We start from the raw sequence: 60,948 nt of genomic DNA, 5'->3' as shown, positions 1-60,948 counted from the left end.
TTCTCTATCTTTAGTTCACAACCTATAAATCATTGTGCATCTCTTTCTCTGCCTGTATCTTATTCCTATCAATAACTCCATCTTAATCTACATCTCTCTACCTGTATCCATAATTCAATATATATTTTTATCCGTTACTCTATTATTCTATACATATATATCTCTCTCTATTCATATATATATATATATATGAGTGTGTGTGTGTGTGTGTGTATGTGTCTATCTTTCTGTTGGTCTATCTATCCCTCTTTATCTTTATTTATTTGTAACTCTCTCTATTAGCTTTATCTTTACCTCTATGACATCTCCATCTTACTATGTGTATCTATATCTTTTTCTCTTGCTCTGTATATATATTATCTCTTTCAATATTTAAAACTCTATGCATACCTCTATGTCTAGTCTCTTTCTATATATGGAGCACTCTACCTCTTGCTTTTTTATTTATGTGCATGAATCTCTGTCTATATATATATATTTATCTCACTCTCTCCATCCATATATTTCCAACTTAGTATAATAGGATACATAAGTTTATCTATTTCCCTCTAAATATTAATATCTCTCTATTTGTATCTCTCTATCCATATATAAAGATAAATCTTCCTATTTCTTTCTATATATCACCCTCTTTGTCTCAAATCCTCTGCACCATACAAAGTCAGACTCTCCATGGCTTCTGAATATCATTTTTGCACTCTCTCCCCTTCATTTCCTATTCGTAACATGATAAATGTGATTACAATTAAAATCATTGAATATTTATTTAAGGTATACACATCACGAACCTATCATGTTCTTTAACCTGATTATTTGAATATTTATTACCTTTAAATGAATATCATTTTCCACATAATACGGACATTTTTTACTAACCTTGCCACTTGGAACGGAAAAATTATTTATCTTTGTAATCACTTGAAAGGGTGCTTCTTTGAATCATACTGAAAGCTTAAATTACAGTTTCTTCCTCTTTCTCGCGTTCATTCTCTAGGATTCATTCTATAGTTACACTCTCAACAATGGTCTCTGTCTGATATTTCCTGGTCTGGTCCTTGCTCCGCTGGGTCCAGTCCAGCCCAAGGTTTCAGTCCTATGGTAAAATTAATAGGTGAAATTAAAAATACAAGCCAAAGTAAAACTTGAAAAAAAATACAGGGAAATGTAAGTATCATTTAGTGTTATGTGCACTATCTCACATGTCATACTTTCCGTTCTCGTGTTGCATACATGACAGGATTGTATATCACAATCCAGTCCTTAGGAAATGGGAGAAATAATTTGAGGCCAAGTGTGACGCTCATATTTCATAAATTCAGCTAGCTTAGATACATTTCTGGATATCTTAAATAACTTATAATGAGCCAACCAATACACATGTGATTGAAAATATGAAAGTTGAATTAGATAATGTTTTGTGTGCAGATAGCCCCTAGAATGTGTTCCCTTCATTTTTGTGACTTTCAGACCTGCTACATTAGACCATGGAACTATATTTTTTGAATTTTGATCCTGGTCTAATACCTTAAGCCTAATATATTTCGGAATTTGATCCTTATTGTGTACAACAGGGCATTTGTGATGGCGTGATGCTGAGAATGGCAGGGCAGGGCGTACGGCGGGGTGCCACGATGGAAAAAATGGCAAGAGGGGTAGAGTAGGATGAGCATGGGACCATGGGCTGGAACACAACTGGTAGTGCAAATGGTGATGACAGGAGATAGAGAGCGAGAGAGAGAGAGGTAGAGGGAGAGAAAAAGAGAGAGGGAGAGAGAGGGAGAGAGAGGGAGAGAGAGAGAGAGGGTGATGTAACATGAAGGACACAGGGATCAAACAGCTCGTGTTACACCAATGAAATCAAGGATGCAATGGTAATGGATGATGCGAGCGTAGGAAAATCAATGAGATTGTATGTTAGAAAGCCACTGACCTAGAGCAAAGGATGTGATATACCAAACAAGTGGGTCTAGGGATGCTACAGGTTCCCAATGACCCGATAGATCAGCTCAAACACCGGCGGAGTGGGAGACAACTATTTTTCATGAGCGTCCGCACCCGTCGACGAGAGTGAACCTAATCTGACACCCAAAATGAAAAATTCTATCTCTCAATCACATATATAATCCTAAAATTCTATATCCCTGGGGATGGAACATGCGACAAATGCACGGGAGGAAATAATAATACTCGAAGGGTAAGGAGTTTTGACCTGCGGGCCGAGGCCAAGAGGTAATGGTGCGACGCGGGTTTCTTGTTCGTGGATGGAGTCAACGAGGCCCACACGGGTCGCGGGGGGGCGAACAATGTGGATGGCCAGATGGAGCACGGTGGTCGAGCGGGACACGGCGGCTGGCAGCGCAGGCAAGCAAGCGCCCGGGCGGGCAGTCGGTAGGCGATGGGGCGAGGTGGATGGTGTGGCGGCAGATGCATGCGTGGCAGTGTTGCGGTGGATGTAGCAACAGATGTCGAGGCGGCGGGTGCGGCGGCGGCGGCTGCGGCAGCAATGCCAAGTTGGGGTTTCTCTCTCTCTCTTTTTCAAACTCAAAGTCAGAGTGGCATTTTCATAAATAACTCGAAAACAAAAAAAATACTATAAAATTAAGATAAGACAAGTTTTTTTTCCTCAATAACTCAAAATTTCATAGTGGGATTCCAAGAGACACAAGGAGAATCACTTCCCTTATAATGGGTAGGGAAGGTTGCCCTAATGGGCCAAATTAGGGGGAAATGACCAAAGTGGCAAGGACATCTTCCTAATGGCCCAAATCCATCCTAAAACACATAAAACATGGGGAGCCCAAAAACATGGGGGCCCTCCCGAAATACATAAAACACGGTGACATAAAAGAAAAAAAAACACTGGAGACCCACTGTCAAGCTTGATACTTGAAGTTAGGGTTCTTTGCGTCGGCTTGGCCTCCACAACGTGGCTGCTCACAGACTTGGGCTTGAGGATGGTCCCCCATCAGAGGGAGAGAAAGAGAGAGAGAGAGAGAGAGAGAGAGAGAGAGAGAGAGAGAGATAGATAGATAGATAGATAGAGAGAGAGAGAGAGAAAGAGAGAGAGAGAGTGAGTGATATTTAAAGAGCCTAATGGGGCCCTCTAACACTTGGATTCTTTCCCTCCTTAAATTCTTAACCTGTGAGGCATGTGAAATATTAGATCAAACCGACATCAAAAGAAACATCCAAATGAAAAAATCAATCAAGACTTATGGATATACAGAGACAGTTTCATTACATGAAACTCATAACTGCTGAGTATGTTAAAATTTTCAAATCCATTGTCGAAGCTCTAGAATCAGTTGGTCAATTGTTTAATGAAGCTGCAAAGATATTTACTAACCTGAGGATTGAAAACTGAATATCCCGACGCAGATGGTGAAAATATAAATCATCTGAAGTTTGATAAAAAATTTACCCGCCTCAAATCACATCATGCTTAATTAGGTTATCATAGAGCCCTTCAATGAATTCCAATTTATTTCCTCCCAATTCTAACATTGTTCAAACACCAATGAATTATCCTCATAATCAAAGAAAATGACAAAACCATGACTCATGGCGAAAAAAGAGATATAGGGTAATTTTGGCGAGGTAGAGGAAGGAGATACATCAGTTTTCAACCTCATTTTAAACTGCTATTGTAGTACAGATATAGTGTAGGGACGCGAACGGGACGATTTCTTCATCCCAGGATGAAAAAATCGTCCTGTCCAAGGGTTTGGACGAAATTCAGGACGAAAATTCATTCCCTGGACCATCGGACGGAATGGTTTTCGTCCCGTGGGACGAAAAAGCCATCCGTCTGGAGGTCTCGAACGATGGACGGACGAATCTGGACGAAAAACTGCCGGATTCACATCTGACGGTTGAGATGTAGCCACGTGGCCTCGCTTTGACAATTTGCATCAAAGTCCTTGTATTTTTATGCGCGTGCAAACTGACACCGCTCAGAAATAATTGTACATGTCCTTTTGCATTCTCTCTCCTCCGTATTTCCCTAAAAAACTTAGAAAATTTATATTAATATATTAAAAATATAAAACATTATATATTTTTCCCCAGATGGGACGGTTTTTCCCCGGACACGACAAAAGTTCATCCCGGGAGGACTGGACGCGATGGTTTTTTTACCGTCGGACGAAAAATTCGTTCCGTCCATCGTCCCCGCACTGAATCCTGACATCAGATGGGATGAAATTCGTCACGTCCTATCAATCGTCCCCGTCCGGGACAATCCAGAACTATAAGTACAGACATAAAACCAGCGAATGCGGAGATGCATATTTTCATCATGGATTGTGACAGCCAAATCAAACATATTCTGAATGAGACTAGAACTTCTACAAACCCCAACTCATCATCAGTTATTAAACACACTCCATCATTTCTATCTCTCTCTATCTCTCCCCATCAGTCTCTCTCTTATGGCCTGATCTTTCCCCAATAAGTAGTAAGCATAGCTTAACAACATGCAAGGAATATAGAGAGAGTGCATCTTCCTAATTTGTTACCTGATTATCCATCATAATCTTAGCTTAGTGGCTTTTCATTTAATAGGTTTACTCTCATCTTTAAGAGTGCCATGTAAATTTTTGTTTAATAGTCATCCCATGATCTTAGATGATTGTTTTCTCTAACACATTTTTGCATATCAATTGTTAGATGGAAAACCAGGCAACCCATTTTTTATAGAAACCATAAATGAATATGTGTATGTGTCACATTTTACCAATGGAGGATTATCTCTTTCTACTGGGAGTCCCATGGTGGCAAGTTCATTATCAAGTTGATGAACATGATATCTATAGCATAACTATTAATTCAATGGAATATTTGGTTTCAGTTTATATTTTGCGTACTTTATACATTATGCCAAATAGAAATGAGAGAGAGATAAAAGAGTGTTGGGCGCACACACTCGCTGAAGCGTACTTGGACTTGAACCAATGCAGAAGATGTAGACGATGATCCCAAGACGATACGAGGAGAAACACCGAGGCATAGTCGTTAGCCTCGTCACATCCCCGCGTCGTCATCGTCAAGAGAGCACTAATTCCAAGAGTGAGAGAGAGGGAAGGAGGAAGAGACTTCTAGTTTAAATGAACTTTCAAGAAATTCTACTCAACTCAAAGGGAAAAAATAAGAATACATCAAGGGATGTTGGGGTGAAGAAAACAAGGGAAATGGGGGCCTTTTATAGGCACAATACAAGGCCTAAATTCCCCCTAAAAACTAGGCACGGTCCTAGAAAGTAGGCACAATCCTGTTTTCAAGGATGTGCTAGGTCATCCTACTTTCAAGGATGTACCAAGTCATCCTACTTTCTAGGATGTACCAAGTCAACCCCCACAATCCTGAAACTTAGGGCTGGGGTGTTTGACATTTCCAACAAAGAGAAATGAGAGAGAGATGAGAGATATAAACAAAAAATGAGAGAGAGATGAGAAATATATAAAAGAGAAATGAGGGAGAGATGAAACAGAGAGAGATAAAAGAGAGATGAGAGAGATATGAAAGAGAGATGAAAGAGATATGAGATAAAGATGAGAGAGATGAGAGAAAATGAGAGAGATATAGACGAGAGAGAGATAAAAGAGAAATGAGAGAGATATAGATGAGAGCGAGATAAAAGAGAAATGAGAGAGAGATGAGAGAGAATGCAAGAGATATAGAGGAGAGAGAGATAACAGAGAAATAAGAGAGATGAGAGAGATAGAAGAGAAATGAGAGAATGAGAGAGATATAGATGAGATATATATAAAAGAGAAATGAGAGAGAATGAGAGATATAGAGGAGAGAGAGATAACAGAGAAATAAGAGAGATGAGAGATATAGATGAGAGAGATAGAAGAGAAATGAGAGAATGAGAGAGATATAGATGAGACATATATAAAAGAGAAATGAGAGAGAGATGAGAGAGAATGCGAGAGATATATAAAAGAGAAACGGGAGAGATATAAGGGAGATGAGAGAGATGAGAGAGACGAGAGAGGCGAGAGAGAATGAGAGAGGGATAGATGAGAGAGTAACGAGAGAGTAACGAGAGAGATGAGAGATAGATAAAAGAGAAATGAGAGAGGGATAGATGAGAGAGATGAGAGAGAGATAAAAGAGAAATGAGAGAGTAATGAGAGAGATGAGAGAGAGATAAAATAGACATGAGAGAGGGATAGATGAGAGAGTAATGAGAGAGATGAGAAAGAGATAAAAGAGACATGAGAGAGGGATAGATGAGAGAGTAATGAGAGAGGGATAAAAGAGAAACGAGAGAGTAATGAGAGAGATGAGAGAGAGATAAAAGAGACATGAGAGAGGGATAGATGAGAGAGTAATGAGAGAGATGAGAGAGAGATAAAAGAGACATGAGAGAGGGATAGATGAGAGAGTAATGAGAGAGAGATAAAAGAGAAATGAGAGAGTAATGAGAGAGATGAGAGAGAGATAAAAGAGACATGAGAGAGGGATAGATGAGAGAGTAATGAGAGAGAGATAAAAGAGAAATGAGAGAGTAATGAGAGAGATGAGAGAGATGAGAGAGAGATAAAAGAGACATGAGAGAGGGATAGATGAGAGAGTAATGAGAGAGATGAGAGAGAGATAAAAGAGACATGAGAGAGGGATAGATGAGAGAGTAATGAGAGAGAGAGATGAGAGAGAGATAAAAGAGACATGAGAGAGGGATAGATGAGAGAGTAATGAGAGAGAGAGATGAGAGAGAAATGAGAGACATCGAGAGAGGAATGACAGAGAGATAAGAGAGAAATGAGAGAGAGACAGAGAAACGAGAGAGAGATAGAAATGAGAGCGAGTAAATGAGACGGACAGAGAGAAAAATGAGAGAGTATGAATTTGAATATCTCTAGAAGTCTAAATCGCAGAAATAAGTTAAAACATGATTTTCTTTTATTTTTCAACAAGAAGACGATATTTCGACCAGATTTAAAATCCAGGTAGCGATGGCCGTCGGATTCAAGCCGATCGAACGGACCAGATCCCACACCGAACCATCATCATGCGGATCGCCAAATCAGCAACCACAACAATCCGAAATACGGGCCCAATTGGGTCCAAAAGACCCAATCCGAACACCAAATCTCGGATATTTCAATAAACCAGTCGAAGTAATTACCTTATTTTCAAGACCTGATAAAACCTGAATATCGGATCCCGGGTTACTGATTTGGCAATCCGCGTGATAACCTCCATCTGAGATCCTGTCCGCCCATTTAAAATTCAATCCGACGGCTACCATTCCCTAATTTTCAAATTTCTCAGATTCCCGCCTTCCCCTGCGCCTATAAATACCTAGTCGCCTTTCCCTAACCTACGTAGTCTCTACTCTTCTACAGATTTGATTCACAAAGAGTTCGAGAGAGCTGCAATGGCGCGTACGAAGCAGACCGCGAGGAAGTCGACCGGCGGGAAGGCGCCGAGGAAGCAGCTGGCGACGAAGGCGGCGAGGAAGTCCGCCCCGGCGACCGGCGGAGTGAAGAAGCCCCACAGATTTCGCCCCGGAACTGTCGCTCTGAGGGAGATCCGCAAGTACCAGAAGAGCACCGAGCTGTTGATCCGGAAGCTTCCGTTCCAGCGTCTTGTTCGTGAGATCGCGCAGGATTTCAAGACCGATCTGCGATTCCAGAGTTCTGCTGTTTCTGCCTTGCAGGAGGCCGCGGAGGCGTACCTTGTTGGTCTCTTCGAGGATACCAACCTTTGCGCTATCCACGCCAAGCGTGTTACGATCATGCCGAAGGATATTCAGCTGGCTCGCCGGATCCGCGGTGAGAGGGCTTAGTGTGGGATGTGTAAACGGATTCTATGTGATGATTTTCTTTATGGAATTACTTTTTCTTTTACTCTTATCTCTTTCGTTCGATTTGTGGGCTATGTGTAGCCAGAACAGTGAGAGCAGCCGACTAGTCTTCTACTACGTCCCATAATTAAATGATATAGTAATGCATTACACTGGCTGAGCTGTATCGGGTAAACGAATCCATCTAATCATTTGTCGCTAATAGTGTTGATATGTTAGTTATAATGAAATTTAGTAGTTATACCGGCTAATCGTTCAATATATTTATAATTTAACCAATAAACGTTTCTTTTAAATTCCGTTGTTCCGACGGTAACCCACTCTTAATAAACAGTTAGTGAGCTGAAAACGATTATCTAAGTTGATATGAAAGATTTCTGTAAAAAAACATGGTACACACTTACTCCACATCTGTATGTTGGCAAAGTACAGTGAACGCTGTTGCCTAAATAATCTAAATTTTTACAGGTCATACTTTTATAATAAAGCCAATGAAATATTAGACTCACATACATACAATATAATACATGAGTTGAATTTAATTTACTAACTTAGTTCTCGTCATGCATATCTTTAAATATTCTTATATTTTAGTCAAGCTCAGTTTCATAAAAATGTTTCATCACCAGAAAAGTATTATGCCAACATAAATCCAACTTTGATCAGAATCATGAGAACATGATGTCAAAATCATTCATGACACTTGAGGAAAAAAAGTATAATAACAATTCTAAAAATTATATACAAAATCTGCTGGTTCATAGCCGAGTCAAATGTGAGAACAAAATAATGATGTCTTGAATCACAAATTCATGACCTTTAAATGATTGAAGGAGCTGTGGAAAGAAAAAGACTAATTATCAAGAATTGTCTACAGACACCATTTCATTGTAGTCTTATTTAAATCAGTTTTTTTCAGTTAAAATGTAAATTCTATTCTAGTCACCTTTAATAGGAATCAATTTTTTTTTCTTTCGATTAATAGCCTGAGGAACTTTTACCAATTTCACATACAATTTGATATCCTTAAGTCGAGTGAAAAAAATTGACATTTTCCATCAAACTATAATAATCAAATACTTTTTTGCTGGTGATGTTTGTTGCTAATCTTATAAGGATATTTATGCACTTGTTATCTTAAAAAAATTAAATTTGATTTTTTATTTTAAAGTACAAAACTATGACTTATTAGACATCATACCATCAAAAATAATGTTTGGATTGGTCTTACTTAAAATCAACGTTGACTACATCTCCATTATCACCCGTCAAGAGATATAATTTTATAAGTTATTTAGTGGATAATGGGTAACTATATTTATCATTATAAAAATATTAAATAGATTAAAAATTACATCAGTAAACAGATTAAAATTATTACCAAGTATATAATTTCAATCATGCTATCTTTTCTTAGTCATGTATTTATTTTATTGAATTTCTTCTTGCATAATAAAAGTTTGAAATAAACAAATGTATATCAAGTAACACCCCTAATGTCATTTTATACCTATTTCTATTTCTAATTTATATAATTAGTATAATTAGGTAAATAGTTTATTTTAATTCATACTTTAATATTTTTTATGTGAAACTAGTACAACTTTATAACTTAGGGAAATGAAGACCTTATTGGCACCTGATATGAGTCAAAGTAATATCCACCATGACCAAGGAATTGTAAGGTTAATTTTTAGTCATTTTAAAATAATATCTTATAATAGAGTGACTAATTATTCATAAAGACAATTATTTGTTATTTAAATAAATATATTTGTGGGAAAATTATTTATTTTTCAGCCCCTTCTAATGGTAGCTCTAGAGATTTTATCTGATGAAAAAATTTATGCCTATTATACCTGAAAGAAATTTCTCACAGAGGTGATATATTTCATACTTCAATACAATATGTACTCCAATACCATTTGATTTATATTTTTTTGATATATATATATATATTCTATTAGCGGTGGCATATCAATCGAAAATACCTTTTATGAGAGCTGATGTTGCCATACTTGTCATATTTCAACTCTTTCGTGACAATACCTCTTTAGTCTCATACTTCTCATTCGGAGGTTAATATTCTTCATATCAAATGAAGAAAGAAATGTATCCTTAAGGACAACGTGAATATATTTATTCATTTTGGATATACATACAACTACCTTATATATTTATTTTGTTTGTACAATTGTTAGTGTATTTACGGGCTGTGGTATCTGTTTATATGGACTCAAAATACAGCTTCTTCAAAAGTCTTTCAACTATCTGGTTACATCAAATTTACCTTAAAAATGACTCTTGATAAGAGAAGGGTTAATACATATATTTTTTATTTTAAAGTAAATATATAAAACTAATTTTAGTGTCTCTGGTGGGTCAGAATTTTAAAATTGTAAAATCTTAATTAGTATTCATTGAAGAAACAAAAAATTTTCATGGTGGTGATATGAATTTAAAATACTTATTCATGCAGACAAATTCTTTTGAATAACATGCTACTGTCTCATGTGTTTATAAGTTAATAACTGCATCAATAAATTATAATTATATTTTTTCAGAATTTGGATCTGAGATATTTTTAGTTAAAGGCTGTTGTTATTTTTAATCAAAATTTGAAATATTACATCTACTTCTCTTCACATGTTGCTAGATTTTGTAAATTATTCATTTTTAATATTAAAATATGTTGATGTCGTAAAATTAAATATGTTGATTGTATGTTCAAGGTTTTATTTTCTGTCCTAAAGTTTGAAAATTCTTATTTCTGGACTTTATTATGATTAATATCATTCTAATTGATTTTTTTATCCATATATTGAAATTTATAACTCGGATGTACTTAGAAAATCTGGTTTTAAATAAGGGGGAGAAGAGGTTGGCAGGATATTTGATTAATTATAAGCCACTTTTGATGCCTTTTTTGGGGGAAAATATGGAAAAGTTTTTTTTAAGCGCCTGAACTTATGATAAAGAAACTTTAGTGTTAAAGATATTCTAATCAGCCGGAAGTTGGAACCATTGGAATGACAAATATTTTATTTTTGTAGAAATCAACTGACATATCTTTGTTTATTAGTCAAAATTTTGATATGAACATTTTATAACACCCTAAATTTGGTATTTAATTCAGATAATTAGCACAATTTTATGCATTTAACGACTTTAAAATATGGATGTTATCATATATTTCCATGTTATGTATTTTTTCCAAGTGAATTCTGATTTTCCCCTAATGTTATGTTAATTTATGAATTTTATTGAGTTTATTTAAGCTTAGAATAATTCTATTTAAATGGAAATGGCAGGTTTAAAAATTAATTTTAATGTTAATTAATGTGGGAATGAATTACTGAATTTTCTATATTTTTATAGAGTTTTATTGCATTTTTTGGGAATTTATTCGAGGAAGAAAAATGAATTTTTAAATACAAAATGATATATTTATAAGAAAAAATAGTTTTAAAGAAATTTCTAATGTCGCAGGGGTTTTCTTAACATTTTGTTGTAATTATGCCCATAAAACAGCTCTCGGTCGTCCATTGCAGGCGTAAACATACATTTAAAATAGTTGCAGGGTTTTATTGAAATTAATCAGGATTTTAAATATTTTTTAGAAAAAATGAAGGAGAGAGAAACTGGAGGGGCATATATGTAAATAATTTTGGGCAGCGTCAGATTGCGGATGCAAGTTATAAGAGGAACCTAAGCGCAAAACTCCAAGACAAAAGTTTTGGTGCCCATGTGGCGAAATCTCAGCTGTTGGATGCGAATCCGACGGCTAAAATACAACGCGATTTTATTTATCTAGAGGGTGGTAAGTTGAGCGCCCATGACGCACATATAAAACGCATGAAGTGGGGTGACATGGCACACTCTGATTGGCTAGCGCTAGGAACAACTCAAGGTAAGTGTGTTTTAAATGTATTGCGATTATTTTTTGATCCTTTTTTCTTTATTTTGGTTTCAGGACAGGGGATACGTGGCACGCTGAGAATGAAACCACCATTTGAAGTTCAAAATGCACCAGCCAATCAGCGAGCGACACGACATTGCGTGTAGGAAAAAATTAAATTAAATAAATGAAAATTGATCCAATGGCTTAGATTGGTCAATTTTCATTCATTAATAACTTTTGATCTTAAAGTTCGATTGAGGTGATTTTTTACGGATTTGCTCGTCTCAACTTCCTTTACTAGTATAATCATCCAGATCAAGCCTACATTGATGGATAAAAATTAATTACTGGTTGGGATAAAATGGTAATTTTTACCATTTAACCTAAGTATAAAAGCTGAATTTCAAGAGGAGGAGGTCATTCTGGAGGTGGTTCTTTCACATCTCCAAGACAGAGAGGAGCTTCATCCTGGATCACCTGTATTTTGTACTTTTTTACTGCATTGTTTTTGATTTTTAGTGTGATCTGGATTAGGTTTTAGTGATATTTTTGATTGTTCTTCTTGATCTTGGTCTGAATTTGTAAATCACTAGACTTGAGCAGAATGTACAACTCTTACTAGAATCAAACGGAGTGAGCATTGAGTTGATCTGATTATTCTAATCACAAATTAAGAACTCAAAAAAATATAAAAAAGGTCTAAAGACTAGGAAGATTAGGGTGTTTATGATATTGTACTCAGTGAATTTGGTTTCCAAATATCCCCAAAACAAATTAAGGCCAATTATCCTTATTATCCCTCCAATTGGACCCTTTGATCCTATTTATTGGATCAATGAAGTCAATATAGAGCTCCTCACTTCTAATCTTCCCATCTCTTCTACCCCCCTTTTAAAATTCTTCATCTAATTAGGGTGATTGAATCTTCATTGAAGATTAAATTAACTCTAATTAGGATCAAATTATCCAAGCAAATCACTAATTGAATGCCTTACTAGCTTCCCTTGGAAGATACCCATACTTATCACTATACATCTTAAGTTTTGGTTTTATAAATGTTATTGTATAGGCTAAAATCAACAACAACAAAGGAGTAAAAAAATTGCAAATTCACCCCTATTTTTGGCTTATCAATTGTCATCGTTGCCTGGGAAGCAACACTAAGGAAATTCAATTTGTTTTCAATTCTATCCATTGTGTGCTTTAAAATTGTGTTTAAAATCTTTTTGATTTACTTTTCTTTAAGTACTTACTGTTAATTTAATATATATTCTTGCACTACATTTTTATTCCAATTCTTGATTTAATTGCTTAGTAAGTGCTAAGTATTGATCTCACATCTTCTTGCACTAAATTTTATTTCTGACAAGGGACAGTTACTATTAATAAAAAATTTCAAAGATTATCTTGTGGCTAATCACTGACTGGTGCTTGTCTTTTAACTTAGTGATTCTGTATGAAGCTTAGTTCGGGGTTTGAATCAGAAAACAGTGACTGAACTGAACTAGTAGCAAACTTCGGCCCAACCAAATTACGTCCCATTTTGCCCACAGTCGTAGGAGCAACGTCCAGTAGAATTTCACCAATGGACCCTGTAGGAAACCAAGTTGGAAATCTTGAAATAATCAATGAAGGAAGGAGGATTAGAGAATACTCAACCCCAGTTGAAAATCCTATCTTGACCAGGATATCTGCCCCCATTGGAGATGATTTGATGTTTGAGATAGATCCTCACAATTTCTAATTAATACCATCCTTTTTAGGGAAAGCAAATGAGGAGCCATATGATTCCCTAGAAATATTTTATGAAGCATGTGATGGTTGTAGTTACCCCAGGATTTCAAAAGAGGTGGTGAGAATGAAATCATTCCCTCATGCCCTAAAGGATAGAGCCACAGATTGGTTTAGAACATTGGGAAATTTTTTTGAATCGAGTGAGATGGAAAAAAATTTCTTGAAGAGGTACTATACAATACCAAGGACGAACACATTTAGAAGAGAAATTATGAACTTTCAGCGGGGAAATGATACCTTTAGTGAAGCTTGGGAAAGATTTATGGGGCTCATAAGAAAATGTCCACACCATAGCATTCACACCATGGGAGTTGGTGCAAATATTTTATGAATGATTAGATGATGTTGAAAATAAAGAGTTTATATTTCTAGTGGAGGTGCAATAGGATACATGTATGAAGATGAAGCTATGGCCCTCCTATAGAAAATATCAGATAACTTAGCCTACCACCAAGATGCTTCCGATCATGTAAGGGTCACTCCTTGAAAAGGTGGATTGCTGGATGTTAGAGGAGTTGAACCTCAGATTACCATGGACAAAATTGAAAAAAAGATTGGGTCCATGATGGGAAAAGCTATGGAAAGATGAATGAAAAGATGATTTCCCTATGGCAAGGACACAATAATGGAGGATCACACAACCCGTCTTTGGGTAACCAAATAAGTCGATGTGAAATATGCTCAAGTGATGAACACACTCGAGAAGTCTGCCCAATGATCTCAGAAGTTTATGCAATAGGCAGACGGTAGATGAACAATGCTCAATGGGCTCCTAGAGGCAATTTAGGAGGACAATGATGGAACCATAACAATCACCCACCGCAACAACAATTTCAACCAAGAGCGACACCTCAACAACAGCCTTATCAACCTTAAAAGAAATTTTCAGATCCAACCAATGCAACTCTCACCACGGTGATTGGAGAACTCCAATGTGACAAGAAGAGGATGCTCAAGATTATTGAAGAAATGGAGGAAAGGCATCGATGAGAGATGGACAAGCTCAAGGCGGAGATGGGGCATCACACAAGCCAACCAATTATGCATGGGGGACCGCCACAAGGTACTCATGACGATTCTACAAAAATGGGTGTGAGACCAAGTAAAATCCCTACCCAAGCTTGTGTTTATCCTAGTAATTTACTTTATGTTAATAATGTGTAGCATAGATAGTGAACATACCTATGTTGTGAATACTACTTTAGAGGATGAGGAAGAAAGAAATATAAATGTTGTGTCCAAACTTAGGAGTGGGAGAGAACTACCCGATCCGTATGTGGCTATAGAAAAACAAAAAAATGGTTGAGGGAAATCCAGATGAACAAGAAAACCACGATGAGCTTGTAGGAGAGGCAAATCATGGAAAGGATCAATTAGTTGACGTAGTTATGAAAGTCAAGAAATGTTCATTTACAGTGGATTTTATAGTGGTAGATGTGAAAATTTCAGGCAAAATTAGTGGACGTAGTTATGAAAGAATATTGTCCACCTGCTCCTTAATATTTGAAGGATGTGAAAATACTTCACTAAATGAACACCTATTCGAAGACCTGACCCACAAGATGTGAAAACACTGCCCACTTACATAACTACGTCCACAAAATGAACACCTGACCCACAAGCTTATTGTCCACCTATTCCTTTACCTCATGCTATTAACTCTAAGGAAGAACAATTGAAAGAGAGCCCACTTCTTTAATATTTGAAGGATGCCACAACCCTGTGAAAGATGCCATAGCCGATTAAATTTGTGAAAAACCTCTGTACACCTCCTAGGAAGCAAAAGAGGATTCAACTTTCAGAGAACATTAGTTCAATTTTTTTGAATTAACTGCCTCAAAAGGGCAAAGATCCAGGGGCACCGGTATTCAAGTGTGAAATTGGAGGTGAAATATTTTGCAAAGCTTTACATGATTAAGAAGAAAGTGTCAATATTATGCGTAAGGCCTTATTTTAAACTTTTGAGTCTGGAGAATTGCAACCAGTGAATTTAGAACTGCAATTAGCGGATGGATCAATTCGAAGACCATGTGGGCAGTTAGTGGTCGTAGTTATGAAAGTCGAGAAATGTTCATTTACAGTGGATTTTATAGTGGTAGATGTGAAAATTTCAGGGAAAATTAGTCATTTATCTATTACTTTGGGATGCCCATTTTTGGCTACAGTAAGAATGAACACCGATTGGAATGAAGGAAAACTTTCATAGGATATTCAAATGAAAGTGAGGCTATAAAAGCTACGAAGAAATTTAACCAGCACATTTTATTTCCAGCTTGGGAATTGCTAGCTAAAGTCCGATCAGCATCTAAAGGTGGAAGAGTTATAAGGCCTTGGGGTGGTAAACTATTCTTAGATAAGGAGGGGCACCTCATGCGGCAAAAGCCAGAAAGCATCTTAGAGATGTAATTATGCTCTATATGAGAGGGCCTGGATAATAGATTATCCTGGAGGGGGAGGAAGTGTGGGTGGGGTCCTCCCTCTATTTTTTATTCTATATGATTTCCAGAATCCTCTCCATTTCAAAATGTATGATCTTAGTATTTTTCATGTCAAAACTACTGATATTGAGAGGTAATGTATCTATCCAAATATTATCAGCATTGAATACCTTTTCCCTTTTATTATTACTAGGAAGACATAAATTAATTAGAATATCCTTCTTTATAATATTTAAATGTTTCCAATCAATTCTGAAATTAGAAGATATAATTACCAGTTCCTTTCTATCTAGATTATCCAATTGTTTTTTAAACCATGTTGTAGTTACTAAATTTTTAGCAGGTCCCTTATGCTTCAAAATGTTGTAATTGTTATCGGCACTTATCATATAACCTTTAGGTGCTAAGAATATACCTTTTTTTACTTTATAATCTAGTTTAAAGATACCAATTTATGTGGATGAAATAAAATTATCTGGTAAAGGTGAGCCCAAAACCACCAAATCGTTATCGGTATAATGACAATCATCTCTTGATATATAAGGATACATATACATTCTGGAATAAGCTGTTATAGCTACAGATATTTGAACCGTTTATAATCTAGGTGCTTTCCAATAATCTATATTGTCAACACTTTGATTAGTTTTGTATGTTACTATATAGCTATCCTCAGTTAACATATTACCTGAAACAAAATTATCCTTTTTCATTATTTCATTATATCTATTAGAATCATATATTTCACTTACAGTACTATCAGGATTGATCCCAAATCTTCCATGTAACGAATTCATTAATATTTTATAAATAAAAGACATCACATTATCCCCACTCTTCCTAGCATTAGATCTACTTTGGTATAAGTCTGTTATTATTTTATTGAAAGGACTACCCTCACTCCTTTCAAATAAATAACCTCGTAGAGGTTTCATAAAATAACCCAAATTTCTAGCATATTTTAATTCCTCGCTATAATAAACACCCGTAAACTTACCAACAGGAAATATTAATGTGTTATTAGTATCCCTATATGGCAAAAAGGCCTTTTCATATCTTCAGGTGTGACTATATAAGCTTCGATGAAGCCGTAAAAATTATCTAAGTTAATATCTTCCAAATTATTTACCCACTTAGGTTCCCCACAAGGCATAGTATAATTTTGCATAATATAAGGATATAGAGAATTAACATCACAATAGTACAAATTCTCTCCTGTAGGTATATAAGTATCCGTATGTCCTCCATAATATCCACTCCTTATGAATCAATCTTCATTCATATTAGGAATATATATAGGATACTTTATATCACCATAATAATGCATTCTGAAGATCTTAATAGATAAAGAGGATAAATTTACAATATTATCCTTTATCAATAAGACAACATCAACATTATATTTATTTCAATATATTTTCTGAGCTTTTAGCATGATTCCACCTAACAAACGAGTATCTTGTATAAGATATTCTATTAACTTATCCTTTATATCAATAAGATTAAATACATTAACTTCATCATGTGGGATAGAACCTTTTATACCCAGTTGAGGACATAAAGCCTTAGATAATGAAGCTAAGCTTCCAGGTAGTAATGTATATGAATCTCTCAAACGACAAAGAAACTTATGATTTTTATGTACATTAATCTCACAAATCAGATGATTCCTTATTAAAGGTCTTATCTTATACCTATCCAACCTTTTGGCATAATACTGTAAAAAGAATATACCATCAAATTGTCCAAAATTATGAAAATATACAGTTCTTAATCCTTTAGTATTACATACTACATCTTCTATGGAATTTAAAAACTCAAATATGATCCTATCACTTCTTTCTTTAAAATCTGGTATAAACTTTATATGAGATTCAGTAAAATGAATATCAAAATCATAATTTGATTTTAATTCCAGATCTTCCCCTGGATGAACCACTAAGTATCCTAAAGCATATGGTACATGAGTATGCTCTAACATTAAAGTTTCCACATCAGCCACTATAAAAGGTTTAATGTTAACTACTTTAAGCTCTAAAGGTCTTACAAAATTATCATAGGTTCTCTTTTTATTGACTATATTTTTATAAGAAGGCTCTTCCCCACTAGAAAACTCTAATTCCATATTCTTCATAAGAGTATTGAAAATAGTCCTAGTACAGTCTAAATTAAACTTTATATCCTTAGTAGATTCATTATGTATATAATGCACACTAAGAAATATACCTAAAATAACTTCTTCATTATACTTCTTCATAACCCTAGTGATCACTTTTACAACCTCATTAAATATATCTCGTTTAGGCATTATATTACCTTTTACATCATGTAAAGGAATAGCATCTGTGATGGTAAACGATATGAATCCATGTTCACATTTCATATCAAACCCTGTAGTAAACTTAATATACTCTGATTGAATACAATACCCATACTTCATTAATAACATCATTACAGCCAATGCTAGAAGATTTATAGAAACAATTCCAGGACCTTTTACATCTTCTTCATCTGAGTCCTGGAACTTAATTCTAGCAATAACTAACCCTCCTTGTGCTACATAAAAATCTTCACTAACAGTATAAGACAATAATAGGTTAAATAGAGATTCCATACTACAATAAGTAAAATTATTTGAAAAAAATCTAACCTTCATCTTCCTCTTATACCTCACTCTCTGGATTCTATCTATAATACAATCAATAGTGTGCTTCACGTAATCATAATCCCTGATTATCTTCTATGCTAGTTCTTAAATGTATCTATAGTAATTTCTAACCTTCCATTCTTGAATATTTGTTGATTCCTTTATTTCCACATTAGCAAGTTAATTCATAACCTCCTCAGGACTCGAAATCTGAGTCCTGAAGGCTTAGCACTCTCACTAATTTTAGCCTCCTTCAGGCTAGTCTTCAAAGACTCTTTTAATACCAAAACCACCTTCCTTACTTTTCCTCCTCCACCTACTTAATTTCTGATCCTTATATATCTAATCCTCTTCTATCTACACCATTAATTTCCAATTTGATACACGATCTATCTCTATTAGTATATCCACTACCTGTTGAGTTTTTCTGTTCTATCTCTATTAGGATATCCACTACCCATTGAGTATTTTATAGTGGTAAAAGAAGAGATTGAATTACCAATTTTCCAATTGATAAAATATTTGGATAGCAGTATAAAAGTTGAGAAATGTTCATTTCCAATGGATTTGATGGAGGACCATACCGACGAACACACCCCGACTCGTCGTCAACCTCGTCGCGAAGCCCAAGCTGATGTGAAGAACCCGAGTTTTCACTACTAGGTTTGAAAATCATGTCCGTGTCGTGGTTTTTTTTCGTGTTCGTGTTGTTTTACTGTCTTACGGAGGCCCCTCACGGTTTTACGGGGTCGGTCTCATGTCGTTGATTTTAGTCTATCGTCCTAGACTATGGGGAAGGCCACACCTGTGTATGTACAGCCTTTCCCCCATGGAGCTTGTGTCTTTACTTTTATCTCGTTTTGTTAGGCCTTGAGGGAGGGAGAAGCCTAGCAGGACTTCTTCCTCCTTGAAGATCCCTCTAGGGGGGGAGAGCCCACTAAGCCTTCTCTCCTAAAGGAGCCCATTAGGGCACTTTTGACACCCCCTTCTCTCTTTCACTATAAAGGGAGGGGGAGGGCATTGTTTTTGGATGGACTGTCTTTTGAAAGATGAAATGAAAGTTTACATTCTTTTTTCTTAGGGTTTCCTGGTGCCGATCTGCCCCTCTCCTCTTCTCTTTTTCCACCCCTCCTTCAGCCCTCCCCTCCTCGACTACCCGTTGATGTGCTGCATTCTGGGGAACCTTCAGAGCGTCAGTGATCATGCAACAATTCTCCCGCTCCACAACCGACGGACTCCTTTGAAGTCATGGTGGACTTCATGCGGTGGATCAGGAGCATGACATTCTTAAGAGGGTGCACCGCTCGTGGTACCCGAGAAGTCCATTTTCTCCTCCCTCCTCTCATACTCGACTACGACTACAGGAACCCCTCTGACGACAGGAGGGCCAGGAGAATGTGGGGAAAGTGTCCTCTGACTCCAGTTGTGTTTTCTGACCGACAAGATGCTGTCGGCCATCGACACCCAGCACACGACGGCACTAACAGTGACTCGCCCACGCTATTGTCAGTCACCTTGCAAGGAAAGCACTCCTGATGCCCTTCGGTCTGTTCGCCCTCTGCCATCGTCGCCGTGACCAAATCCTCTTAACAATCTGAGAGGCCGGGACGTGAACACTCGACGTGGCCTTGTGAACGCGCTGTTGTAGGGATTTTAATCCCATCTACAATTGGGGTCCACGCAGTTGACTCTACCGATGATTTCTTTGCACTCATGAATGCTGCTTTTCTCTTCGACCATTGACGCCTTGGTCGGGGCCTCCTGAAGCTCGCATAGGAAGGATCGTGGGGGGGGGGGAAGACGCCGTCGATCTTGCCGCCCTGGGTTTTCTCCCTCTCCCTCTCGATCACGAATCTGCTTGAGCTGGTCCCCTGTCAGGCGGGAGAATCAGTGGATACACACCCATCCGTGGACCGCGGCTGCCTTGGGTGTTCTCTTTTTCTTTTCTTTAAAACACTTTAGTTCTACAATGGGCGTGGCCTGCCTCGAGACTTGATGCCACCACCACAGGTCACTCCTCGTCTCCCCTTTAATCTTTGCAGTATCATTACTCCCTTCAGTGTGGATTTATTACGACTGCTCCTCTGCCTTGAGAGATCCTTTGATTACTACATAGGAATTTCCACCATCTTATGTTAGAACACTTCTTTACGGTGTTGGATTAGTTAGCTAGTGACGACGACATGGACGTTGCTGGACGGTAACCAGTCCCTCACTTCGTTGGCTTTTGAGCTGAGCTTGCGGATCATTGGGAGCCTAGGCTAGGCTCGACATCTCCCGGTGTCATCACCTGAACCCCGCCCCGGATCAGTTGGTTACTGCATTTTCTTGTTAATCTCTCATTAAAATTCGCACGCATTTCACTATGTTGTTGTTTCTTATATTGTGAACATTCCCGAAAGAATTAAAGTTGAAACCCCTTCCTTAAAATATGAAATATGCCTTTTTAGGTCCAAGGCAAGCATACCCAGTTATCATCTCATCTACACTTACTACAGAGCAAGAGACCAATATTTTAGAGGTATTATTGAAGCATAAAAGCTCCATCGGATGGGCAATTGAAGATATAAAGGGAATCAGTCCTGATATTTGTTAACATAGAATTTTTATTGAAGACGGTTCAAAGTCATCGATACAACATCAGCAATGCCTAAATCCCTATTTGCATGATGTTATTTCCAATTCATGTAGTGCCAAAAAATATAGGAATCATTGTCCAAAAAACAAGATGGGGAAGAGATCCAAACTAAGGTAGCTTCAAGTTGGAGGGTGTTCATTGATTATAGAAAGTTAAATTTAGAAACTAAAAAAGATACTACCCTTTGCCTTTTATTGATCACATCCTGGAAAAGTTAGATGGACAGAGTTTTTATTGTTTTTTGGACGGTTATTCAGGTTGTAACCAAATTGGAATCCATGGAAATTACCAGAATAATACTACATTGACCTATCCACTAGGGACATTTGCTTTTAGAAAAATGCTATTTGGACTATGTAATGCACCTACAACTTTTCAAAGGTGCATTAGGGCTATGTTTTCAATCTTATTGGTACATGCTTAGAGGTTTTCATGGATGACTTTTCTGTGTTTGAAGAATCATTTGAATGTTGTTTGTTTAACTTGGAGAAGGCATTCTTCTCTCAATTGTGCTGTTTTATATATTGTATGGTTCACTATTATTCAAATAAAAACAAAGATGAATAAAAAACAATTTTGCTGTTGTGCCCAGTGACTGAGCCAGCTAGGAGCAACTATGCTCAAGCCAGCAGTAGGCAGCGAGTTCATGTCTATAGTGCAAGGATGCAGACGGGAAGGTTTTTTCATCCCAAGATGAAGATATCGTCCCGTCCAAGGGTATAGGCAAAAGACGGGACAAAACTCGTCCCGTGGACGATCAGCCAGGATGGTTTTTGTCCCATGGGATGAAAAAACTGTCAGTCCGGAGGTCTTGGACGATGGATGAATGAACAGTGGACGAAAAAATACTATGCTTAAAATAATTATGTGAAATGAGTTTCCATGCCTAAATTAATTGTGTGAAATTAATTTCATTGATTAAATTAATTGTGTGAAATGAATGAATAATTTAACAGATAATTTGGGTAAGATCATATTTTTATATCCCATTTATCCTTTGATTAAATTCCAAAAAAATGCAATAAAATTTCAGAGAAATGTAGATTTGTAGAGAAAAATGCCATAAATCCCATTTACCCTTTGATTAAATTTGGGAAAATGCAATAAGATTCCACAGAAATGTATATTTCCAGAAAAGAATGCTATATATCCCATTTATCCTATGATTAAGTTTCCTGAAAATGAAATAAAATTCCAGAGAAATGCAATCAGATTTGAATTCCAAAAGAATTCAATAGATTTGTAAGAAAAGGTTTAAAACTGATTAATCAATCCCCACATTAATTAACACTTAAAATTTTTTTGTAGACATGCAATTATTACTCTAGAATAGTAACTCGAAACTCAATGCATAAAATGAATAATGTAACAGGTAATTAGGGGAAAAGCAGAGAATTAAGTTTATTTAATCTGTAGATAAAATTGCTGAAAATTCAATGGATTTCCTAGAGAACGAGGATAAATAAATATTTAATCCCTCATTGAGTAAGAATATAATTTATTTTTATACAGGCCATTACCATGCTATTATAGTATTTCCATGCTTAAATTAATCGCACAAAATGAATAATTTAACCGATAATTAGGGTAAAATCAGATTTTTATATCCCATTTATCCTTTGTTACTTTGATTATAGATACAATTCAGTTAATATGTAGGTACTGCAACATGTATAGCCATCTACATACTACTAGTTACTCTCTTTATCTTATCCAATATAGAAGGTGATTAATTTAGGGCTAAACTATTTTTCTCAACCACTTAAGCACAAATATTTAAAACGATATAAGAAGGAATTTCATTTTCAAGGTTGCTAAGGTGTTGGATACAATCAATTTCAAGGAATCATGTGACTTCTGATATGCTGGAGTGGTGAGCCAAATTGGATCTTGGGGAATGTCAACGTCTAAATGAAAAACAAAAAAATCCAAAGAATATCAACCGCATGCGTTCATTATTCAACAACCATCAAAATCAATCTCAGAGTAATCAAAGTTTAATGTTGATATCTCACCTCCCAAAATTTATCAATAACTAGATAACCTCATCCATTTGACTGAAACACACATGGAGTTAAGATAAATCTGAAGACATATGGACTCTACCTTGTGGTAATATGGATATGGAGTTGGGCTTCAGTACAATCATGCAAATTCAAACTGAGCTCTCTTTCACACCAACCATAAGGAGAAAATATAGAAAAACAGAGACAGACGAACAAGAACCGTTCTAACATTGGTCAAATGTACATGTAAAAGGGGGGGAACATCACCCACTAAAAAAAGATTGGAACAATAAAAAATCTAAGGGAGATAAAGAAAGGAGAGAGAATGACCAGTTTAAGAAAAAAAAAATACCTGTTTTACACAAAATCATATGGAAAAGTATGTATGTTTCACATAGAATTGTAGAAATCTTCGCCAAACAAAGCATAAGTTTCTCCAGCTCCTGAGAAACAGCATGTGTATAGACTTCTGATAGGAAATTTGCTGATGTGGAAATCATTTGCTTTTTCGTGGCATAAGATTTTGAAACATTACTGACATTCTCCAGATGATCATGCTTCTGTTGCAGGGTGTTTTAAAGGGACGAAAGCCATTGAGAGAGATTTCCGTGAATAGGAAGTGCATAAAAATTCAGTTTTATGGGTAGGAATTAAACAGATAAATTTGGCATAAATGAGTGGAAGTCTGCAATCATCTAAAAACCAACAGAAAAGTTTCATACCTTGGACACATATAACATTAATTTCCATTGGTAATTTTTAGAGCATTGAAATTCACAGATGAGGAAACGTGAAAAAATCAGCAAGGTTGATGGCGCACGCCATCAAAAGTCGTCATCGACGTCATCCGCTCCGCGCGCCCTCGACGTTGAAGACCGGGTGAAGCTGCTCAAGTTACCCTTTCCATTTTCTCGTCTCTCTCTCTCTCTCTCGTGTTTTTGTTTCTTTTCCATTCTCGTCCATCCCGCTTTCATCGTGTCTCGTCGCATTTGTGACGTCTTTCGTCCTTCCATCGTTTGCCGTCGAGGGGGATGGGCTTCTCTCTAACCCCTCCCCCCTTGCCTCTCCCCTTTTTCTCTTCTTATTTCCTCTTTAATTTCCCCCTTTTTATCTTCTTTGTTTTCTTCTATGTTTTAAGGGGGAGCCCATTTATAAGGGCTCCCCATATGGACCCTTTAAGGCCCACTTAGGGACCCTTTAAGCCACGCCATTCGACCGGTCAACCAACCGGACCGATCCGAACGATCGGTCTGATCCGATCGACCGGCCGATCCGAACGATCGGTTCGATCTGACCCGATCGACCGGGCTGGTCAAGCTCGGGGGGTTGAACTACTTGTTCAAACCGGCCGGCCAGGTCGACCCAGTCAACTAAATCGGACGACCTGACCAATCCACTATGTCAAGCCGGACGAGCCGATCGATCACCACGCCCAATTCAGCCGACTAGAACGACCGAGCCGCATCCCTGGCTCCCCCTTCGACCACTGTTGGAACAGACCGCGGGCATCCTCAGCTCTGCCTCCCCTCTGCCGACCCTTAGCATTGCTACGGCATCATCCAATGCACGTCGAGCTGTCGTGTCTACTCCGGCGTCCCTCCGCTCCACCCGCTCCGAATCGCCGCCGATGAAGACGAAGTCCTGCACTATGAGCCACCATCGACGAGGTACGCCGTCCTCTCCCGTTGCTCATTTAATTATTCTCTTGCAATATACTTTCGTCTCGATTCCACCGTGCGCTGGCTAGGTAGGTGAGAGAGGACTAATTGAGAGAAAACTACAATTCTAAGTGTCTTACCAGTATGGACGAGTACGTCAGTTACGTGCGAGCCCAACGAATTAATTCCGTTTGGCCGTAGACATCCACGTCGCTCTGACGAGGTTTGAGAGGCCATCATTGCCGTCACCCGGCGACTCCTGCCCTAGCTTGGAGCTCGGCGCCTCCCTCGAGTTGGCGCCTGCACGTACGACATGTAGGGCATTCAGAATCACGTAGTTATGCACCCGATAGGGTAATTGTCAGACGAAGACACCGCCGTAATCCGATACATATCCCTTATTGGCACCGAACAATCATATTCGGTGTCGACCGGACGACGTCCTAGACGACGTTTGACATCAAAGATTGAAGAATCATTTCCGACCATTGTGCTGTTTTAAACAAATGATATGATGTGAAAAGATGGTGAACTAGCATGGTTTACAATGAACGGTAGAACGTAGCAGCAACGTAAACCCGTTGACTGCCTTCCTGTTTTTCCCCCCTTACTCTGTTACATGGAATAGAGAGAGTTAAGAAAAAGAAGCATGCTTATACACATGTAGAAAGCGATAGAACATAACACACTATCCCACGAGCTGTCATCATCGTCAGAGTCATCATCGGAGTCTGAGGAGTAGTGGTCTACACCACAACCATGCTCGAAGCATCATCAGCATCTCAATGCTCTTTGCGTCTAGGCGTGATTGATTGAGTTCGCTCACCCGAGATCATTGTCGTGTCTTCGAAGCCTTTGTCATCGTCTTCATCAAGTCCAGCCAGCTCGCATCCCTCTGACTGGCACACCAAGGTGCCAACGAAGACACCCGGGTTCTAGAAACCCTAGGTGAAAAGCTCATCCATATCTTTCCCCTGTTTTGATTTCATCGTTCTTTCAATGTTTTTGTCTTCATCATCGTCTTATCATTTCATCTCCACCATCACGTTCATCATTTTCATCTTCGTCATCTCTTTCTATGTGTTGTTTGACTCGTTCTTTTTTTAATGTTGTTCTAAAGAGATCCCTTGTGTTAAAGGACTCTACAAGTTGGACCCTTGTTAGTGGGCCAATGGTCCATCTTTTAAGGGCCCATCATGGCCCTATATATGACCATGATGGGCACCACACGTTCTCAGATCTGGATGTTGTATTTTGCAGTTATTCCTCATTTCAGATCTCACCCAAGAAGAAGATAGGAAGAAGAAGAAGAGGAGAGAAGAGAAGCAAGGAGAACAAAGGAAGGAATAGAAGGGCCACTGACCTGCGTCACGTGTCCGTTCTGGTTGTTGTGTGCCAGATAATTTGTTCCCGTCATCTGTCTTCTATCAGACAGTGATCATGGTCTGCCTGGTTCAACAGAATCATTGGATATTTTGTTGCCTTCACAAAGCATCCTCCCGTGATCAACACCCTTGGACCACTCGGCTATCAGTGCATCAATCGCAAGAATTCTACTGTGTGACCATATTCTGTCGGCTGTTGAAATCCATGGCTTCACAGTCTTACTCCTGGCATTGATCAACCCGTAAATCAGCAGTTCAACGGCCCATTACTATTGCACAAGATCGACTGTGTGACTCTTGGGCTTGCGACTCTTGCGTAGGGTGAATCGCTCTTGTCTCTCTTGTCGCCCATCGACTAGAGTATCATGATCCAAGTGTTCCACCTGTCTGAATGGTCATCAAAGTTACGTTACATGAAAGTGCAGCAGCCGCTTGGACTCTTCAAGCGCTCAATCGTTTCACCTCTCGGCGGTCCCTACGTAGGGAAGAACGACCCAATTGGGACTTGCGGTGAGTATGTGCCCAACAGGTTAGGGTTGACTGTTCTGCACATGGAATAAGACTAGGATGCGCGTTGCTGGGCCACCGACTCTCTGGTAGTCTCCAAGTAGCTCAACGACGCCTCATTCGGCTTCGTCCACAGCTAGTACATTTGGCATGTCGGAAGGGGGATTGTGCTCTTGCACCGCGCCTTCGCAATGCCCAACTCAGCCGCCCGTGTTGATCTTGTGTTCCCAGCAGCACCAGATCTTTGACACTTGTTCCAGGCCTGTCTCTTTGCTCTCGACCGCCAGCTTCAGCCAAGTGCTTGACCTACTCCATTGCGGATCCTTCTTTGCCTCCATACTCCTCCAATTGCTCTTAAGCCGCACTGCGAGTCAAGCACACCGACCCTCTTTGGCTCCCCTTCCACTGCACCCGCACTGGCTGCTGCCTTTGACAAAGAATCTATGCCACGAGCTGATTGCCGACGAGGTACGTCATCCTCCCCCCCGCTCGTTATATTACCTTTGGTAGTATATCGTTGATGGTATATCATCGGTTGTCTCCACCGCGCTCGGGTTAGATAGGTGAGAGAGGAAATGAGAGATAATTACGACATTTGAGCATCTTACGGGTATGGGTCAAGCCTGTTCGTTGCGTGCGAGCCCCTACAAATTGATTTCCTTTGGTGTCGTAGATGCCATCGTCCCTTCGACGAGGTTCGAGAGGCCACTGTCGCCGTCACCCAGCGATCCCTTCAGACAATGGAATTCGGCATTCTCCATCGAGTCGGGGCCTTTTAGTATGGCCATGTAGGTGCATCATCTCATCGTAGCTATATATCAGTTAGGGTTCTCTGTCATTGATGATGTCTAACCCCACTATCTAGGTATCTGAGAATTGTTTTGGTACCTACTAGACGACGTCCTAGATAACGTCCGGCATTAGTGATGTTTGATACGTGGTGATGCCTTGGCCAACTGAAAAAAGGCACACCAGGGGTGCACTGGTTGGGCTTGCAACAAGAAATTGGCAAGCAAGTTTGGTCAAGCTCAAAAAGTATCGCGTCCTGACATCCTTTCACCATCTTAGTAGATTATCCTCCTCACTAAATGGGATGTTTAGATACTTATCCAGCTCTTGTGTGGGCGTGGATCATGGTCGCTGACGATTGCACGGACACCTATACTGCCACTTGGAGGAAACACACTGTGGCAGACAATAACTTTTTGACGGTTCTCCCTACTTTGAGTCACATTGAGTGGATTTTGAAAGAAATGCATATTCTACATGACCACCAAGATAGGAAAACACATCTTGGCGACATGAAGGATGCACAACCCCTATTTTGGAGAATGGATCCAATGTTGCTGCTGTAGTGAACGCATGAATGCCTGTTAGGCCCCTAACTAGGCGGCATTCCCTGCCTAGAGGCCTGAGTGCTTATTGGGAGGGCGTGTCCGCATTTTTGGCTCACAACATTAAAGGACTAAATCATTATGGGTAGTGATGCCCAAAACCTGATCTTTCAGGCCATCGCCCCTGTATGTGGTGATACACTACAAACAGTGCGCGTGCCCATCCACGCCCAAGGTGGGACGGATCTGGTGAGGTCCACGTGTGCTGGGCCCGCGGGCCGACAGGCGTGAGTGCACGCGCGCCAAGCGCCACGCACCAACGCCAAGCACCACGCGCAGGCGCCAACGCTACGCGCGAGCGCCAAGCGCTGGGGGAGGGGCGGGAAGTGCTGCACGCAGGTGCGGGATGCGCAAGCTGGGCGGCATGCCGTGGGTGCTGTGCGTCGCACGGAGTTGTGCAGGGTGCCGTCCGTCGAGCGGGTAGCGCGCAAATTACGTGTGTGGGCCGCGGGGCCGTGAGACATCCTGCTAGGAGACTAAGGCACGTGGTGCGCTGAGAGCACCGAGGCGGCATAGAGGGCATGAAGTGCTGCTGCGGGTAGTGCTGGGCGTTCAACGCCCAATTTGGGGCATCAAATGCGGCGGCGTCGCGCATACTACGTGCGAAGGTTTTGACATGGGTGCTGGTGGTGTGTGTGATCGTCAAGGCAGGGGTGGCGTGTGTGATTGCCATGCCCATAGGCGCGCGGCGCTCGGCCCGGGGCACTTGTGTAGCAGTAGAGCGGGCGCGCGCATGCGGAGCGACGACCTCGAGGTGGTGTGGCAACGCCAGCCTGGTGCAAGGCACCTCTTCTCATTCATTGTATCACCCCTTGTCTTCCCCTAGGTAATGGTCCCAACGATGATGTACTCTTTTATGATATTAATGCAATGACCCTATTCCCACACGGGATTGCGTCCCCACCGTCTCCTCTAATCCTTGCTAGGCGATCTTAAGCATTTGCAAATACTTCCGCTGCAAAAAATCGAGTATGCTCAGTGTTTTTCTTTGAGCACTGAGGCCGGTGCACCCTAGATTCCAGCAAGAAACCTAGCTCGGGATTTGACCGTGTGACAATGCCCTAAAGTACCATTGCATATTGCATCAACTTGGTATGCATAACACCCTGTTGACCGCAATCCATCCCTCTGCTCAACATCTAATTCTGCCCATGCATTGTACGTAGCAGGCTCAAGGTGATTCTTAAGCTCTACGATACCAATGATGTTACCTCAGTGATTGGAAATTTTTTCTCCGAACACACAAAGTCAGAACCCTTGAACAGTGGGCTAAGGATGCCCAGATATTCATCAACCAACTCCCAGTCCTCCTGACATATGCCGTAATCCTTAGTCGACGTCAAAATGAACCTTATAACCATATGGTACAGTACCCCTCTCTTGGCAAGAGCGCTCTCTGACATAATGAAAGTGGAGTTCCAGCGCGTTGGGCAGTCTACCTTTATCTCGTTCAAATTTTGGAGCCCAAACATTTTGTACATATCAACATATTTCTCTATTCATTGCGTGGATCCTTAAATGGCATTAATGATGGCTCTTACACGTGAAGCAACTAGTCTGAGAGGTACAACTCTCACCACAATATTTTCGTCGACGGTAAGAGAGACACTGTGGATGTCAGCAAACATCTCCACCAATTTCTCTTGGACTTCTCTGGACATCTTTTCAAATGTTGCTTTGACCGCATCCGAACCACTTGTGTCCTGTAGAACCATAGTTTTCGGAATGACTTCTTCTTCACTAGTCGGCAAGGAATATCGTTGTGGCAGATGAATCTAACGAACTCCTCCTTCGTCTGCTCCATGTTGATGCCACATAAGTACAACTTGTGGGACAGTAATTTATAGTGGCGAATAGTTATCTGCTTCGTCGGGCCTCCCCTGATTTTATCGTGAATTTACGGTGTGCTTTCTCTAGATGTCTCCAAAACACATTTGTGCTCTTATCTTTATTTCTCTTGATGATGACCTTATGGGTGGGGTTCTGCACTTGACAAAGCGTACACTGGTACTCGTTGGGGAAAAATTCAAAAATATTTAAAACTTTAGACCGATTTTATCTTCTGCTTCTAGATGAGACATTGTCATCAACCTCTACTTGGAGGTACTCCGCAGACACTAACGACGTAGCCCTAGCTGTCACTTTTGGAGTGGTAGCGGATGTGGACTCCATTACTCTCCCAAATTAATTCACAAGATGTAATCATTTGTACAATGCATGTGACACACAATTTTCATGAAATACTAGAGTTGTATTAAAATATAAAAAATGATGGAGATTTAAATAACTGTTTTCCGAACTCTAAGTTCACAAAATTAAAAATCACTAAAAATAATGATGTTGTATTACAGTTAACCACGTGAAAGAAAAAATTATATGGTTTAGATCAAACCATACATCAATCTGATTTACTCCATGGACCGATTTAATCCTAGGCCACTGAGTAGAATGGACTGATAGATCCATTATAGTAGTGCATATGACAAGGAAGATGGATGGAAAGAACCCATTTCTTCTTCTCTGTATTCTCAAGCAAAAGTTTTTGACCGATTGAACTTACTATAGATCGACGAATCCTAAAATATTCTGATCACATAATACATACGACATAATACATACGACAAATTGAGATATATGTAATTTACACAGTGTACCTCTTTTGGGTCGACGACAAATACCCACAAGATTAGGCGTCTACACTGGAGTTATATTTCGACCTACTCAGTAGTGGTGGTAGTGACATGTTAAGTGATACCGCACAGACTTCTCTAAAATCCAAGAAACTTGAAGTAAAATTAGATATATGTACAATTCCAACCATATTGAGAAAGATAGAAAGCAAGAGAAAGAGAGATTGAGTGAGATGGAGAGTGAGGACATGAAATATTGAGAAATTCAGAGGGGTAGCAAGCAAGATAATGAGATATTGAGATGCTAGGAGCAATGGAGAGGGAGCGAAGGAGAGAGGGAAAGATTGAGAGATTGAGAAAGATAGAAAGTAAGAGAAAGAGAGATTGAGCGAGATGGAGATTGAGAGCAGGAAAGATTGAGAAAAATTGGAGAGATAACAATCAAGAGAATGAGAGATTGGAATCAATTGAGAGTGAGATAAGGAAAGATTGAGAGATTGAGTAATATAGAAGGCAAGAGATAGAGAGATTGAGAGATTGAGAGATTGAGAAATATAGAAGGCAAGAGATAGCGAGATGGAGAGATTGAGTGAGATAAAGAAAATTGAGGGAGGTAGCAAGAAATATAATGAGAGATTGAGGTATTGAGAGAGATGGAGAGTGGAGAAAGACAAATTTAGAAAATTCAGGAACTTAGAAAGAAAGATAATGAGAGATTAAGATATTGAGATAGGTGGAGAGTGGGATGAAGAAAGATTAATAAAATTAAGTGACGTAGAAAGCAAGATAATGAAAGATTGAGAGATTGAGAGATATGGGGATTGAGTACAGGAGATATTGAGAAAATTCGGGGAGGTAGAAAGCACAGAAGAGATATTGATATATTGGGAGAGATGGAGATTGAGAAAAGGAAATATTGAGAAAATATGAAGAAGTAAGAAATAAAAAGAGGTATTGATATATTGGGACAGATGGAGAGTGAGAGAAGGAAATATTGAGAAACTTCGAAGAAGTAAAATGCAAAAGAAAGAGATACTAATATATTAGGAGCCCTAAATTTGGGACAGATGGACAGTGAGAGACTAAAATAGTGAGAAAATATGAACAGGTAAAAAGCAAGAGAAAGAGAGCTTAAGAGAGATGAAGAGTGAGATAAGGAAAGATTGAGAAGATTCAGAGAGGTAGAAAGCAGGATAACAAGAGATTACAATATTGGGAGGGATGGAGAGTAAGAGAAGAAAGGATTGAGTGATTTAAGAAAGAGAGGAAGCAAGAGAAAGAGAGATTTAGAGAGATGGCGAGTGAATGAAGCAATGATTGAGAAAATTCACAGTGGTAGAAAGCAAAAGAAAGACATTATTGAGAGATGGGAAGGAATGGAGAATAAGTGAAGAAAAGAGTGAGAGATCAAGAAAGATAGAAAGCAAGCGAAAGAGAGATTCATAAAGATGAAGAGTGGAGAAGGAAATATAAAAAACTATAAGAGAGATAGAGTGCAAGAGAATCATCTATTAAGAGAGTGGGAGTGATGGAGAGTGAGAGAGAGGAAAGATTAAGAAAAATAAGAAACATAACAAGAGAATTGGGGGTTGAGAGATTAAGGCAGACGTCCATATGACATAGAAATGAGCATTTCATCATATCAGAATGAATGCGAGACTCACAGTGGAATGAGAGAATGCACATACCTCGATTGTCATCAAGGCGTCTGTCAGGGAAGAAATCTATGATGATGAAGAATGAGAGGGTGTCGGGGAAATGAATGCCGCCGCCGAGGGCCTCACGTTGTAGGATGGTAGCACCAGAGGGGGTGGAGGAGGATGGCTGCAAATTGTTGTCGGCCTTATTTTTCTGTCAAAAAGGAAGAAACAACTAGGGTGGGCGTACCTCAGCCTTGTTGTTTCAAAAGCCATTTTATTAAAATAATAAAATATAACCAGTTTTTTTATTTGGGACGAGGGACGGGACAGTTTTCTTCTTGGACGGGACAAAAAATCATCCCGGGAAGACTGGACAGGATGGTTTTTGAACAGTTGTATAAAAAAACATCCCGTCCTTCGTCCTTGAATTGACTCCAGACTTCAGACGGGATGAAATTTGTCCTGTCCCATCCATCGTCCACATTCGGGATGATACAAAACTATATTCATATCACTCTGCTCAATTAGCAGCAAGTGAGTGCTAAGGCACAACCAAGAAAAATCACACAAAGGTAACAACAATGCACAGAGGCTGATGAACCCTAAATGAGACATGGAATTATACATATCTTAAGGCCATTTTTGGGATCATACTATGTGTATTATCATTATTTTTATATGGATTCTCATTTAACCATCAAACAAAAACCTTGGTAATACAACCTTTTTTAATGTAATTTTTACATATTTTACAAGTCCAATTATTTTGTGGAAAAAATGTGTTAACAAAATTATTAAAGTTGATGATTTTAATGGTCCTTAAATTTCGTCAGTTTATATTTTGCGGGGGATGAAGTCACAGTTGAAGAAATAAAAAAAGGAGAGATATAATATTAGTTTTTAAGTGAGGCCGGTGGGATTGGGCCAGGTTGGAACATCACCCACGCCAGCCATAGTCAAGCGAGTGAAGGGCACTCAAGTTGCCGCAGCAGGCAACTAATGCTTCCCGACACAAGCCCCAAAAATCCCTCAAGGACCCACAAGTCATGCCTAGAAGGCCCGTAGTAGTCCCAAACATTCAGCCCACCACCAAAAATCCAAAGGCAAGAGTGCAGCGAGCACAGATTGAATAATGTTTTTAATTTAAATTTAACCCTTTCTTTTTCCAGGGCTTTGATTGGTTGTGACGAATGATGAGGACATAGGGACCCTTTGACGGAAAAATCAAGCATGCGGATGTTGATGGGGCACATTGACTAGGATAATTGACATGGCTCAAGGGAGAACCATGACTAAACGGGTCTATGGCTGCAACCTAATCATAGTTGTCGAACTCCCTATCAAGGAGATCAGACGGCCAGGGGCAGATCCCGCCATCTTTGCTTTTGGCCATTACCTTTGTCAGCCACACGATGGCTCTTGGCCTGGGGTGATTCAACGTTCCTCAGAGGACCTTCGTGGTCAGAAAAGTTCATTTATGGCCATCATATGCCCACCTAAGGGCTTAAAAGGGCTTCGAACAGCCCCAGTTTTCACATCTTTTGATTGAGACTCAAAAGGTGGCAAGAGACCCTTCTAGTGGCCTGCCAACTGCGTTAGAGTTGATGACATCTCTCGTGCAGCAGGTCTTGCTCAGGAATGTGCCCATGAAGGTCCAGGACACACCAAAGGTATGCTAGCATGGAGGAGGGCAGCTGAGACACCATCCGAAGTTAGGTAGTGGGAAACGATGCTCCAATCCTTAACTACCCGAATCAGGGTGCTTGCGGCGATCTTCTGAAGGAGTCCATGCTAAGATTTGGTACAAATCGATGCTTTAATCTGGTTTTGAATATCATTTTTTCTTGCTTGGCCTCTTTGAGGTATTCTGTCAAACACGTTCTGGGAACCACATATTTTAACATATTTTCCTCGATCAACCTTTTTAAAAATGGTAAAAATTACTTATTAAATATATTAACTTAGATAAAATTCAATTTTTTGTTATACTACAGTACCCATATTACAATATAAATATTAATCTCTCTATCTTTTTTATCCTATCTAAATTCTCTTAGATATCCCCTCTATATCTAATTATATAAGCTTTCATAAAGTAGATAATCCATATTCTCCCACCTATCTCTCTCACTCTAAACTCTGAGCATATATGTTTATTTCCTCTATTAATCTATATCTCGATTAATAAAAAATTACTTGTTCCCCCCTATCTATCACAAATCATATTTATTTATTCTTCATTCTTATTCTTTTTACATCTCGCTAAAATTCAATAATCTTATTCAATACATACTAAATCTTTTTAATCATCTTTACTGTATCTGTTTCTTATCTTATACATAACCTTCCAGTAATGAAAGGAATAACCTCCCTATCTTCTACTAAGTGTAGTATATTGTTTGCCCTCGAACTTATTAATCTTATATAACTCTTCCACTACCTATCTTAATACATTCATTCATTATAGTAGTATTAATAAATTTCATCATCTTACTTACTTACTATGTTAAATATCTATTAAAATATTAGTCCTAATAATGATATAGTTAACATCCTATCTTATCGCTATCTAACCTCTTTTTTTCACATTACTTGTTATTAATTATTATCATATATAGTTGTAATTTCTCCACTTCCCTATCTACCTCTTTTTACTTATCTTCACCTTTGAATATCTTTATCATAATTATTATTACTTTTCTTACTCAACCTATAAATAACCTCTTTAGTTACCCTTATTCTCACTTAAATTCTTCATTAACCTAACTTAAGTATTAAATTCACCTTTAAAGGACAGTCCCTAAGGAGACGAACTTGCTCCCTTTATAGAATCTGAGTGAGTTTTCTAGAACTGTAAATTTTATTTGATTTGAGAAAAATAAATCACAATGACACTAAAATTAACACCGCAATTTGCTTCATCTCAGGGCCCAAATGACATGAGCCCATTGAGGGCCAAAATTAGGCCCATATGTAGTAAATGTGCAGCTCACACAAGCGCACATGGGAGATGAGTTATTTTTTGATTAACATTCTTGCTCCATATTTATATAGAAGCTGATTTTCTTAATTTTTAGAATATGCGTAAGTAGCTTAATATGACCATATTTACATGTTTATTTGCATTGAATTAATTATATATGCATGTTATCAAGCTTAAAATGATAAATTTATTTTCAGAATGATATTCTGAATTTTCTCTATTTTTATGTATTTTTGGAGATTTTTTCTGATAGAAGATTCTTAAAGCAACAATTTTTAGACCATATTTACGTGGAGGTTTGCATCGTCACGTTTCCATAGTTTGTATGATGGAGCCACTAGATCAACCTCAGTTATCGAATTATCACTTAATTCTCTAGCAAGGAGAGTAAGCTCTACCAACTGACCCCATTGATCAAAGTTTTTACCATTGTATCAAAGAGGCTCTACAATAGGTGGAATCACAGATGGTATCGCATAGGATATGGCACTTAGATCATCGTCAGCCTCTTGTGTTGAGCCAACTATGCTGGATCCACCCATTTCGGAAAATGTCTATAAGTCTCCCACCACTCAGAGACAATTAGACAAACACTAACAGCGGGACTGACAAACAGCTCCAACTGGCCAAGAGAAAGACCAGTCAAATACAACTCAAATCGAGCAGCTCCAACTGGCTATAAGTCGCCCACCGCTCAGAGACAATTAGACGAACACTAACAGAGCATCAGAAATAGCTAAAACAAGCCAAGAGCAAGACCAGTTGAATACAGATCAAATTGAGCAGTTCCAACTACCAAGAACCACGAGCAAGACAACTTCAACCAAGATAGTTTCAACAACCAAGAACCAAGAGCAAGACCAGTCAAAAACAGCTCAAATTGAGCAGCTCCAACCAGCCACAAACATGGTGAGCTCCTACCAGTTCAGATTGAGCAGCTCCAACAACCAAGAAGAAGAACCAAGATAGAACAGATTGGGAAGATCAAACAGCTCCAGGATAGAAGTCACGAGCCAGCCACAAACACGGAGAAGAACCGAGATCGTTGATGTCCTAGCTCCAACTAGCTCTAGATCAATGCTCTGATACCATGAAGAACTTACAATCAACATAGGGCATTCAAGCCCTAGACTGCACAAGAGAGAGAGTCCACTGAAAAACCCCCACTAATCCAAAAGATCCACGTACCCTTATATAGGGTACTAATACGGGCTATGAATTACAGCATATTGGGCCTATCATAATGGGCCATACAATACATAAGAGAAAATATAGAAACAGAAAATTATAGAAATAAATAACTATAGTTAACAAAGGCATTCCTATATTCATACTAAGTGGGATTTTTTTGTAAAAACTCCTAAACTTTGACTACATCTTCAAATGCTCAAAAGACCATTTGTATGTTACCCTCTAGGCACACACATGTATTAGTCTAGTAAAACGGTCTAATAGCCCCCGTAATCTTTATTGCCTTTTTTCTAAATTATTTAACATTATCATCATATAGATTAATTAATAATATGTTTATTAAACCCAATTAGTGACTTAAGTACCCAACCTGTGGGATAAAAATATACATCATGTGCGATATAATTTACAAATGAGTGTATTGGCTCAGCCAAGGAACTTTTCTGTCATTATTTATCATGTACATAAAGTCCATCATCTAGTTGACTCTCTAATGATGACTTAAGGTGCACTCGAATATCAAAGCCTAATTGGCCAACTGTTAGTACTCATGCATCAGAAATCATTGAAGAACTCTTCTCCAATTTTTTGTCACCTTGGAAAGAGATTTCATGCAGTTGTCGATCTCGGGATTTCTTCTCTAATACCAGTGGAGGATAATCCCAGCTTGACAACTTGATCATCTTCGTGAACTGTTTGCACCTCAACAAAGGTTGTTTAGCATTCCATGATGATAAAATTTTAAGTCATAATACTAGATAAATATAAATTTTACAACTTGTGATACTAAATAAATAATTATATAATATTTTATTTTTTATAATTAATGTCTGGGGTAAATATATAGTTTAATTTTATTGAGTTTCATTATTTTTACAGATTCAATTAGAAATATGAAAAAACAATTAAGTCTAAGCTTGGGGCATCCATTTAACTTGGGATGCCTATTCCCACAACATAACATGTGCTGACCTACGTTAGTTATAACTTAAAATTTTGAAAAAACTTTGGAACGGAAAATCAATCAAATATCAAGATGATGTGGAGAAGTTGCATATGAAAAATTAGGAAGCTTATAGGGTAAACTATTTCCAAGTTGGCGAACCCAAGTACGTATATTTTAGTTGGTCAAAAGGAATGGAGCAAAATGATGAACTTAGGGTTGGATTACGATTTGATACTTTGAACCTGTGTAATATATTTTACATCTCTACCCAAAAAAAAGGTATTGAAAATTTAATCTTCTAAGGACTAAAAAAGTGTGACAGAAATATCAATAACAAAAACTTGGTCTGCACTCTTGTTTGGTTTATGACACCGATGAGCACAACTACAATATCTCTAGATGGCACTGCACTGGTGAACTTAATCATCTTTAAAAAGACAAGTCGTGAGGGAAGCTCTTTCTCTGTCTCCATTTATCCCCTTCTGTGAATTATGAGTTGTAGAGTTAAAGTATTACAGCATATATTAATAAGTGGTATTATATCTCCCATCACACTGCTACAATTGATAATTTTTATGAAGAAAATTATTAGATAATCTTTATCTTTTTCTTTTAAGCCATATCGCTACGTCTAACGACCCTCATAAGGGATGTATAGTGTCAGAGAAAATAGGTTCTACTACTGTTGCTATATGGGAATGTTAGTCATCTTTTGTTCTCCCATTGTCGTTATCTAATTAACAAATTATAGGTGTCTCTTCAGCAGGGACAATATTAATGGTGAGTGATCCATTTGATGAGGGATAAATATATAGAATCAGTGAGAATAGCGAATCATGATAGGTGGATAGGCTAGTCAGAGAGGTATTTATGGAGATTTGGTCTCATTTTTGCCCAAAGAACTGTTCACCCAACGGACCCTACTTCTATGATGACCAGCCCGATGCATTTAAGGATTGGCCGGTCCTTATGAAGGAGTTCAACTCGAAGAGTCATCAACTCACCAAGAGAAGTTCAAAGAGCTGAAGTGGACCAATAGGGACTCTAATAAAGACTAGCTAGTAATAACCAAACACGTACCCCTATACTCGTTAGAGAAATAGATGTAAGATTCAATATACGTTCAAACATAGTTGTCGGATTAAATCTAGTATAGAATTACACATAGATAGAATCACATAGATAGGTTCGCATTTTTGCCAAGATCCAACGGCTATGACTTGTTATGAAATAGTCATTACAACTCGTTATAATGACTACGATCATAACGACTCAAATATATACGTTATAACAATAACTTTATAAGTATAAATACAAACCAATGATAATGTAACATCTTTCAGAATAACAACAATCTTTCTCTCTCGTCTTCTTGAGCAATCTTCTCTATCCCTTTTGTTCTTCCTTTCTCCAATTCCTCTTCTCTCCATTTGTGCTCGTGTGTCAGGCTCAATGAATTTCAACAGTCCTCACCTCTGGAGGTTGAAAACCCAAATATACTTACAGATGCATACATGGATTTTGGTTTATGTTTCTACTGAAGAAGACATTTCTCCTCCATGCCAGGCAACAACAACCAGAAATGATTTCGGCACATGACTGGGTAGTGTCATTGATGCTGCCATATGCGCGCCACGGGGCACCCTGAATGCCCCGAAATCCGTCGTAAAAGTGGTGCCGTAGTGGGTGACTCGGGAGGATAACCGTTCAATGCAGTTTTTATTTCATGAGTCAACTATTGTGCATTTTTAGTGCTGGTTTCCTTGTGTGCTCTAGTGCCTATAAAGCTAGAGCTTTCTATGTGTTTTTGTAACCCAATTTTCCTTACGTAAGTTAAGAGTATTGTGTTGTTTCTCATCTCCTCCGTCCAGAGTGTCTTGAGTGTGATCAGAGGAGTTCTTGGCTAATCCTTTGACCATACTCTCGTCCACTTAGTGGGGATTTTTATTCCCAACAAGTTGTATCAAAGCGTGGAGATCCTGCTGTTCGTGCTCAGAGTGCTATTCCAAAAAAGTAGAGACTCTTTAAAAGTGCAAGAGGAAGCTCCATCAATGGTTATGCAAGATGAAGGGGTGAAGATCGGACTTCCAATGGCCACCTTGATGCTGAACAACCAGAACTACCATCATTGGGCAATGAGGATGGAGGTATATCTTGATTCACAAGGTCTTTTGGGCGTGGTTGAAGGGGCTGAGTAAAACAGAAGAAAGGACACACAAGCACTCTAATTGATTCTAAATTCTGTCCTGGAGTCTAAAGGGAGATATCTTGACAACAAGAAAAGTGTAAAGTAGAATTGGGACACTCTTCGAGTGTTCCATGTGGGCATGGATCGTGTAGTGGAGTAAATAATTGAAGCTTTGAGGAGAGAGTTTGAGATTCTTTCCATGAAGAAGGGCGAGAAAGTGATAAGCCAAAAATATGGGTCAATTTTACCAAATTTAATCCCTTGTTGTTGTAAATTTCAGCTTATACAATAAAATTTATAAAACCCTACTTAAGATGTGTAGTGATAAGTAAAGGGTATTGTCCAAGGGAAGCTAGTAAGTTAATTCAATTGATGATCTACTTGAATAATTCGACACTAATTAAAGTTACTTTGATCTTCAATGAAGATCGAATCACCTTAATTAAATGAGGAACTTAGAAAGGGAGATAGGAGAGATGGGAGGAGTATGACAAAAGATATGCTCCTGAAGATGTCTTTTTTGAAAAGAGCCAATCAAATTTGGGATTACGTCTAGAAGACAGCTCTCAAAAGGAGTATTTTCTGGAGGATCTATGACGTGGTTGTGAAGGCATGGAGTATACAAGGAGACAGAACTGTGACGAAATATGTAATTGAGTTACAGTCTATCTGTCTTGAATTAGATTACTATTGACAAATATTGAATTCAAATGAATGGGAGTACACCCTAATAGACCGTATGTTTAAGTTTCTTATGGGTCTGAATGCTGAATATGAGGCCTTGAGGAGTCAAATTCTAAATCGAGAGAGAGTCCCTCATCTTGAAGAAGCACTCAATATTGTACTGGATGAGGTAACCATTGTCTACAACTGAATTCAGGGACAACAAAGGAAGAAATTTCTGCAGGGCTAATGGTTGAGTCAAAAGGACAGAAAGCTTAAATGAACAAGAGCTGACCCTAGCTGGCAGCATTCAAAGATGTGTTGTTCCAACTCGCAAAGGTCAAGGAGGGAAATTTTATCAAAATAATTCAGTGTGTAAGTATACAGAGGCGAATTGTTGGGACTTGCATGGCCGACCTTTGAAGATCCAAGCTCATTCTGTATCTAGTCAAGAAAGGCACCAAGAAGAAGGAGAAACGTCAATCTGAAATAATACTTGAAATGAGTCCAAGCGATGGGATGATGAAGTCAGCTACCTGAGGGAGGAACTAGAGAAGTTGAAGTCACTCTTTAGTTCTACGTCCATGATGAAGTCTTGTCCTGGCTCTGGTAAGCATCTTTCTCCTGGCCATCTTAATATATATTGGATCTTGGACTCCGAGGCCAAGGATCATATGACCCCATATCGATCAAATTTTCAATCTTCTTTTCCTTATGAAGGGGTTAGGAGAGTCTTCACTGCAAGAGGTGAAATATTATCTGTGATGGGTATGGGTGACGTGAAGATAGAAGCATTGGGAGTAGTCAAAAATGTTTTACATGTTCCTAACCTCAAGGCCCACTTGTTGTCTCCTCAACGTTTGGTTAAGAATATTAATTGTGCACTAACTATAGATTCTACTAGTTGTTTCGTGTATGACAAGGCAAGGAACCTGAAAATTTCACCCTGTAAGGAGAGGAATGTCTTGATCTACGTGACGCATGAAATGAAGGCAGGGATGATGGTAAATGCTCTAATGCTGGGAGACGGCAACAACAAACAACTTGAAGATCTGAAAACTGTACATTCTCATTTGGGAATCCATCTTTTGAATTGATGAAACAAATGTTTCCTATTTTTGCAAACATATTGATATTTCAAAGTTGATTTATGATTCATGTCATCGTGCAAAACATAAGAGGGCCTCGTATAATAGACAGGCAGAGATAAGGAGAACTCTATTTTATCTTGTTCATTGTGATACGTGGGGACCAGTACCCGTATCCTCCCTTACAGGTGAGCGGTGATAATCCCAAATTTTGGTGTTTTAAATAATGATTTTTAGACTTTGTTTATCTTATCAATGTGTGAGGATTTGAGATTATTCAACAAATAAAGTTACCTCACTAACCTAGGGTAAGTAAGGGTCGAACCACAAGGAGCAGGTATTTCAGCTTAATTTCTATTTCAATTCAATCAATAGTTGTTTTAAAATTTAATAGATTTAAGATTTCAAACTTTTTTAAAAAATTTAGAGTAATAACAAAGATTTAATTATCTTAAAAATAAATTTAACAATTCAAAAGTTGAATTATTATCTCAGATAGATCTGGACTTAGTCTAAGTCCAGTTCTATCTGAGGTGCGCTCCGTGCACTACGCGTAGCGGCGCGCAGCTGTGCGCTGCGCGCGTAGCGGCACCCGACGCTGCGCGTGTCACAGTGCGCGGCCGTGCGCTGTGCGCTGTCCGCAGCGGCGCCTGGCGCTACGCTTGAGCGGCGTTCGGCGCTGTGCGAACACCCCACAACGGAGCGGAGTAGTAGAAAGGAAAATTGGGCATGTGGTTAATACTGCCAGGTCACTTCTCCTTCATCATAATGTGCCTAAGTATTTCTAGGGTGAGACTGGGCTAACTGTAGTGCATCTAATCAATCGTCTCCCATCAAAGACCTTGGACTACGAGAGCGTTGTGGACATCATTTCACAATTGTTTCCACTGGTCAACCTGAGAACTCATTTGAAGCCCAGGATTTTTGGTTGTACTGCATTTGTTCATGAACAGAGGTTGGTGGACAAACTCAGCCCCAGAGTAGTGAAATGTGTGTTTGTCGGATATTCCCAAAGAAAGAAATGACACAAGTGTTACTATTTACGGATGTATTGACGGATTCTTTGTATTGATGAGTTTTGTATTAAATGACATAAGATTCTTTGTATTGACGGATGTAACATTTGATGAAACATGGAGATTCTTCAAAGACGAGTCGGATGACCAATCATCCTCTCCAAATGGTGTATTTAGAATGGAGATTGCGCACATTCCACTTGTAACTGTTCATCACGGACCTGCCCAAGAGATTGGACATTGTTTAGTACCCGGAGAACAAGATGAAGGTGAAGCTAATAATGAAATACCAATCGGTGTAGAATCGTATGCAAACAAATAGCCAACATAAATTGAAGTGACTCGAATTGTTGAGGAAACTATTTATGAAAGTGAGAACGAGCACGTGGAAGTGATACATCCAAATGATGATGCTGACTGGCCTATTGCATTGAGGAAGGGAACACATGCTGATAAGATCAAATTATGGTTTGCTTTACTGGTTATTGACTGGTAAATCGTGTGAGGATTTGAGCTATGCAACAATATTTTTAACCTCACATCCTTAGGGCGAGTAAGGTATCGATCCACAGGGAGCAGATAGGAAGTAATAATAATTTTCTTTCAGTTCAAATTAAGCTATCAGAACACTGTATTAAGCCTCAACAAACTGTTACATTATCTTTAGTGTAGATCTACAGGATGTTCTTGAATAGAGTCAGCTCCACAGAATCTTCAGTAAAGAATCCCTTTACTTGCAGATTCCTCCTTTGGGCAATTTCACAAGCACTTAGCAGGCGCTCTTGCAGCGCCCTCTGCTCGCGGCCTTAGCCGCCTGCAGAAGAGCTTGCAGGTGCGTCTGTAGGCTGTGCGCGTACGCGTGCAGCGTACTGCACGTGGGCACACCTGCGCACTGCACTTGCGGTGCGCGGGCGTGGCTTGCGCGCAGCACCTGCTGTGCGCGGGCTTGCTTGCGCATGACAATTGCAGTGCGCGGGTGTGCGTGCGTGCGGGTGCTGCAATGCGTGGGCTTTGCCTGCGCACTGCAGATGCTGTGCGCGGGCGTGCCTGCGCGCGGTGGCTGGCTGCGCGCGGCTTGCCCGTGCGCCGTTGCCGCTATGCGCAGGCGTGGTCTGCTCGCAGCGCTAGCTGCGTGCGGGCGAGACCTGTTCACAGCGCGGGCTGTGTGCAGCGTTGGCTGCAGGCAACCTTGGATGTGCGCAGCCCTGCTGTGCACGTCCTTGGTTGCTGGCGGCCTAGAATGCACTCAACCCTTGGTTATGCACACTTTGCTGCTATAGAAAAGCTGTAGATTTTTGGGGAAAATGAGAGGGAGAACGATGCGAACAAACAATGAACGTTCAATCAACTAAAACAAGAACAACATCAGTTGGAATCGTTGGAAGAGCACTGGTGTGTCTCTTCTAACCCAACCTGGATTGTCTGAAGGGGAGAGAAGTACACAGTTGCTGAAACTCGCAAAATCGCTCCACCCTTGTGTCATGATCCTTGCGGCAAGGTGGAGGTCGTCTAGCTCAAGTTACTCCTCAACTTGCTCCTTCTCTCCAGCTCCAATGCTCATCAGCTCCTGGAGGGTGCAGAACTCTTCTTCTCCAAGCCCTAGCCTGTTCAAAGGGGGAATTCTGGACAACCTAGAATGAGCCCTTGTGAGGCTATTTATAGGTTTCTCTTAATATGGCTTCTTTGAGATTTTAGGGCTTTTTCTTCTTCCTGATTTTCGCCAGCTCCTCTTGATCAATTTCATCTTTCTTTGGATGCTTAATCCATATCTGAACTCATTAATCAAATACATGAGATCTAATCCACTTGATTCAAACAATCAAGTGGGGTTAGTAAGTTGGAAAAATAATGCATATGAATGATAACAAATATAGATTAAATGAATGCAATGGATACTTAATGCTCAAGAAACTCATTAATAATTGATGACATATTGAGAGTCATCACATGCATGCACTCAGGGCATAAACTATGCCCTCTCCAATTTTGTGACATACAATCACCTATCTCTAGAGTTTCAAGCATTCTTGATAAAGCTACAGTCCACTATTATTCCTAAAGATGTACGAGAAGCCTTAGCTAAAGACAAGTGGAAGAAGGCAATGGACATTTAGATGGAAGCACTTATGAAAAGTGAAACTTGGGAGATAGTTGACTTTCGGAAAGGAAAGCGTCCAGTTGGGTGTCAATGGGAGTATACAATAAAGTATAGAGCTGATGATTCAGTGCAAAGGTATAAATCTAGGCTTGTAACTAAAGGCTACACTCAATGTTATGGAATTGATTATGATGAGAGATTTGTCCCAGTGGAAAAATCGAATAAAGTTTGTGTATTAACTGCAATATTAGCATGTTTTGGCTGGAAGCTGTACCAATATGATGTGAAAAATGCATTTCTACATGCTGATGTGGATGAAGAGATTTATATGCAGCCTCCTCTAGGTTACTATTCTCAACTACCGAGTCATAAAGTTTCCAGGCTGAGAAAGAGTTTATATGGGCTCAAGCTATCGCCTAGAGCATGGTTCGGCAAGTTTTCTCAGGCTCTAAATAATATGGGGTACACGCAAGGTAATGGTGATCATACTTTGTTTCTTAAATGGTCTCTATCTGGTCTTATTGCCCTTCTTCTTGTGTACGTAGATGATATAATCATTACCAGTAATAATGTGGAAGAAATGGAATCCCTGGGTAATCGACTGGCTGAAGTATTTGATGTGAAATCACTCGAACAACTAAGGTATTTTTTGGGTATTGAACTAGCATACTCAAAAGATGATATCCTTAATTTCCCAGCGAAAGTACATCCTCAATTTGTTGGAGGAGACAGGAATGAGTGGTTGTAAGCCATATGTGCATCCGCTTGCACCTAAGACAAGGTTGTGATTAAGGGAAGAATCAGCTCTTGTAAACAAGGAGAGATACCAGAGATTGATTGGAAGGCTTATCTACTTGAATCATACAAGGCCAGATATTTCATTTGCTGTTGGACTTTTGAGTCAGTTCATGCAGAGTCCTAGAGAACCACATTGGCAAGCAGCATATAGAGTGTTATCCTACTTGAAAGGTACCCCACGATATGGGCTGATTTTCAAGAAGGGGTGTGAGATGAACTTGGAGATCTATACGGACTCAGATTATGGCGGCTCTCTCATTGATCGGCGTTCTACCACAGGATATAGTACATTTCTTGCAGGAAATCTGATCACATGGAAGAGCAAAAAGCAACCCATTGTTTCTTTATCAAGTGCATAGGCTGAATACAGGGCGTTAAAAGAAGGTATGTGTGAGGGGATATGGCTGCAGGTTATTCTAAATGACCTTCACATACAACAGACGGGACCAATTATGTTATACTGTGACAGCAAAGCATCATTGATATAGCTCATAATCATGTACAACATGATCGAACAAGGCATGTAGAAAGACATTTCATCCGGGAGAAGATAGATCAGAAATTGGTCCAGCTAACGCATGTACCCACCACCCAACAAGTGGCAGATCTGCTTAGTAAGGGTTTACCTGGAAGTAGTTTTCAACAACACTTGTCCAAGCTGAGAGTTCGAAGCATCTACTTCCAGCTTGAGGGGGGGTGTTAATTGTAGTTATTTGCGTCTATAATTTTCTCCTTCTATGTTTTCTCTTATGTATTGTTTGGCCCATTATGATAGACCCAATATGTTGTAACTCATAACCCATATTAGCACCCTATATAAGGGTACGTGGGTCTTTTGGACTAGTGGAGTTTTTTAGTGGACTTGCTCTCTCATGTGGTAGAGGCCTTGAGCGCCCTATGTTGGCTGCAAGTTCTTCAGCCTTGAATAAAATTCACCATGGTCAGATATATTTGGGGCCCTACCCTTATTCAACCTTCTCTTTTATCCTGTTTATTCACAATATTGTTCGAAAGGCATAATGACAATAATGGAGCTGTGATTTGGGTGCCAAGACGGAGAAAATTTCACATGCCAGCATTTGCATGGATATGTTTTGAGGCTACACACATGAACAACTCAACCCGTATTGTTGGAAGAATAAAAAAACTATGGATCTAATCCTTTTTCAGTGATTGGATCATAATTTTTAAGTGTCATTATGATTCTCTTACTAACATTTCACAGCGAAAATTGATTGAGTCATCTCAATAAAGGTCATGGAACCCAAAAATCATTACATTGTAAATTTGGTAGGTCATCGTTAATATAAAAAAGATCCAAAACCTAATTTCGGTAACCTCATGATAGATTAAATTCCATGCATTTTTAAATATTTATTAGAATCAAAATATTTTTTAGCGTATATTATTAACTTAAAATTATATATGATAATGTTATTTTATAATTTCATTCATTAATTTATCCCATTCCCCTATGTTAAACTATTTAGATATTATTTTACGCAAATCTCAAGATATTTTAAAAAATAAATCAGCATGGATTTATATAGGATTTGTGTTTCTATCACATACATGTTTTCTTAATGGACATATTTTCTTAAAGGAGTAAACCTACTTGAGCTCAATAAAGAAAATATTATTTATAATCAATGTTATTTCCTATTACTAAATATATTTTAATTAGGAAATAAATATGGAGAAATAGTGAGGTCGATAGATACTATTGAGTGATAAATAATGTATGACATGATAAAGTGATGGGTCATTAGTAAGTTAGTGACCTGAAAACATCACAGTAGCACAAACTAATGTCTTTTTGCGGGAGAATAATCATGGTTTATAATGGCTAAAATTTCCTCAAATTATTATTTATTCAGGATATGCTAATATATTTTGAAAGGACTACCTTACCATTTAAAAAAAAACAAAAAAAAAGAATGGAATGGAAAAACACATTTAAAAGGATAAGGGATTTTAAAAAAATGGTAATTAATGCCAGTTCTAGAGGCCTTGACATGGATGACGATGATGATTCCACTCAGCAGAAGATACGTAACGGAATCAAAACAACATTAATAAAATCATTAAAATGAAGTACCTTTGCATGAATCACATCCGTGATTTCTTGGATTCCAGAGCAAGACAAGTGTGCAGCCTCTAGACGCATCCACGCAATCCTCGGCACGTCGAATCTCTCCCTATTCGTTGACAAGCCCCATTCAATCCCCGTCGTCATCGTTACATTGTCCCAATCGCATCGGGGATGGAGAGGGGTTGTGGGGAGAAGGGAGAAGAAGGGGAAAGGCCCCTGACTAATTTTGGCCTGGGCGAATTTCATTCAGAGCCTTCCCTTATATTAAGTGGGTATTTTTCATAAAACCCACAAAACTTAAGTATATCTTCCAACGTCCAAACGGCCATTTGCGTGTGACCTTGTAGGCCATTATCAGTCTAATTAATGACTCCCAGCGGCCCAATAACCTTTATTGGCCTTCCAAATTAATTAACTATATTAACATATATATTAATTAATGTTGGATCCATTTAACTTAATTGATCGTTCAAGTCTTGACGGAGGCAAATTGCGGTGTTAATTTTAATTGTCATTGTAATTTTAATTTGCCTGCAATCAAATAAATTTATAATATGTTGAGACTTACTCAAAGATGTATAAGTGAGAGTAAAGTTGTCTCCATAGGGACTGGCCTTTAGGTATGTATTCAATAAAAGAGTTATTAGTTAAGAAAATATAGTAATAATACTAAAGACAAAGGGAATAAGAAGAGATAGCTAATTAATAAGTAGAGGGGATATTAGTTTAATGATAGTAATGAGTAAGAATAAGTAGCTATATATATGTTCAGATAGAATAGAAGGGGTAGAGTAGTTTTTTTATATGATTTTATATGATCTATATATATTTATATGTTCTTATAGTTAAAGGTTGAGTGTAGAATGGGTTATTTGATCCAAATAGGAGTATAGATAGTAATTATATAGTTTATATAGTTTATATAGTGTTTATATGAATTTTATGTAATCTATATATTTGTTTATAATAGATTTCAAGTAGTATGTCGATCTAGTCAAACACCCGAAAGGTGTTCGACTAAATGCTCGATAGGAGGTCAAAATCAAATAGTTGTATAGAATATACTTAGTTATATTATGATTTTATAAGTTTTTTAATATAGTTTTCATAGAGGAAATTGAAGATAAGGGGGTCTTTCGTCGAACGCCCCTCGAGTGTTCGACGCAATGCCCAATAGAGAAGGTCGATAAGAGTATTTTGTATTCCTTTTTCTTATGCTAAATGGGTATTTCTGTAGAACGACTGCGAGGTGTTCGACAGAATTCCCGAAAGAGGTCGATAATAGGGATATTTTTTAAATGTTCATAAAGTAGAACTTACATAAATCGCAATATATTCATGGAACACACTAGGTATTCGTTGAAATGCTCCACCGAAATCCATGAATCAAATCGATGAATAATGCACTATATGGTGAAATGTTCAGTTAAATTCTTCTGCTAATATCAAAACTGATGTATGAGGGATAATCTACGAGGATCAGATCTCACAGAATGCCCTGATTTGGGGGACAGGAGTGGTGGCACCGGTCGCCACAGCCGAGACTCGATTGAATGCTTCCCCTGCTCTCCTCCTCCGTCCGGGTGCAACTCAAGGATGCTCTGACCTCCCAGATCTTCTCGAGAGTCGATTACGCAATTGAGGTTGTCACAGCACCTCAACCAGCTCTTGGGTCACCTGCAAGAGTCCTCCATCGTCCCTTCTTATCCTGCGATGAGAGATACTGAAATTAGGGGCTCTCAGTCCTTTTTAATGGCCTGGGAGGGGTCCCTTAGGTCATCCGATGGAGGGGGATGACCTTGGGGATCCTCCTAGGCTGTTAGATGGCTTGGAGGTCCCCCTCGCCAGCCTACAGCCATCTCCAGCCAGCGGGCAGAAGTACAAATGGACAAAACTACCCCTGGTTGTCCGATCCTCTTTATAGACGTCCAATCTTAATCGCAGTCGTGGGCCCTTCTTATGGTGTATCCCTGCTCCTGCCCTGTCAGTGCACCGTCACTGTCTATGTAGACCATCCACATCACTCTCTCCTTCTCTGGTTCGTCCATTGACGAGTCCCGCGGCCACGTCAGCCGTAGCGGGACCCATTAGAGGCCTTAAAAAAAGAATAAAATAGTTAAAATGAACGGATAAGATCTCTACAGTCCGATCTTCCTTACAAAGATCAGACAGCTGAGATCATATCCGGCCTTTAAAATGGCCTGAAATGAAACGGGCTTCGGGCCGGGTCGGCTAGAAACCCAAACATCTTATGTGTTGTAAATTGGTCAGATCGTGGCCCAATTCCATTTGTTCCTCACTGGCCTGGCCTGATGCAATTCTAAAAAGATTATGGATCTAAGTCCCATATTCAAAATTTAAAAAAGACAAAACGCTATATTAATTCCCACGCGTTTCACTTATTGGAATCAAATACCTACCTCTATTGCGCGAAAGTTAGCTGCGGGCCTTGTGGGCCTATTCTGCTGGGGCGGCCAGCATGGGCTGCCAAGCGGGGCGCTCTAGCCCTGCTGGCTGTGGGCTGGCTTGAGCCATGCACTCGCTGGCCAACTGCTGGCTTCAGCTTTTGAGTGTCTGGCCAGCTCCTTAGTCGGTCCAATAAAACCCCTTTTTTATTTCTTTATCGTTCTTCTTTCTTCTTCTTCAATAGTTTTCTCTATTTCTTTCTTCAAATTCAATACCGGCTTCACCCCTACACTTTCATAAACAACATGCTAAATAGAACATTAGAAAATTAAACAAGTTTTAAATATATAAATTAACTAAGAAATATTTTTAAATTGTATAACATGCAATAAAAAATGACATTAAAATGCATTTTTTAGCATTTTCTCTACTTAGTGCATGGAATGCAATATTTTAAAAAATTTGGGTAAAATACACATTAAATGATTCATAAATGCCCTTAAAAATGAATAATTACATGACTCATTTTGGATTTATCAAGTCTCCAACATGTGGGGTGCCAAGCTAACCTCGTGTTCTAGAAGATACAAAGGAGTGTGTATTGACTCACTCATGATACCTGTTCATCATCAGTTACGTTGTATGTATAATCTCTCATCCACTTGACGCTCCTTGGATGACCTAGGGTATGGTCAACTATCAAACCCTAATTGGTCATCCGAGTTAGTACAGATGCATTTAGAAATCATCGGAGTACTCTTCTTCTGATATTTTATTGCGTTGGCCAAGGACTTCATCGTATTGTCTTCCTTGAGCTGTCACCTCCTATACAGAGGGTGGACAATCCCATTTTCACAACTCAATCGCCTTTGTGAACTTCTTAATGCACCCAAACTAAGAACATTTAGAATCCCATGGTTAAAGAATTGTTGGTTATAGTCAAAGTACAACCATCCATCCATAAGATGTCTTTGGTGTCTCAAGTCTAAGGAACACTTAAACAACCATGACGAGAATCAACATGATTGACAGTTTGGTATAATACCATTCATGGATTCGTACGGATCAATTCATTGAATTCCTTCCACTAAAGAGCACCCACTATCTATCCTTAGTGTATCCACACTAATGGCTACGGGACCGGCCAAATCATGATATGAGTGAGGCTAGATAGTGCGATTCTATTAGGATACTTTGATGTCCTTCTTGTGTATCCTTTGAATTGGAATGTTTAGAACACATGCTTAAAGACTAATGATCGCCGTTTTATGACATCATCATAATTCAGTGAGTCCGATCATGTATTCATGGACTTCATTATAAGCATTACGCATGCACTATAATGAATATGTTCTATTAATGAATATGTAACAAGATGTGGAATGTGTGATTGGCTTGCCGGCTACATATATTTCCATCACATTAAGATGTGGTATGGTCATACAGATTTAGATATATATAAATATATATATGGGCAATTGATGGTTTTTGGTAAGATATGTGAAAAAGTATGATATTGAGGAGCAGATCAGGACATGGATGATTAATGGAAATAATTTTGTTGGTGATAATGGATACATGAGATTAAATAGTTTTTGATATGATGATACTTTTGAATAGGCAAGAACTTGCCTTAGATCCTTTAATTCTTCAATGATCAAGACCATTTATGACTACTAGAAGACATTATCCACTTATCCGTTGTCTCCAAAATTCAATCTACAAATTACACCAAGAAACATGGTAGATTTCAAACTAATTTTCTTTCACTAGCTTTACCAATGTATAAGTAAATTAAGGTAAGATTTTTTAAAATTTTTGATGACTTATCTTTATAGATATTAGGGCAAATAGACCTTTTAGAATTTTAGATATCAAAACTGTAAGTTGCCTCAAGCAGGGTTGTTATTTCATTTCTCCCACTTTGTCCATTCTACCATGATATTTTTTTTAGGGTTCCATGTCCTTGTTTTATTGGTATAATTTGTGGAATGGGAATGACATTCCATATTTCAATAACCGACTTTAGCCAATGTGAAATGTGTTCTTCGAAAATGATCAAAATACAGTCATTAGTTAAAATTTTAAGCTATGGCATGGCTGTGTGCATTACAAACACTACATCAACATATTTTCTTCCTTTAGCTAAATGGCAACTCTCATGCACGCTTAAAATAGATCACAACTATTGCAATTTTTATCTTGTGTTTCTGTCCTTTTGCCACATGTGCATGACCCACCCTTGTTGGGATTTTGGTATTTCTACTCAATTTGTTGATTGTCAAACTTATAGTGAAATTAATTTTGTGCGCCATAAAATAATACACATTGAAGCACAATTAGTATGCTTTAATTAAATTCATATAAATTGTGCCACATTTTATTTGAATAAAGTTGATTTTTTATTATTTGTGTATTGTTGTTCATATAATGAGTACGGCCGATCCCATAGCCATTAGTTTAGATGGTAGGTGCTCTTTAGGGAAAGCAGTTCAGTGAACTGATTAGTCTAAGACCCTGAATGGAATCATACAAAAATGTTAACCGGTTTGTCGGTGGTCCTTAGGCCTAAGACATTACAGGCATGTTAGGGCTGGATGCTTGTACTTTGACTATTGAATTCCAATTTTTGGTATTTCAAACTATCTTTGTTTGAATGCAGAAATAATTTCACGATGGGTATGTAGTCAAGATGGGATCATCCATCCAGATAAACTACGATATAACTTAGGGAAGAGGATGTTATGAAGTTTTTCACAAGGTTGTGAAATATTGGAGAAGATTTCTCCAAAAAGTTTTCAAGGCACTGTCATATGGCCAATTAAAATTTCACAATTAACCATACCCCAAGTAATCCTAGAAGCCACAAGCATATGGGGGGCCATATATACATGTTAATCGAAGATAATAAGGTTCTATGAGAGAGTCATTATAATCCTTTGTACCTTATAGAGCATGAATTATAGCTTGGTACCTCTTGGGCTGGAAACTCACCGATTTATGTTGTGAAATTGATCAATAGAAAATTGGTGTATATTGTGATATAGATAACTAATTAGGTAGTGAAATAAAGGTCAATGGGCCATTAAAATAATGAATTAGACTGACAGATGGGCCTATTAGGTCAAATGCAAATGGTCTTGGGGATGTTAGAAGCCATACTTAAAACTTTAGGGTTTTAAGAAAAACAGTTTTTAAGGATAAACTGGAGAAGGCCATAAAAGTTAATCTAGGCCAGAATTCTTAAGGTGTTTGTCCTTATTCTCCCTTTGTATGCCCTTCTCTCTTGATGTGATCAAAACAATGTAAGATAGCGATGGATTGATAATAGGGATCATGAAGAGGGAGGATATTTGAGGTACTAAGTGTTGGTTTCTAGAGGCCTAGATCTAGATGAAGAGAACAAAATGATGCGCAACGAAAGACTTTTGCGAATCGAACGGCATCGACCAAAAACATTAAACGAAGTACCTTTGCACAAATGTCGTTCGTGATTTCTTCGATCTCAGAGCGATACGAGTCGAGCTGCTCAAGTGTGCAGCCTCTAGACGTATCCACGCGGTCCTCGGCATGTCGGATCTCCTCCTTCTGGTTGACAAGCCCCGTTCTTTCTCCATCAGCGTCGTTACGTCGTCCCGATCACACCAGGGATAGAGAGGGGATGTGGGGAGAGTGGAGAAGAAGGGGAAAGGCCCCTGAACAATTCTGGACTGGGTGAATTTTGTTCAGGGGCTTCCCCTATTTATACTAAGTGGGCATTTTTCATAAAACCCCCCAAAACTTAAGTATATCTTCCAACGTCCAAAAGACCATTTGCGTGTGACCCTCTAGGCCCATGTATCAGTGTAGTTAACGACTCCAGTGGCCCAAGAACCTTTATTGGCCTTCCAAATTAATTAACTATATCATCATATAGTTTAACTAACGTCGGATCGATTTAACCCAATCGATAGGTCGAGACTCCGACACGTGGGGTGCCAAGCTACACCTTGTGTCCTAGAAGATACAAAGGAGTGTGTATCGACTCACTCATGGAACCTGTTCATCATCAATTACCATGTATGTATAATCCCTCATCCACTTGACGCTCCTTGGACGACTTAGAGTATGGTCAACTGTCAAACCCTAATCGATCGTCCGAGTTAGTACTGATGCATTAGGAAATCATCGGAGAGCTCTTCTTCGATATTTCACTGCCGTGGCCAAGGACTTTATCGCATCATCTTCCTTGAGCTGTCACCTATTATACCGAGGGTGGACGATCCCATCTTGACCACGCAATCACCTTCGTGAACTTCTTGATGCACCCGAACTAAGACCATTTAGAATCCCATAATTAGAGACTCGTTGGCCATCGCAAAAGTACAACCGTCCGTCCACAAGACGTCTTTGGTGTCTTAGGTCAAAGGACCACTTACACAATCGTTACATGATTCAACTTGATTGACAGTTTGGTATAATATCATTCAGAGATTCATACATATCAATTGAGGGAACTCTTTCCACTAAAGAGCACCCACTATCTATTCTTAGTGTCGCCACACTAATGGCTACAGGACCGGCCATACTCATCATATGAGTGAGGCTAGATAGTGCTATTCTATCCGGATACTTCGATGTCCTTCTCGTGTATCCTTCGAATAGGAATGTTTAGAACACATGTTTAAAGACTAGTGATCTCCGTATTACTATCTCATCATAATTCACTAAGTTCAATCATGTATTCATGGATTTCATTATACGCATCACACGTGCACTATAATGAATATGTTCTATTAATGAACATGGAACGAGATGTGGAATGTGTGATTGGCTTGCCGGCCACATATATTTCCATCACTAAGGATAATGTGGATACACTTGTAGGCTACACACTTGAGCAACTCAACACACCTGACCCGAGGAATCAATAAATCATGGATTGAATATGTGCCATTGTGATTACATTATAGGGATCTCAAGATCCATTAAAAAAGTTTTTCTATCTTTCCCTACACAATGTTTAATTTTTTTCAATCACAGCCTTAGAGCGTAGCACTAGTTTGGCACTTATAAAGAGCATATGTGATTCTTCTAATATCGACCATAGTGGTTTTAGTTAATCGAGGTGACACCGTGACAAACAGTTTGAGAAAGATAAGGATTGCAGGTTTAATCTAGGTTTTAAAACTTTCAAACTTGATATCTTATATTCCATAGCTTGGTTCAAACTGAAGTTTTTATGTTATGGTCTTGTCTATCTTATTCCTGTCCATACATCGTTAAGTCCATGGAAAAAGCATCATGGAGTTACTCCTAAGGGTTACATAAAGTAAATAAAGTAATTTCATGATCCATTAATACTTCTGTCCTCTAAAATTGACTGAGGCTGAAGTCTACAAAGAGGTAGATAATTTCAAATGCAAGGATAAAATTTTGTTCTTTTCATAGCACATGAGGATCTAAGTTTATTTATTTGCATCAACACTTTCATCATCATCATTCTCAACAAGCTTTTAGTTAAATCATCGTGTTTACACAAATCATCCGATCACTCATTCATTCCATCTTTCACTTTTATAAAGTCCCCATTCAATCAATGATAAAAAAATTCACTCCACATATATCATCGTCTGTACCTATCCACCATCTCAACCCTTAAAAATTGGAACACCTGGTCATTTATCCATTTATGTTCCTACTTACCTATATCCATGACCCTCTATCTTTCCATGCTTTAGACATAGATAATATTATCTTATATTAACATCATTTCATCCATCATCACATTTTGATCTCACCGTTTGTTAATGTCGGTCTTTCTCTGATATCATACCTATATCCCTTGTCATATCCTTATCATTGCATAGTAGATATTAGCTTTGGGTGACTATTCCTTGACTAGATGGCGCTTGGTCATTCCATCTACCTCTATATTCTTCGATTAAACTGTGATTTTAAAGATTAATTACCCTAACTTATCTCCATCTATTTGAAACATTTTATAAAAATCCACGAAAGAATATCTTGACGAAGTGGAAAATTAGAGAAAACAAGAGACAATCGCATTTCCATTGTTATTTTATAAGGGGTATTGAAATATTCATATTATGACCTTTGCTTTCCATAAATATTTAAGCCCAATTGGGCTAACTAGAAATGATGATTATCCATTTAACTTAATTAAAGAGGATGAGTTACTTAACATATTTCTATTACACAAATAATAAATGCCTCTTTCTTATGTAATAAATAACTATAATAATCAGTAGAAACTTTAAATCAATTATAAAATCAAATCTCCAGAAAAACATTATACCGAATGAACGATTGATTTATGAACAATCTATAATACATCTAAGAGAATGATAGTAATACCATACGATTAACCATATGTAAATTTTATTGTCCCATTTAATATGTCACTATCCTAACAATGAATCATTCCATTTATAAAATCCTTAAACATCAAATTAACCAACAATATCATTTGTTGAAATTGGAATTTGTAGCTCAAAGAATCTTTTCACTGGTCCTCCAACCAAACTTTTTCAATTAAATTTCTTAGGAGAAATATGTCTAATTTATATTTATCATGAAACAAATTTCATTCTAATAATATTTAATTCTAAATTATGTAATTAATACTGGCCTTCGTAGTCCTTAGTCCAGGCTCTCAGACAACATTTTGGTAAAAGTTTCCATATCAATAAACAAATTATTGAATCATTCATGAAAATTAAAATTTGAGAAAGCTCTTTGACATCATAATAATATTAATATTCAATATTTCAATAAAAATTAGTTAATAGAATAAATTTTGCCAAAACTACTGTCTACTTATATACCAGCTACATTCTTAATGAATAATATAAGCAAAAAAATAACTGATATAAACTTCATATCTATGTATTTTGTAGTGGAAGAAGCCTCAAGAGGGTTTTTAGTGGACTCACACTAGCATAATATATATCCATCTCATAAAATAAAAAACACCTATAGCCATCTCATAAGAGAGTATTTTCAAATATTCTCTATTTTTAGGTCAAGTTATTAAATTTAGAGATATCATCTATAGAAGCCCATAATTATTAGATAAATGTGTATCTATTTAAATTTTAGAATTGACTTTATTTTCAGGGGGAAATTCTAGTATGAATAAAAGAATTCTTCAGCTCAATTTTTGTTATCAAGTTAAGAAAATACGCCCATTGTAAAAAGCCACAGCGAGAATTTATTGTTTTAATACAAGATTGACAATTTTTTACATTATATTTCATCTTTATGGTATGAGTTTGTAAACATTAAAAATAAACTTCTGTTGAAAATTTTAATGGTTCAGAGTATGAAACTGTATTGCGTAAAGCCATGCTTGTATATGCAGCCAATGGAGACATAGATAAATAAATGATATTTAAGAGGGGATAGTAACATGTTTAGATAAGAATATGAAAATCCAGAATACAATATGAGTTATATGAGGATATCAACAGGAAAATCTAACTCTGTGAATTATATGACTGAAGATTATAAAGTGAGTATTAGAATTTTAAGTGTTTCTTATTACATGATCCAGTAATTAATACCCATCTTAATAAGCTGATCAAGTCAACGTCACACGGTATATCTGCCTATGGCGCATAGCTGAAGTCTACTACTCTTTGATGGCTTGTCTTAGAGAATGACTAGTATGTATTAAAATAGTTATTTCACATTCAACCTTTTGGCTAATGACATTCTGCATGGTAAATGTTAAAACACTATAAGGTGACTCATATTTCTTCGGAAAGATATTATTTTCTTTGCAATTAATGCAAGTGAATAGAAACTGTTAAATTCATGCTTCAGACCTAATTTTTTAAACCTCCAGTATTATTATGTTCTATTACGGGTGCTTAACAAATGGGCGTTTCATATCTTAATGAAGTGAATACTCGGTTCAGCCATACCAATTCAAGACCACGTTCTTATTCTCTCATGTATAGTAATAAATATTTAATGCTTCGCTAAACTTCTCGGAACTTCTCATGTATAGTAATTAGATAACAAGGAATCCGTAAAACAGTAACTTTTGGTTTGGAAGAAAAAGTAGAAATGAGGATAGAAAAATGGGCTTCTGTAAGATTGCTGCAATCCACGGCACGACTAGACTGACAACCCAACAATTTTAAAGACTGTAGTGTATCTGTTAAGTTTCTCTGGATTCATCGAGGATAACCTCAGCCGCAAAACTGGTAGGTCAAGAAAGTCGTCGGCGGTGGGCTTGGTTGCATTAGACACATGGTCAAAACGGGGTAGAAGTTGACGTGTTAAATGGCATCTAATGCCAGGATTTATGTCCTAAGTTCTACTTAATTATTGTCGTGGAATTAATTAAGTAACAAAGAATTAGAGAGACGCTCCATTACAAGGAAGCTGCTCCTAGCGTGGTTAATGGACATGGAGGACCAGCTCAACGAGATAGATGGAAGTTTCGCAGTAGACTTGGTCAACTTAAGCAAACGAGATTAAATGACTTTTTGAATAGAAGAAAGAGTCCTGCTTTAGCACCAGATCTATTTTTCAAGCCGAGAATTGATCAGATATTATTTTCTCTTTTCATAATTGGTTATTTACTGCGGAATTACATCCAAAAAATTGGATCAACTATTGAGATTTCTCTCTGGCTCTCGTCTTTCTCCAAGTCCATGTCGTGTTTATCTTTTCCTTTAACTAGTTTGACAATTTCCATGGTTCTTATCTTCATACATTATAAAAATTCAAGTGACCCAGTCGCTTGTCCATTTAAATGTTTAATCTACTCGGATTGTCTGACTTTTACTTTTCCTTTCTCTCTATCATTTTCTTGCTTAATCATCACACGAATAAAATGAACCAAACATTCAGCCCTTTTGTTAGAATAGCATCACCTAAGAATAAAAAAAGTCGTAAAACTTTCCTTACACCCTTACCTTTCCCCGGGACCCCTTGACGTAAAAACTACAAATTTGTTTGCTACCCTCTTTCTCTCAGCGTAGAAATGTAAGGAAGCTTTTAATATTGTCTCTTCACCAAGTAGACACGTATTTTACACGGGTTGACCTGGTTAGGTCATTGTCGAGAGCTTGCGGCCGCTTTTGTCTCGGATGTGGACCCGAGGAAATGGTACTGATTCCGCTCCATTTTACGACTGATATAAAGTGTTTATTCGGTCTTCTCTTAATCGCTCACACTTAAAAGTGAAAACCGATGCATCTCTACCCTCTGAATTTGAAAATGTACCTAAAACATAAATGGCTTCCTGCCCATAGAAACAGATATAAATATATCAGTAAACAACCCATCTCTGTCAATCTACCAATATTGATCAAATACTCTCCTATTCCTTTTCCTCCGAAAAAACTCGACGCTTCAGAACTCCCAATAATCTTTCTTTCTAATTCCTTAACGATTCGAAACGCCATCTTTCTTCGCCCATAACAATGATTTTAATAAGGTAGTCGTTAATTTGAAAAACAAGCAATCCAAAGGAATGAATCATGCAGTATCCTAGATCGGACGGTAAGGAAAAGCCAACGTAGATAATATCTGGTCAACGGTAAGGGGGGGGATTAACGTTTCAACGTGGGCGGACGACACCGACAACGGTGGAGGATAGGCTCAGGCCTGACGGAATTGACTTCACGCGGGAGATACAGCTGCTTCTTATTATTTATTATTTATTTTTTTATTTGACAGCAACCCGGTAGGGACGCTTTCTCGTGTTGGGCTAGCCTGCCAAAGACGTTTAATATGACCGCATGTTTAGGGCACTAAGCAAAGATCAAAGTCCACGGCTCTATCGTCAACCCGATTAACAGGTCATTCCCAAAACACCCAACTACGCGTCCTTTTTCTCTCTCTTTAGACCTTCCTCTCTTTCTCCCCCCTTACTCGCTCCTATTAGAGCCTCCTTATTTAAGGCCCTCATTCAAGATCCAACAAAGGCGAGTTCTTTTACATCCCCTTCTTCCTCTTCCTCCTCCTTCATCTTCCGTTTCTTTTCACTCTAAGCAATTCCCCCACAAAGGCGTGTTCATTTGGATCTTCCTCTTCTTGTTCTTGGGTTCTTGTTCTTGTTCTTGTTCTTCATCTTCTACGAGATGGAGGATAAGAAGGTGGAGATACCGCCCTATTTCCTGTGCCCGATCTCGCTGGAGATAATGAAGGATCCGGTCACGGTCTGCACGGGGATAACGTACGACAGGGAGAGCATAGAGAAGTGGATCTTCTCGGGAAACAAGCGAGCCGAGGCGGTCTGCCCAGTAACCAGACAGCCAATTCCCAACGGCGAGCTTATCCCCAACCACACTCTCCGCCGCCTCATCCAAAGCTGGTGCGCGGCCAACGCCGCCGCCGGCGTCGAGCGATTCCCCACCCCGCGCGCGCCGCTCGACTCCGCCGCTGTCGCCCGCCTCCTCGACGAGGCCCGCAACCCCTCCACCAAACTCACCGCCCTCCGCAAGCTCCGATCTCTCGCCATGGACAGCGAGCGAAACCGCCGCTGCCTACAGTCCGCCAACACCGCCGACTTCATCCTCTCTCAAATCCGCGCAAGCCTAAACCCTAACCCTAATTCTCCCGCTACCGAGGAGGAAGAAGCCCTCGGCGTGCTCCTCGCCATGCAGATTTCAGCTCAGGTGCTTGCCGAGCTCGCAGCCAGGAATGACGACATCGCGGATCTTCTCACCTCGGTCCTCCGGCTATGGAGCTGCCAGTCTCGCGCCTGCGCTGTGGTAATTCTCCGCTATCTGTTCGAAGCCGTCTCTCCGGCGCGACTCTGCGCGGTGAAGGAAGAGCTATTCGAAGAGCTGGTGAAGGTGATGAAGGATAGAATCTCGAGCAACGCTACTAAGGCAGCGTTAAGGGCTATCGCGGCCGCCTGCCCGTGGGGAAGAAACAGAGTGAAGGCTGCCGCAGCCGGGGCCGTTCCTGTTATCGTGGAGATTCTACTTGAAGATTCTGATCGGAGAACATCGGAGTTTGCACTCGTTGTTCTAGAGAAGCTCTGCGCTTGCGCGGAGGGAA

At 38.7% G+C, this 60,948-nt stretch overlaps 2 protein-coding genes and 1 non-coding gene across 3 annotated transcripts in view; 2 read left to right on the top strand and 1 right to left on the bottom strand.

Moving 5' to 3' along the window:
• The first annotated feature begins 7,338 nt into the window (after positions 1-7,338).
• Positions 7,339-7,859, top strand: LOC144705924 (histone H3.2). The gene has a single exon (XM_078578792.1). The coding sequence runs from the start codon at positions 7,388-7,390 to the stop codon at positions 7,796-7,798; it is 411 nt and encodes a 136-aa protein (XP_078434918.1). The 5' UTR covers positions 7,339-7,387; the 3' UTR covers positions 7,799-7,859.
• A 5,845-nt stretch (positions 7,860-13,704) lies between these two features.
• LOC144706234 (small nucleolar RNA R71) lies at positions 13,705-13,808 on the bottom strand. Its single transcript, XR_013582205.1, has one exon. It is a non-coding gene; the product is annotated as a small nucleolar RNA R71 (small nucleolar RNA).
• Positions 13,809-59,857: 46,049 nt separating this feature from the next.
• The window catches only part of PUB23 (plant U-box 23), a 1,473-nt gene continuing 382 nt past the window's right edge, over positions 59,858-60,948 (top strand). The window contains exon 1 of the mRNA XM_078578343.1: positions 59,858-60,948. This exon is cut by the window's right edge and continues 382 nt beyond it. Within this exon, the coding sequence (XP_078434469.1) occupies positions 60,024-60,948 (925 nt within the window). The 5' untranslated portion in view covers positions 59,858-60,023.

This window comes from Wolffia australiana, chromosome 7 (genome assembly GCF_029677425.1).
Source record: "Wolffia australiana isolate 7733 chromosome 7, ASM2967742v1".
NCBI lineage: Eukaryota > Viridiplantae > Streptophyta > Magnoliopsida > Alismatales > Araceae > Wolffia > Wolffia australiana.
Note: the sequence above shows the minus strand (reverse complement) of the source record. Positions and strands in the feature narration are given on the sequence as shown.

Coding starts and splice junctions, on each gene's coding strand:
- LOC144705924 (XM_078578792.1), top strand. CDS start 7,388: ATGGCGCGTACGAAGCAGACCGCGAGGAAGTCGACCGGCGGGAAGGCG.